This window comes from Furipterus horrens, unplaced genomic scaffold, assembly GCF_987537825.1.
Source record: "Furipterus horrens unplaced genomic scaffold, mFurHor1.1.pri manual_scaffold_3, whole genome shotgun sequence".
In the NCBI taxonomy this organism is placed as follows: Eukaryota; Metazoa; Chordata; class Mammalia; order Chiroptera; family Furipteridae; genus Furipterus; species Furipterus horrens.
In genome coordinates, this window is record NW_028327173.1 from 75083615 (window position 1) to 75155703 (window position 72089).

Consider the following 72089-nt stretch of genomic DNA (forward strand, 5'->3'; position numbering starts at 1 on the left):
TCTATTGTGTTGTTTAAGGTCACTCTTGCCTTGTTGATATTTTGTCTGGAAGATCTACCCATTGATGACAGTGGTGTTAAAATCCCCTATTATGACTGTATTGCTGTCATTCTCTCCCCTAATGCCCATCACAATTTTCCTTATATATTTAGGTGCTCCTATGTTTGGGTGCATATATGTTTACAAGAGTTATATCCTCTTATGGGATCAATCCCTTCAGTGTTATGAAGTGACCTTCTTTGTCTCTTGTTATGGTCTTTTGTTTTGAAGTCTATTTTGTCAGATGTAAGTATTGCTACACTAGCCTCTTTCGTTTCCATTTGCATGTAATATTTTTTCCATCTGTTTCCTTTCAGTCTGTGTATATGTTCTGTTCTGAGGTTGATCTCTTGTGGACAGCATAAATATGGGTCTTGTTTTCTTACCTATTAAGCTACCCTGCGTCTTTACATGAAGCATTTAATCTGTTTAAATTTAAGCTTATTGTTAATAGATACTTATTTATTGCCATTTTAATCTTTATACTTATGTTCCTTTCTCTGCATATTTCTATTTTCTTTCCCTCCTCCTTCTCCTTATCTGCCTTCTCCTTCTCCTTTACTTCAAGCAGGCTCTTCACATTTTTTTACAATATTGGTTTGGTGGTAATAAATTCCTTTAGTTTTTTTGTTTGCTTTGTTTTGTTTTTGCTTTTTTTTTCTTTTTGTTTTGTTTTTGTTTTTTGTTTCTTTTTGTCTGTTTGTTTTAGGTCTGGGAAACTCTTTATTTTACCTTCAATTTAAAATGATAGCCTTGCTGGATAGAGTAGTCTTGGTTGTAGGCCCTTGCTTTCCATCGTTTGACTATTTCATGCCAGTTCCTTTTGGCTTCAAGTGTTTCTGTTGAAAAATCAGCTGAAAGCCTTCTGGGAGCTCCCTTGTAGATAACTAACTGCTTTTCTCTTGCTTCTTCTAAGGTGAATATAGGTACTTTTGATGTTGTCTCAGAGGTCCCTTAAATTTTCCTCAAATTTTGTGGATTCTTTTTTATGTTGTGATTGGATGTTTTCTCTACCCTGTCTTCTAGATTGCTGATACAGTCCTCTGCTTCATCCAATCTACTATTGATTCCCTTTAAACATATTTTTCATTTTAGTTATTGTATTCTTTATTTCTGAATGGCTCTTTTGTATGTTTTTTTTTATCTCATCTTTTATATTTTTTATCTCTTTTTTGAAGTTCTCACTGACTTTATTGAGCATCCTTATAATAAGTGTTTTGAACTCTGCATATGGTAAATTAATTGTCTCTATTTTGTTTTGTTTTTTTTACTCAGAGTTTTGTCCTATTCTTTTATTTGGGATGTTTTTTTTTTTTGACTCTTCATTTTGGCTGATTTCTTGTGTTTGTTTCTATGTATTAAGCAGAGAAGCTAACTCTTCCAGTCTTTGTGATGTGGCCTTATATAATCAGTGTTTGGTGGGGCCCAGTGGTGCCATCTCCATCATCACCTGAGCCAGGTGCATCAGGTGCATCTATTGTGTGTGTTCTGTTGTACGTTAGTCTTGATTCCTATTGGCACATCAGTGGGAGTGATGGAACCTCAGGCTTATTGGCTATGAGAGCTGTCTGTGACTATAGCAAAGGAGCTTATGTGCAGTGGTTGTGCCCATAGAGCAGGATTCAATTTAGTGGGGCTCTGGTGCCTGCCAAGTCTACCCTTTGGGTGTGCTGTTTCTGGAACAGGTTAAGTGCTACTCTGGTGTGGTCTCAAGCTATCCACTGAGTATGTTGGATCTGTGACCTCTTGGGAGGAGCTATGATGCAGGTCAAGTTCAGAAACAGCCTTTTCTCTGCCCAGAGCCACCTAGTATGAGCTACAAAGTAACCTGCATATGGTTGCCACTTGTGCTGGGTTTAGTGGTGCCTGGGAGAGGGTAAGCTGTGAACCAAGGCTGGCTGCCACTAATGCCAGGCTTGGGACCACTTAGCAAGAGGGAAAAAGTCTGCTGAGTCCAGATGGTACTCTTTGGGGGTTATGAACCTTAGAGGTATTTCAGGGAAGTCTGCATCATAAGCCAGGACACTCCATTTGTTTGGAAAAGTCACTAGAAATGACTTGGGTGGGCTCATAAGTTGATTCAGGTGGAGTCTCAGGGAATGACCAGGGGCTGGGCAAACAGTGTTAGCCAGTTTGATGGAGACTCAGATATGGCACCTGCCTGGGCATGCAGGGGGAGGGCTCAGTGAAGAAATAAAGTCTTCTGGCAAGTACTTCCATCTGGGAAAAAAGCTGCCCCTCCAGTCCTCGTCCTGAAGACAGACAATTCAGTTCCTCTTCATATGACGCTCACACTTTTCAAGCGACTGTTTTAGCGCTAGAGCTCAGAGCCAGTGAGCCTGTCATCAAGTAAATCCATCCATGGGCCCTTTAGAAGGAATATCTGACACCCAGACATTCTCCATCTCCCTTAGCCACAATCCCCACTGGTCTTTATAGTCATAAGTTATAACTTCTCTGCTTGTCACTGGAACCCTGACCTGGGGAGCCCAGTGTGGGACTGGGACCCCTCATTCCTCAGAGGTGACCTCTGCAGCCAAAATATCCCCCCTGATTTTTAACTACCTCACGTGGCTGTCGGACCAGCACATTCTACATCTCCTTCCCTCCTATCATTCTCCATGAGGCTTCTTCCTTATATTATTAGTTGCAGGACTTCTGTTCATCTAGACTTCAGGCAGTTCTCAAAGATGGTTGTTCTATAGTTTAGTTGTAATTTGACATGATCATGTGAAAAGGTGAGCACAGCATTTACCTACTCTGCCATCTTGACAGGAAGTCTCCTTCAGTGGTGTTCACGGGAGAAAAAAAATGGGGAAATGTTTTCTCTGAGGTCTATCTGAATGGAGGTAATTTCCATTTCTTTGGAGACAACTTTATCCCCAAGCTCTTAATATACAAATGTGTTTCAGCTCTTTTAACTGCTTACCCAGTGGGAGATGGAGCAGACAGACAGGAAGAATACAGAAAATTGAAGGGTAAGAGGACAAGACCAAAGAAAGATTAGTCGCCACGATGTGGATACAGGCATGTTTCATTCATAAAGGTCTGTGTGCACACCCAGTGTGTGTGTCATTTGTGTACCAGCTTGGTCACAATGGATTTGGTATCCATTTGATGCAAACAGTAAGAGGTTTTGATTTCGATATAAAGATGAGCAAATCAGAAAAAAGAAACTGTTCTGGATAGACGCATCTCTTATAAAGATAGACAACAGAAATACATGCTCGTTGCATTATTTTAAGCTCTCATATCCATCGCCTATTCTGTCTGAACCTTTGGTTCTTATTACCATAACTTCACCCTTCTCCCAATTCCTTCCTCCCTTCCTGGTCTAACTGTATGAAGACCTCATCTCCTTGTTTATCACAACACACTTGGAAGGACCAAATAAAAGAGACATGACATAAAAGTGCTTTGTAAACTATGAAGCTTTTAATAATTTCAATTATCAATATTAATTCAGATCCTGAAATGTACAAATGATAGAGTGGACAGTTAAATATATGAGAAATGTTAAATGCTTAAGATAGCTTACCTTAAAGAAAATTAGGTCTACTATCATTTAATAACTATGTTAAGTATATTAGGGATTATTAGATTAAGAAAGTTTTTAAACTCTATAAAAAAAACATATGGGGTAACTTTAAGCCTCAAGATATGTATCATAAGAAATTCCAGTAGTCTGGGTTGAGTCCTAGGATGGATGAATCATTAAAGGAAATTGTGGTCTGACTTCCCAGGAATTGCAAAAGTTGCAGAATGGTCACTATCTGATGTGGTTCACATTTTGTAACCAAGCAAAAAAATAAATAAATAAGAGATTAGGTGACTTTGGATCATTTTTCCAACTCCAGAAAGGTCAAAATATTATTTTTTATATAAAAACTTTTGCAAAGTCTCTGTGATGTTAATATCAATATAAATATTGAGAAAGTGAAATCTACTAAGTGAAAATTATTTTAAATTCCATCTATCATGCAGATAAATAGTAAAAATAATTTAAAATAAAATAGGTGCTATGTAACAAATGGATATTTTACCAGCAGCCATTCCAGATGAGACTTCTGATCATAAAACATTCCAAGGAATTCAAAATCACATCACAGAGTTGGTAATAGCAAAAGAAGAGCAAGTTTCCCTGTTTTTATTTGTATCCTCACCTTTAGAACATGAAGTAGTCAGGAAAAAGTAATGTAGCCAAATCAAAAACTTCCATCCATCAGTGAGTGAGTGGTCATCATGAACACTCTCCTAGCCCTTTCAGAAAAAAGCTATGCTGTCCTTGTTCAGAGACTGCTCAGCTGCACTTCATGTATATGGGTAAGTATTTTATGTATTCTTTATATTTACATAACTATTTAAGAAAATGAAAGGGGAAAGTTAAAATACTCTCCTGATTTCAAGGTTTTGTGGTTTGGTATTTTCAATTCTCTCATTTAGATTTCATGCTGAAAAGAAGAGAATTAAGATAACAAGATATCTAAATTTGTGATCTTTAGCAGTGGAAAGTGGGATTCTCACTTTCAGCTCCATGTCAATAGCTTTATTGGGGTGTGCTGTGTGTGCATGTGTTAGTAGCATACATATGCGTGCATACAAATTCCACCATTGCTCAAGCACCCTGAAAAATTTTATACACTACCCATCCAGTCCTTACAGGAGAAGTCCAGCATGGAAATCCTTTCTTAACATTAGCTCAGCCCTTTTTTCTTCTTTTTTTTTTTTAATGTTTATTATTTATTTATTTGTTTATTTATTTTTAGAGAGAGGGGAAAGGACAAAGAGAGGAAAAGAAACATCACTGTGTGGTTGCCTCTGACGATCCCCCAACTGGGGACCTGACGTGAAACCTAGTCATGTGCCCTGACTGGGAATTGAACCAGTGACACTCAGTTTGCAGACTGACACTCAATCCACTGAGCCACAGCAGCCAGGGCTCCTAGCTCAGCCTTTTTAACTTCCTCAAAAACACAAGTGCAAAGTAGGGTGCCATTTACTCCACACAAACTTTAAAATCATAAGGGACTTTGTTACCTCTGGGAACCAGGCACCCACTTATACCAGTGACAGCTTTTATGGAGGCTAGCCTGTTGATTAATCCTAAAAGAGATGGCACTTACAAATATATTAGAAAAACAAAATACAGGATTCTCTTAAAACTGAAACATGTTGCTAAGGAACTTTCCATTCACCTTTACATATTAACACTATTGCTTAAATGGTAATTTGCTTTAACCAATTGAGTAACTTCTTCATTCTCCTCCTCTCAAAAGATGCTTCCCAATACAATATTTGTTTCCTTACACAAACAACAATGCAAATATATCAAATGTCACAAATAGTGAATAATAGGAAAAGGAAGAGGGTTTTTTTTTTACTGTAGTATAATTGACAAGTAAAATTGTAAGATATGTAAAATGTATAACATGATGATTTGATATACATATACATTGTGAAAGGATTTTTCCTACCATCTAGTTAATTAACACATTTGTCATTCACATATTTCCTATTTAAGTTACTTATTTGTTTATTTATTTTTTGTGATAACACTTACATTCCATTCTCTTAGAAAATTTTAATTATAAAATACAAGTGTCAATTTTAGTCACCATGTTATACATGTTATATATTAGACACTCAGGCCATATTCATCTTATAACTAAAAGTTTGCACCCTTTCCTCTTCCCTATCTCTTCCACTTCTGCCCTTAACAATGACATTTCTAGTCTGTTTCTATGAGTTTGATTTTTTAATTTTCATTTTTATTATTTGTTATTTTGGATATTTACTTTTTAGATTACACATACAAATGATACCATGAAATATTTGTCTTCCTCTGTCTAGCTTATTTCACTAAGCCTAATTGCCATGCCCTCAAGGTTCATCCATATTGCCACAACTGGCACAATTTTCTTCTTTTTTATGGCTCAATAATATTACATGGTATGTAGGTAGGCAGATGATAGATGCCAGTAGATATAGATACAGATATAGGTGATGATATAGATATAGACATATAGATATAGATATAAAAATAGGTATAGGCATCACATTTTCTTTATCTTTTCATTTGTTGACAGACATCTAGATTGTTTCCATGCCATGCTATTGTACATAACGCTGCAATGAACATGGGAGTACACATATCTCTTCGAGGTAATAGCTTTGTTTTCATAGGATATATGCCCAGATGTGGAGTTGCTGGGTCACATAGTTCTATTTTTAATCTATTGAGGAACCTCCATAATGGTTTTTCATAGTGGCTGCACCAATTCACATTTCTACCAACAGTACACAAAAGCTTCCTTTTCTCCACTTTCTTGCCAATACTTACTTTTTGTTTCTTTTTATATTACCAACTCTAAGAGATGTGAGAATTTATTGCCTTATCATTTTAATTTACATTTTCCTAATGAATAGTGGTGTTGGGCATCTTTTCATCTACTTGTTTGTCATTTGTATGTCTTCTTTGGGAAAATGTCTATTTGATAAAGTTTCCGGATACAAAATCAATATGCAAATACCAATTGTATATCTATACACCACCAACAAACCATCAGAAAGAAAACAATTCTATTTATGATAGCATCAAAAAGAATTAAAAACTTAGGAATAAATTTAACCAAGGAAGTAAAAAATCTCTACACAGAAAACTATAAGACATTGTGAAATAAATTAAAGAGACACAAATAAAAGGATAGATATTCCATGATCATGTATTGAAAAAATGTTCATATTACATAAAGAAATCTACAGATTTAATATAATTCATTTCAAATTCAAATGGCTTCTCTCAGAGATAGTTAAAATAATCTTAAAATTTGTATAGAACCACAAAAGACACCAAAAGCCAAACGAATCTTGAGAAAGAAGAACAAAGCTAGACACATCACGCTTTTTTATTTCAAACTATATTACCAAGCTATAGTAATCAAAACAGTATGCTATTAGCATAAACACAGACACATAAACCAACAGAACAGAATAGAGAGTCCAGAAATAAATGCATGTATATATACAGTCAACTAGTTTACAAAAGAGAAGGCAAGAATACTCCATGGGGAAAGGGCAGTCTCTTCATTAAATGGTATTGGTAAAACTGGATAGTCATATGCAAAAAAATTAAAATGGACTCCATCTTATACCATATGCAAAAAAACAAACCTCAAAAAGTTGATTAATCTTGAACATAAGCCCTGACATCATAAAATTTCTAAAAGAAAATAGGGAGAAACCTCTTTGACTCTGGTCTTGGCAGATTTTTTGGATTTGACACCAAAGGCAAAGGCAACAAAAGAAAAATAAACAAGTGAGACCACATCAAACTAAAAAAGCACAGCAACAAAAACCAATAACAAATGAAAAGGCAACCTATGGAATAGGGAAAAATATTTGCAAACCAAATGTCTGAAAAGGAGTTAATATCCAAAATATACAAGGGACATGTATAACTAACTAGCAAAAAATGAAACAACTCAATTTTTATAATAGGGAAGGAAAGAGTACAAGTTTTAATACATCTGAAGATTAGACTTCAGATGATAGTCATGTCAAGATTTTTCTACCAGAGTAACAAAGACCTTCATGTCTCTCCAGCATCATTTCTTCCTTTTACGTCCACACATCTGGATGGTTACTGCGGTCCATGGTGTGCATCCTTCAACAATCGTCCAACAGTGAACTATAGCACTGGCCTCAGAATAGCTCCAATAGGCAATAACTAATATTCACATACTTATTAATGAAGCATATACAAAAGCAAGGTAAGTGCCAGTTTAACAACCCATTGTTTTCTAAATTCTATTTCAAAACTGAACCACATTGACCTGAAACAACCTTAAAATATGGGATAGAAAATAACTTTTGAAAATGGTAGCATTAATGGATTTGGGAGAAAATTTATTATTAATGTTGTATTTTTATTTCTTTTAATTCTCTGGTATATCAGCTTAATGATATATTATGAAAATTAATACAAATTAGAGGCACATGGTACTGAAGTTATGGTGGATAAAGAAAAACAAAGACAGACTATGAGAAGCAGAGAGTGGAATTATAGAAAATCAGCACTGGATTAAAATAAAAGACGGCATAGCCTAGAGACAAAGCAAATCTCTCAAAGTTGTTTGAGAAGCTGAGAACAAGCAGAAGAATAGAACCAGCTTAAGTTGTATAACAGAAACAGCATCAGAAAAAAAAAATTAAGTTCATAAAAATGTGATGAAGCTAAAAGCCAAAATTTAGACCAGTAAGAAAGTTTAGTAGGGTATTCATAGCACATAACTATCTGAAAAGCAAATCATCAAGAGGCTCAGTAGTCTGATTGAAATAACAAGAGAAACAAACTGGAAAGACAAAATACAAAGGTGTGTGCAAATAGTTGGAACCACAGGATGCTCAGGAGTGAAAGCTTGGGACTTGGTGGACCAGAAAATGAAAGAAGCTGCAGCAGCAAGTGCAAAGACTGTGAGGTAAACCTCATATCTATGCATTTTGGGGAACTAACCCAATTTTAAGGCTTGGACACCAGACCACTTAAAATATGAAAGCAGGCAGAGATTAAATCCTGCTATGGCACTGAGCTGACAATAGTGTTTGTCGGTTTTATTTTTCTCATTAAAGTAGAGAGGTCAGTCGGCAGCCGTCCATCTCGAGAGACGATGGTGTAGCTTCTTAAGAGTCTATCTGCACCGCCGAGAATGGCTGTGCAGTCCGACTCGGGAGTGACACGGTATCTGTCTCCTCCCGTGTTGAATCGACATCTTGCGATGACGCTGGAGTGTCCTCTCCAGTGAAGCTGAAGCTACAGAGCCTGGGCAGGGTGATATGGAGGGTCTGCTGTTGCCCATGCAGCAGACCCCCCCTCTCTTCGCAGCTGAAGGGTCCAAGGGAAAGACGGAGTCAATACAGCTTGGCTTCAGGTGCGCCGCAGGAGTTGCCGGTGTTGACTACAACATCAAACCGCCTTAGGGACTCCGGCTCCGGATTTTCTGTCGGGGTTTACTCCCTTAGCCTTTCCCCTGAAGAGGTATGCCGCAAGGCAGTGGAGGTTTTTTGGAGTCAGAGTTTTCCTTCTCTGATGTGCCCTGACTGGAAGATCGAACCAGCGACACTTAGCTCACAGGCCGACGCTCAATCCACTGAGCCAAACCAGCCAGGGTGAAGTAGAGAGGTATTGCATACTTTTCCAGTGATTACTGAGGCCTTCAGTTTACAATAGGATGATCCTTGGAAAACCTCTTTCATGACATATTAGATATTTGGATATGTTATTTGGTCATAAAAATAACATTTTAATGGAACAAAATAATGCATCTGCTCACCTACATATGAATGATTACACTAGGATCTAGAACATTCTGCTATATGTACTTATTGGCACATATAAAATGTAATTTAGCTAACATCACAAGTACTATGTAAGGATTAAATGTATATTTATGCACAACAATGAATATATATATATATTATATATATAATATATATATTATCAACGTCAAACCGCCTTAGGGACTCCGGCTCGGGATTTTCTGTCGGGGTTTACTCCCTTAGCCTTTCCCCTGAAGAGGTATGCCGCAAGGCAGCGGAGGTTTTTTGGAGTCAGAGTTTTCTTTCTCTGATGTGCCCTGACTGGAAGATCGAACCAGCGACACTTAGCTCGCAGGCCGACACTCAATCCACTGAGCCAAACCAGCCAGGGCCAACACCGGCAGCTCCTGCGGCGCACCTGAAGCCAAGCTGTATTGACTCCGTCTTTCCCTTGGACCCTTCAGCTGCGAAGAGAGGGGGGGTCTGCTGCATGGGCAACAGCAGACCCTCCATATCACCCTGCCCAGGCTCTGTAGCTTCAGCTTCACTGGAGAGGACACTCCAGCGTCATCGCAAGATGTCGATTCAACACGGGAGGAGACAGATACCGTGTCACTCCCGAGTCAGACTGCACAGCCATTCTCGGCGGTGCAGATAGACTTTCAAGAAGCTACACCATCGTCTCTCGAGACGGACGGCTGCCGATGATATATTATATAATATATATATTATATGTTAACAAATATATCTATGTTATGTCAAATATTATCCCCTTTGGCTTGCCACAATAAGTTCCTAGTATGTTGGGAGATATAGTAGCATATTTCTTCAATTCATTTCTCCTTTTTGAGGGCCCTTTCTTTCATTTTAATCACCAAAATGAAAATAATTTGTTTTTTGATACCATGCCCATTTCCAGTTGACAAAGAATGAAGAAAATCTAGTAAGTTCTGCTATCTCACCCTTGATTTAATTGCCACTCTTTTGATAAACGGGAAAACCAATCATGTTCAGATCTCATTTAGGATGATAAAATCTCTCACTTATCAGTCATTGCCCAGACTAAATTGTTGTTCACTTTAGCCTTGAATTCTGCTTATTTACAAAGGTCACTAGCTACATTATACTTGTACTCTAAAATCAGGTTCTCAATATTTCTTTTACTAGTTTCAAGGCCAAAAGTGTATCAAGGTTAATTAAAACTTGATGACAGCATGAAAATTAGAGCAGCTTGACTATTGCAGATTTTGCAGACATTTTTTTAAAAATTATTTTCTCAAAAACATTCTTATAAATAGACATTAAAAAGATACAAACATTTAGCCTTGGCTGAGTGGCTCAGTTGGTCAAAGGTCATCCCATACACCAGAAGGTCATGGGTTCAATCTCAGTCAGGGCACAAACCTACGTTGTTGTTTGATCCCTGGTTGGGGCATGTATGAGAGGCAACCAATCCCTTTTTCCCTCACATGGATGTTTCTCTCTCTCTCTCTCTTTTCCCCTCTCCCTCTCAAATCAATAAGTATGTCCTCAGGTGAGAATTTTTAGATATATAAATATTTAAAACAAATAAGAATGTTAACATATTTTAGATAAAAAAGACATTTCTTTGTCCTCTGATATCCTGTTTATGAAAAGAAACTGAGTAAGCATTTTTAAAAATACTATTGGGAATTATTTTTATCTAATGACAATAACACTACATCATACAAAATATTTAGATCATGGTTTATCTTCTAACTGTGGGAATGTTTTTATTGTTCAGTGTCAAATATCAAAAGATGTGTGTTTTGTTGGATTTTAAAGGTGAATTTTTTATCACCCTCAAATTTACATGTATTTGAATCCCCTACTATACTTTATCCAAAAGAGAAATGGAAGGTGAGAGGAACAGAGGGAGGGAGAAAGAAATAAAGAAGGAAGGAAGGAAGGAAAACAATAAGCAAAAAATACTTGAACACATTGAAGAGTAATACCAAATGCAGGGAATTTCTAGAGGACAGTCAATATTCAGAAGATAGAAATAACAAGGATGATTTCCTAAAACTACACGATTTGTAGCCTGAAAAAAGATTGCAATAATGCTTGGTTGGGTGGCTCAAATTCTGTCAGAAACTCCATAGTTAATCTGGGCAATTGAGGCCACTTGAAAGTAAGAGGAGAGTCTCAAAATGAAAAGACCCAGAGAAGAGAAGCCCCAAATTTTGTTTGTATTTCTGGTTGATCTGTGAATGTGTGTGTGTCTGGCCCCAAGCAGCACAGCTGGGTATTAAAGAACTAAGGTTTGCACTGCCACGCAAGAGATGAAGTTTGAAATTTGAGTTTTGTTAATTGACAGCTAAAACAAACAAACAAAAAAAAGGCAATATTCTTTAAAAAAGACTATAACAAAATCCAAACACAATGTATCATTTACAATGACAGGAGTACAATAAAAATTGCTTGACCCAAGAAAAAATGGGAAACTTGCTCATTATCAAAAGAAAAGACAATTGGCAGAGTTCAATCTGGAGGTTACTAAAGTGTTTGAGCAAAATAAGAATTTTAAAACAATTATTATAACAATGATCAATGATACAAAGATAAATATGCTCATAATGAATGAAAAGTTAGCAATCTCAGTAGAGAAACTAAATAAAAAGGAACCAAATTAAAATTTCAGAGAAGTACACTATCTATTATTTTTTAATTACAGCATGAAGATGGCCAAGTAGAGTTAGTAAATTTGAGGATAGAACAATAGAAATTATCTAATCTGAAAAACAATAAAATCAATTAAGAAAGAAATTAATGGAGCCTCAGGGACATATAGGACTATTAAAAATGTCCAATTTACATTAAATTGATTTCTCAGAAGGAAAGAAGTGTTTGTAGCAAAATATTTGAATAATAGCCAATATATTATCAAATTGATGAAAACAATAAATGTACAGATATAAGAATTTCAATAATACCGTAGTACTACAAATTCAAAGAATATCATGTCTAAGAACATTACAGTCAAACTATTTGAAATGAAAAATAGAAAAATTCCTGAAAGCAACAGGAAGAAAACAATACATTCAACACAGAAGAATAATGATTACTTAACAACTGACTTCTCTAAAATTGGGGACTCTTGAAGACATTGGAATTACATATTCAAAGTGCTGAAGAGAAAAAAATATGAACTAAGCAAAGTTATCCCTCAAAAATGAAGGCGAAAGAGGAGACATTTTAAATTTTTTAAATGAGAGAGTTATCATAAGCAAACCAGTAATATGTGAAATGCTAAGGGAACTTTTTTAGTCTAATGAGAAATAATACCAGATAAGCTTGGACCACTAGGAAACAAGGAGAATGATAGAAATGTTAAGTTTTTAGATATATAATACTACTTTCTATCTTGATTTCTATATTGTATATATAACTGTTTAAAACAAAAAAAATTGCGATATTATTTTGTGAGTTGTATAGTGTATGCATATGTTCCATGTATGATAACTAGAGCATAAGGATGAAGAGAGCGGTAAATGAAACTAACTGATAGCAAGGTTCTCCAGTTTAAGTGAGATGGAACATTATTAATGCTAACTAGCTTATGAAGAGTTATGAGTGTACATTGCCACCTGTAGAGCAACTACTAATATTCTGAAAAACTTGAATGCCATAAAAACTCTTTTCCAGTGATTGTCAACTCAATCAAATCTAAGGATGTGAATAAATTTAGTTCCCATAGAATAACTGTTGGCATTACACTCTAACGAAACTCTTTTTGCATTGTGTCTTTTTAATAATTAATGTGTTATAATTGTGTTGATGTATGAGAGAAACTATAACACTTCAAAGGAATCTGTAAAGCACTGATTTAGCCACAATAATAACTAGATTCTTCATTTTAATTATATTGTTAAGAGAATGTCTATCAGTATTTCACATAAAGGCAGGTACACAAATATTTATCACAGCAGCATTTATAGTATGAAGACTGGATAAGTAAAATGCAGGTGCATTCAATGAAGTATATAAAGAGTCATAGACAACAGAATAGATGTACACATAGCAACACAAATGCATCTTATAACTATAAATGACTGAAGAAAAACAGAAGTTTACATTGGAATCTCTAAGACCATATCTTCAAGGTAAATTAAAAATGTATACTTAACAACAATACACATCTTGGAGGAATACATTCAAAATAATTTATATAAACATGTAAGAATAGTTGTTTCTGGGGAAGGGAAGGTAAAGGTAGTGCAGAAGAAAATAAGAAGAGATAGTGATAGATACATAGGTAGATAGATAGAGATAAAAACAACTAATGAGAATATCTATGCATTCAACATAATAATAATGTATCATGAAATGAAGAGAATGAATAACACTAGCTCTGCCCCTAACTAAAGTTTATCTTAAAAAGTAAGGGCAAATAACTGGATTTTCTGAACCTGGTTTTTTCTTCTTCTTTATTTTTCTTCTCTGAATATCTAGGATTCATGTCCACACTAGTATTATAAGTTAAAATAATTGACAGATTTTATGAAAGACTCAACAAACCAGGCTGCAATCATTCTCAGCAGTTAAAACTGAAAGCAGTAAGCAAAATTTTTGCAGTGACCCGTGTAGATGAAGAGTCAGATTTTCATCACCTATTCATCCATAAAACAAAATAAAAACTGATTCATAGGCTTTAAGAATTTGATTTATACTGCTATCTAGTGATCTGGGCCAGAGGTTGACAAACTGTAGCTTACAGGTCAACTCCCCCTGAACCAACTTTTTGTACAGCCTATGAGCTAAGAATATTATTACATTTTAAAAAGGTTTTATAAGTACCGACATAATGTCCTTTATTTTACCTCTTGACTAGCAAAGCTTAAAATATTTACTATCTGCCTCTTCAAGAAAAGGTTTGCTGACCCCTGATCTAGACTTTGGAAAGACAAAATAATTATTTCTGATATTATTTCCTTTACATGACTTACATTCCAGGTTACAAAAAAATAAAAACAGTTTTAGAAAGTTTTTTGGGCCAAGGTAGGTCTCTGACACTGTCTGGAAACCCCTGAAGAGGAATATGGGGACACGTGCTGTGGGCTAAGTAAAAAATACAATTTATATGATAGACATCTAATGTCATTTACAAGATAATTTAAGGAATAAACATTATCTGCACTAGAATATGATAATTATTGCAGATTGTGTTTTCCAAGATGGACACCACAGAATTTTCCATTCCACACACTTGCTTACAATGACATGTTGACAAATTTCCCATTACTAAATAGGGTCTATTCTGTTCCCTTGAATTTGAATATGCTGGTGACCATGAAGAAAATGATGCTACATAACTTTCAAGGCTTGGGTTGGTTGTTCTTGGATCCTAGCTTCCGTGATGTGAGGAAGATCAGAACACACAAAGAGGCTATGAGTAGGCATTCTGCTGAACACCACCTGAGGTCCCAGCAGACAGTCACATCAATGACCAGACATCTGCAAGAAGTCTTTGAGATGCCTGTAGCCCGAGTCATTACCTACCTGCCACCTGCATGAAAGACTCCAAGCAAGAACCATGAAAGATCATAGTAAATTGATTGCTGTTGTTCTAAGCCACTACATTTTGAAGAAATTTTTACTAGTAATAGTTGATCAGAACAACTATTTAGAGTTTCTTTTTTGAAAGATTCAAAGAATATTCTCAACATTATTCAATATATCATCAAATCAGTCTTGTGCAGAGAGGTCACTATTACAAATGAGTTATTTGGCTATCTGATTTCATGATACCTTGGCAAGATTAGATATAACTGGAAGTTGCTGGCCATTACTAGCTTAAACAGATTCATGAGCCAAAGGGAACATGAAAGAATCAGGAACTTTCACAAACCATGACAAATCAAACTTGGTAATAAAGTTACTATCTTGAAACAATCATGTAAGCACAGCCCCAGCAAATAAAAAATTACATCAATACTATAATTTAAAAACTCCTTTTTCTTATGTAATGATTTATGCATAAATATATATATATATATATATATATAATTTCTTAACAAACAATGACATACATTTTTCCCAAGGAAAAAGCAATTTTTTTCATCTTAAATTTATTCTTCTATGTAGTATAATCAAGTGGCTTAGGTTATAAACACACAAACAAACAAAAAACAGAAACAAGCTCATAAAGAGAAGACAATGATGGTTGTCAGAGGGGAGGGGTAGAGGGCTGGGTGAAAAATGTGAAGATATTAAGAGGTACAAACTGGCAGTTACAAAAGGGTCATGTGATGTAAAATACAGCACAGGGGACATAGTCAATAATACTGTATTAGCTATGTATGGTGTTATGGGGGTACCAGAGTTATCCAGGGAATCCCTTTGTAAGTCAACATAAATGTTTCACCACTATGCTGCCCACCTGAAACTAATATAGTATTGAATGCTAACTGTAATTAAAACATTTTTAATATATATAAACTTGTAATTTTGGATTGTAATGAAAGTAAAACAGCTTTAATGTCATTTTTATGAACTGTGCTAAAATGTGTCAGTTAAAAGGAAGAATATATATAATAAGTTATTTCATAACATTATAAAACAACATTTTTGGTTTTATGTTTGACATGATAGATTTTCCTTTACTTGAAATGACATTGAAGTAAACTACAAGGAAAGACTTTTGAGATTTTATTTTGACAAGGACAAACCCATGACATTTTCATAAAGCCTTTGGTCTTAACCTTGGAAATCTGGCTGCTTAGGATAAAGGCAGAGGAAAGGAGCAAGAACACTCTAGAGGTGGACTGCCGGTATTAAATGCAAATATATTCATTAAAATTGGTCAAACAGGAAGGTATATTGCACTTTTAATGACTTTTTAAAACACAAATATTCTGCAGGTGTGTGTTTATAATTTAATTAACCTTTGAAGGAAGCAGTGGTTATCAGTGGAAATGAGCCTGGGTGATAAGATGTTATCTAGATATGTTTTTCACCTTTTATTTTATATGCGTGTTATATAAAAATTTAAATCCATCAAAAGCTGCCTTACTTCCACTTTCATATCTTTGACATTCCTGCAGAGCCATTGCATCATTTTTATGGGATTTTTATTTTGAATTGTATTGCTAGAAATTCCTCAAATAATGGAAATCCTACGTGTAATTTAAATATTTTTTTTCTAAAAACTTTAAATGGGGAATTCAAATATATTTTGCATGTAATATATTTGAGGGTTTCAGAACAGACACACATACACATCTACTTCTTCCAGACACAGTGAGTCAAAGAGACCTACAGACTTTGAAAGGTAAAATATTCCAGTAACACCCTACACCAGCAGTCCCCAAACTTTTTGGTACCAGGGACTGGTTTTGAGGAAGATTTTTTTTTCCCATGGTCTAGAGCAGGGGGCAGGAGAGATGTTCTCAACGCAGACACATTTGATGAAGTGGTGGCAATTGTTTTTGTTCTTTGTGTTCAGTTTTTTTTTCTTTTGAAAAACTCCAAAGGCTTGTCTCTTAATGCAGGTGCTTAGTCCCCATGTGGTGAAGCAGTTTTGAAGGTTTCATGGCTTAGCTGGGTAGCTGGTCACCACATGTTATACAAAGCGAGCTTGGAGAATGTGAATCACCTGCTGCAATGAGTCCATAATTTAAGGAGGTCTCGTGATATTTCTTTTAAATGCTGCTTTCTTTTTGTTAGCAGTCTTAGAGTCTCCTGCTGTCTCATCATTGGGTCTTTCCCCCTTTTCAAAGAAGCTCTCCGGTGATGTTTGTTTTTCACTTTTTGGCGAGGTTTAGCACGTGGGCTTACCAACACTGTGACTGACACAGGTGCGCTGGGCAGGGAAGAGGCGTGGACAGGAGCGGTAGGTAAAATAATGCGCGGGCCGTGTGCAAACTAAAGTGTCAGATTCTGACGTAAAGTCTGACACTAGATGCAGCTGTACAATTGAAATACATCAACTCACTTGCCACTATAAAGCCTGCCACCAGATACAGTTTAATTGTCACTTGCCACTCACAGATAGGGTTTTGATATGCATCTGCAAGCAATTAATTTATTATGGTCTCTGTGCAGTCAAACCCCTCTGATAATGATAATCTGTATTTGCAGCCGCTCCCCAGAGCCAGCATCACCGCCTCGGCTCCACCTCAGATCATCAGGCATTAGATTCTCATAAGGAGCGTGTAACCTAGATCCCTCCCACGTGCAGTTCACAGTAGGGTTTGTGCTCACATGAGAATCTAATGCCACCACTGATCTGACAGTGGGCAGAGCTCAGGCTGTAATGCAAGCGATGGGGAGCATCTATAAATACAGATGAAGCTTCCTTTGCTCACCCGCTGCTCACCTCCTGTTGTGCGGCCCAGTTCCTAACAGGCCAGGGAGCAGTACTTGTCTGTGGCCTCAGGGTTTGGGGACCACTGCTCTATGCATCCGTGGGCATGTTATAGGATATTCTGATCAGAACACTAAAAAAAAAGCTTTCACTCTTTTAATCATCTTTCTTTTTTGGTCATTAAGGTATTTAAAAAGTAAAAGTTATTGATGATTTTACTCACAGCTGCTTAGTGTCTGTAACACCTAGCAAACATTTTGATAAACTTTTAAATTATTGAATTATCTCATGTGTAAACATAAATTTGAAAGGTTCTGAACAAAAATAAGATACAGATCTATATAAGCAATTGCAATGAATACTTCTTGAAATAGCTTGAAAAAATAATAAGAATTAAACCTTTTGTGTTAACATTTGAGATTAAAGATCTCTTTATATTGAAACATATGAAGATTATATCATTTTAAAATTTCATTTAGGTAGACAAGAGTTTGGATGATATAGTTACTTTACATATTTACTTTCAAAAAAGGTACTTAAGTCATAAACATGTGTTTCTATATATTTGATGTGACCTTAATAAGAAAGCCTTCTATAAACCAATCATGGAAACATCTCACAATTTCATAGCTATTTCCTATATGTGCATTAATGATTTTTCATCCAAATTTTCTCTGTTTTCATAGACAGTTCAAAGTAAAGTCTATGTCTTATTCTAGCCCAAATTCATACTCTTTCTTCCTCTATAAAATTAATGCCCCTTTCTGGAAGAAACACCCAATTCCTCATCAATTAAGTTAATCTTATAAAGTGTGAGTACAAAATAGCCTATAGAAGAACGAACATTCAAATGCCATATCACCTAAAAAGGTAAAAATAATATTGCTTCTATCAAGTGGTTGACAGATAACTTTTCTTTAATCTACAAGAATTCTCTGACTTTCATGCTACTAATGATGTAGAAGTGACAAGTAAAAAAGTGAAATGAAGATTGTATGCCATATGCAATCTCATAGTAGTTAAAGAATTCTTAGAGGCCAGTATGGCAGATAAACCAAAGACCAATTTGAAAAAGATAAAATTAATAGATTTTCATTCCTTATCTACATAACTCATTTAGAAATATAATAATAACTGCATTGTTTTTATGACATGATTTAGAATCACATTCAAATACTTTTTTGACAGTGGTGATGTTTCCTTTAAGGCACCTAAGTTTTTGAAACATTTTATTTTTCCTTCTTCTCTCTTTAGGAACCCAATTACCTTGGAATTTTTCCTTGAAGTAACATGTTTCTCCATATGTTTTCGAGGTCACATCTGAATCTTTTCACTAAGACTTAACATCAGCTGAATAAAAACTCAGTGGGCACAAGTATGAGTAAAGAAGGCAAGAATAAATATTACTTATATGGCAGACAAATGACTTGGAGTTCCAGTTCCAGTTTGGTCAATAATTAAACATATTTACAGTATTGGCTTCACCTGAAAAATGAAATAATTGGTTATATTTACTCCATGGTTCTCCTGATCTCAAATACAATGATTTAAACAATTAGAGATTGTTCAGAAGTTGCCCTTCAGGATGATTAATCTTCCTGATGAATAAACAGATTAAAATTGAAATGGACATAGGCAAGAGAAAATGAAAAAGAAGCTATTATAAATTCCCAGGTCAAAATGACCTGGAGAGAGGAAAAAAGAAAATTTTATAGAGGTTAAAGAGGTCGAATAATTGCAACAATTGAGTGTGAGTGAAGGGAGACAAAAGAAAAGGAAATCAACACAACTCTGAGAGGTTAAGTGTGGGCAACTGAGAAGATAGTAATTTAAGAAAAGCTGAATAGGTAGGCTAATAACTCAGAATATCTTGGTTAAAGACCGTAGACCTAAATATACAGCAGGTAGATGGCAGCTTAGAAGAGAAGTCAGGAAAGAAAAATAGAGTTGGGATCATCTTCACAAAGATAACAATTCTGAATATGACAGTTAATGGGGAGAATACAGGGTTGAATGTGTCAAAAAATGTTGATATAGCTGAGGACTCAAGAGCTTATTGTGATTCAGCAATCAAATAGTCATTGGTGACTACTAAGAGGAATAAAACAAACTGAACCACATATATACTCTTATTGCCATGTGTTTGAATTTTTAGGAAAGTCTTACATTTTCATTATGGCCAAGTAAAATGTAATTTATTGTAGATGTTTCACAGGAGTTTGAAATTTTGAAATACATACACACACACCTATCTTGATTATTTCACCTCACATATTTTACTTTATATATATATATATACATATATATATATATATATATATTGATCCTATTATTAAATGCATAAAGATTGTTGATAGCCTTGTCTCTATTGTTGATTGTAAATCATATCACAAAATACTGCGTTTTTCTTTAATGCTTTTTGTCGTAAATTTAAACTTGCCTATCAGTGATTTTATTACTCCAGCAACTTTAAATAATTTGCTTGATGTGTTTTTTGTATTTCTATTTTAACTTCCCTTAGCTGCTTCATTTCAGATCAGGATTTCTCAGTGTTGGAGCTACTGAGGTTTGGATGACTTATATTTTGTTTGAGAGGCTGTGTTATGTATTGTAGGATATGTGGTAGCACATCTGGCTCCTACCCAGTAGATGCCAGGAGCACCCCTACTTTCAGTTATGACAATCAAAAATGTCTTGCAATGTTGACAAATATCCCTATGGGTCAGAATGAGCCCCGAGATCCTCATCCTTTGAAAACAACTATTTAGGATATATTTTATATTTAGCATCTAATTGGGTTATATAGTTTTTAGACAGTCATTTTTTCCTTTTAATAAGTAAGTTTAGCACATAATATTTTTGATGTTTGATCTCAATCTGGCCTCTAATTACATATTTTTTGTTGCTTATGTTTTCTTTGTTTTCTATCTCTTATTACATGGAATGTCTTGTGTATTGTCTGTGTGTGCATGTATCTATGTATATTTGTGTGACATTTTATTTTCCTGAGATGTTAGAAGGTTTTTAATGTTTTCCATTCTTCCAGTGATTATAACGATAACTTTGCATCATCTGTTTATACCATTCCTTTTTTAAGAAAAATCAACTTGACTATATTTATTGATTCCCAGTTATGAGCTTTAAAAAATTAATATTCTCATACTTCCTTCCACCTTTGAAACAAGTATAATTTTGCTAGTATTTTTAAGCTTGCTTTTTGCTCATTTTACTAGAATTATAAGGAACCAAAATTCTGTGACCTCTAAGTCTCAGAAATCTGGGTCATCACCCTGTACCTTTACTTCCCTTCATAATTTAAAAGTGTGTGTTAATGTGTGTATATAAATATATATGTACTTTTATATATATACTTTTACATATATACTTTTGTCTATATATGTGCATATATATATATTTTGTCAATAGAACATTTCAAGAAATTAATTCTTACTTATATTTCAACCCTAGATGATAAAACAGCATTGTTAAACAACTGTCAATGTAGTTAATCCCTAAATATCAAAGTATATATTACACTAGTAAGACATATTGCATTTAATGAATAAGAAAAAAGATAAATGGACATATCACAGCTAAGATATTTTCAACAAATTCTAATATGAAAATATATTGAAGGATGATGGCTGTGGAGACTGGAACTAGAGTATATTATTTTCTGTGAAAAACTTCTCAATCTGAATTCTTTCAATATATTTAAAATTATTAACAGTGAAAGAAGGCAGAGATGATAGTAAATATATGTATGGCCTTACAAGGTGTTAGAATATTGAAATAATTCTCTTCAGATCAGTGTAGATTTGCTTCTCTGACCTCCCAAGCGCCCTGGCTCCTCTTGACTGCCCCAGCCCTTCTACTAGGACCCCTAGAATCTCACCACAAATGAACAAGTAGAGAGTTAATGCTGTCAGATCATGGAACCTTAGGGACCCTGGTCTATTTCTATAGTTTTCTGTTCTGTTTGGTGGTGCCTGTACTAATTATAAGATTAAAATTATCTCTAGACATTGGTAGTTGGTATGGTTAAGAGTCCTCTTCCTATTAGATAATGACTTGATAGATAGATCAGATAGATGATAGGTAGGTAATTTTCCTGGAGTGGACATGTTTCAGATCTATATCCCATTAGACAAGGAATACAAATACACATACACACACACACACACACACACACACACACACGATATTGAAGTACGAAGAAATCTTTTATAAGGAAAATTGCTATCTGTGCCACTTATCATAAGCATACAGCCAAATATTTGATGTTTCCTTGAAAAAAATGTAATCTCAATGAGTGAGTCTCTGAAGTCTCCAGATACATTATTCTTAGACCTGGCATTGTCTTATATCACACATTAAAATTTATCTAAAGGTACAGATGGTTCAGAACAAGCATGTGACAAGAAACTCATAGGAGAAGCCAGTACAGACAATTCTTAAAGCTACATCAAGAATATCAGTATCATATCAGTGAAAGAAAAAAGACAAAATAAAAAAGGAAAAGAAAATAAATCACAGGGGAAACTTCCCAGTGCTTTCACTGTTTTTTTTTTTTCAAGGAGCAGAGGTTTCAAGATACTACCAACAGATTAAGAACTTGGGTTCTGGAGTTACTTAGGAAAGTTGATGATGTGCAAAGCCCTAGTAAGAGATAAGCATTGAACACAGGTACTTAGTGGGGGGAATGTATGATTTAATATGCATGAAGTTAATGTACATAGTGGAGAGCAAATAGAGCAATGGAGGAAAATTTGGGACAACTGTAATTAAACAACAATAAAATAAAATAAATTTAAAAGGGAAAGAAAGTTCAGTATTCATGGTATTGAATTAATTTAGAGCTCACGTTGCAAATACAGAATATACTTTCTTTATAATAAAAAAAATCATTAGTTTGCTAGTTCTGACAACAGTTCAATTCAAGAAATAACCATTGTGATTGATCCTTTCTTCAATGTTCCTTTTACATTTCTGATACCTTATATGAAAAAAACAACATATATCCTATCTTACCTTTTACTCCAAGTTTTGGAAATGACTATTTAGAATTCTTAAATTCATAAACAATAAACTTTTAGTGATTTGCAAATTTCACTTATTGAAGATAATTTATTACTAATATAGATTGAAATATCCTTGTATCTTATTTATTCTGATGAGTTTCAAACCTCTTAATATATTTTGTTCTTTAATATTCCTCACTATATCTTGCAGTAGACACCTTTCAAGTTATATGAAGCATTTTAAATATTTTTTCATCATCAATGACAGAAGAAAAAACAATGTCATTCCAAATTTAAAAATAGATTGACAAAAGACAATACAAGCTCCATTCCTAATTAGGAAGAAAAACCAACCTGACACTACTTAATGTTAAAAATTAGAATAATTTTTAAAAGGTAGAAAGAAATGTTTCAGGTGCTAAAAATATCATGGAAATTTAACATCATTTGAGCTATTTATTCAGCTACTAGGCAGGAATTAATCAACAACTCTGAGTTTAATTCTAAACATTTATACCAAAAAATGGCAAATAAATGAATTTATGTAAATAAAAACAGTAAAGTCCAATCTTAGTGAACTTCTTTATTGCTCTAAATTAAGGGCAGGGTTTCAGAATGGAAAGGTCTGCAATAGAGTACATACAAAATTAAGGTGAGAGGTGAGTAACATATATAGTAGGAAAAAATAGGACAACTATGACTTTTTACATAGAATATGCCTTTTGCATTATTTAGATATTGCAATATCCTATTGACAGAAATGTGGGGCTGTGAATCAGCAAGGAAGCAGATGAGAAATTTCATAGAGAAAATATATCTCTTTGGAGGGAAATAGATCAATTGGCTCCACTGAATAAACACAATTCAGGTTTTCTTAGACTACTCTATTCCTGGCTATCTACAATAGTTGCAACACCTTTAAATTTTAAGATTAAGTTGTCAGCTCTTATGAAAGATTTCCCTACTCTTAAATTTCTAGGAGAGGAGAAAATGTAGGGCAGCATTAATTTCTCTACCCCAGGGCACTGCTCTCTGAATAATTCAAACTTCCACTATCCAGGGAAAAAAAGTAGAAACCTAGCCTGAGTCTATGGAATCCTGACCCAGCTTTCGATGGTTAGTAACTATAAATCATCACACTTGATACACATGATTCAAAATCTAGTGTTGCTTGAGGTAAGGCAATTAGGAAGATGGTTAAGTGATGTAAGACTTGGTTCAGATTTCTAAGTTCCCATAAGGGAACTTAGTCTGATAGTTGCTGAAGTGTAAATGAGGCAGTAGCAACTATAGAAAAAGTAAATTCTACAGAAAGGATTATTTTTTTAATTATCTCATCTGTAAATTTACTGTAAGAGACGTGGTAACGTGGAAACTAAAGGTCACAGGCTGCTTTAGGTACATGGACTTAATTTAGAGAAAGTCGTCAACAACTTAGTTTGTATTCATTATAATCATTTCATTTTTGAAATCTCTAAAAGACAAATGGAACTTTTGAGCCCATGAAAGATTAATTTTTGTCATTTTAGCCCTAGAGTGGCTCGAGGTCAGAGAAATAATGTATTAATAATGGTTTATCAACCCCTAATCTTTGAGGAACATGGCAATGATTGCCTAAAAATTTGTTTTACTACATCATACTCCAAGATGTATATATGTGAGTGTGTGCATGTTTGCCCTTGAAAACCACTATGTCCCTTCCCCAAAATAAATTTCTTGTTCATTTTTTATGTAGGTACAGAGATATGTGGGTTAAATGATTCATTTCCCAGCCTTTTCATAACCCTCCTGATTCCTCTTGAAGCCATGATCCTTCTAGCATTTATCTCGACTTCTTCTGTATCCTTGACATTTAATCTCTCCAAGCCTCAGTTTTTTAATCTGTAAACTGGGATGATATAACTTTACATATGTGTGAAAATCAAGAGATAAGCACATAAAACTGCACATTTTAAAACAAAGTACCAGATATATATATGCCATTTTAAAAGGACAAAATAATGTGTAAAGGTAAGAAAAAAGGAGGGAAATGTAATGAGAGTATAATGAGGGACTGAAAATCTGATTTTCTCAATCTTTATTCTATATTTTCTGGCATCTAGTAAGTTTTAAAATCTTGATTTCAACCAGAAATTTTGAATTAAAAAAAAAGATTACCTTTTGAGAATACACGAGACACCTAAGTGAAATATAATGCTATATTCATGAAACTGCAAAGAAATAAAGGTAAATTTCAAAGTAAATGACTTCTAGAGTTTTAGAGGTCCTCTAACCCAAACTAGTTTCCAGATCTCACCTTCATTATTTTTCTCATTTCCTTTTTGGTCTAATTAATCAAAATCCTTCTTAGAATGTTCATTTCTGGCCAGTATGTCTTCCTGAATATGAATAAGAAATAAAATACCATTTGATGTTTGAAATTATGGGGGTAATTTCAATGACGGAAATAGATGACTGGTAAAAGGGAAGGAAGTATCTGATTAAATATATTCATAAAGGTGTCAAAGACTTATAAAGCCCATATCTGGGGAAGAGAAAGCTGTAGGACTACCAGATCTTCTCTGGCGAAGGGTGTTTCCCGAAATTATCACCACCATGGACAACAAAGGGTTGTCACTGAAAGGTATGTGCAACAACTCACTGAATTGTTGGCTTTATCAACACTCCCTTGGGGGTACTAATCTAAAATTTTAGCTAATATTCTCTTAGCAAGAAGTTTCGGGTTTATAGAGTTTACAAAAGCTATCTAATGATTGCTCTAAAAAACAATTGTACAAGGGCCGAATAGAACAGTGCTTCTCAAATTAAGAAATCCTTTTTCCAGAGACATATCATTAATGTCTGGAGATATTTTGGGTTGTCTTAGTTGAGGGGGTAGAGTTTTACTGGTATCTAGTGAGTAGAAGTCAGAGGTGGTGTTAAACATACTACAGGGCACAGGAGAGCCACTAGGACAAGAAATTATTCAACCCAAAATGCCAATAATGCCAAGGTTGAGGAACCTTTACTGGAATAAGACCAAAAGTGTCTTTAGGTCCAATTTATCACAACTCCAGAAGGCATAAACTAACATTTTCTGGTCCCCATGCCTCTTGTGTTATTTGGTCATAAGTCAACCTGATGAAACTTCCAACTCTGAAGCCATAATGCAGACAATGATAGTGGAATTGTCTCTCATAATACTATGTTGATTGGGTTTAAGTCAAATGACATTTAAAAAAAAAAAAAACAGGCTAGTAAGAACTAATCTCCTTTACTTACTTGGTTGGCATTTTAAAAAAATTAATACAACCATAAAATTTACTTTGTGAAATAAGGAACAAAAACACTTATCAATTTTGTCCTCTCTTAGACTGTGAAAATCCTTCAGATGATAAATGTACAGATAATGTAGCCAGAGTTAAAGAATATATATCTAGGTATGAACTTCCTAGAACCAATATTCCAATTTCTCTATCTGCTAAGCACTTTTTATTTATACCTATAGGTAAATATCCATCCTACTACATTTCATGACTATAATGTAAAGAAAATAAGCTTTTTGGAAAGATCATGTTTTTTAAAAAATTAGAAGTCTGTATATGAATCACCATATAACATTAATATTTTTTATTTTGCAGCTAAAAGTTGTTTATTGAGCATTCTATACTAAATATATCTTTAGATATTTTTAGGTATTGAGGTTTAGGTAGTTTTTTACACAGAAAGCATTAGTGCTTGCATAGTTTTATCTTAGACATATCATCATTTACATTTATTAAAAGATTACTTAAAAGTTTAGTTTTTCTGATCAACACATTTTAATATCAGAATTCTTTTGGAGTCATCTGATGTTAAAAAACAATTTTAATATACCATTCTTTTCCTTTTCAAAGTGTAAGTCATTGATATGTTAGAGGTCTACATCTGTCCATCTGCTGAGATAAATTGATGATTAAATCATCTCTGAGAACTGTCAAAGATGTTTAAAGTGGGTGTTTTATAGACAGAGCAGAAAAAAGTTGATAAATAAACTTTCTAAGGCCACTGTTATCATGCAATCAAAAATAGTTTCTTGTAAGTAATGACAAGGTCTTTGGAAGAACTGAGTCATCATGGCTACTGATTATGGTGCCTGTCACACCTTTATAGACTGAGAGCACACAAGTGTGTATGATGGGTGGGACAAGAGGAAGTGAACAGATGAAAGTGTTGGCATCCATCATCCTCCAACTGCTAATAATGGAACTTTGGGGGAATCCCTTAATCTCTCTAAACCTTCTGGTTCATCAGTATTATTTGATGATAATAATAGAGGAGGCTATGTCACAAGGCTATTGTGAAACTACACTTTTTTTCAAATGTTAAAACTTTGGCAAAGTGTCAAGCAAATCCATGGAGTTATTAAGGTGTTAGCAGATCTAGGCTACAGTATCATTTTTTATATTAGACTTCTCTTCATATTCAATATTAGCAATCAGTCAGACAAGTGCTTATTCTTATCAGTCGTGAAGGGGAAACAAACAGATCAACTGTTCTGCCCTTGCCATTTCAGTGTCTAAAATGCAAGTATTAGTCAATATAATGTTAAAGAATTATAAATTCCAAGACAGCCAGGCTATTGCAAATCTGCATAAACTCCCAAGACACTAAACGATCTTATAAGAATGACCCAAACACTCTGGCTCAAAATAATTTTAAGCTACAAATGTTTGCAAGATATAGAAGCACTTCTGGGAGTACAAAAACGCAGGGAGCAACCTATTCTCCAACTATATATCTGTGCAAATATAATTACATATCTAAATTGACACAGTGGAAAGTGTTGATTCTTCCCCACTCCAGCTACTACAGTACCGAATCATGCTGAGAGCAATGTGGAGAGAATGCCGTCCTCCACAGGATGACTTTTGATAACCTCATCTGAATGTATCATGTGAGAAAGGCTCCTGTTTTTGTTTAAGCAGCGTCACCCCTGCTCCTGCTGCTGCTGTTGTCCAACCAGCTCCTGTGCAGGAGTGTGGCCGCCCAGCCTATCTGTGCCAGTGGGACTGTCAACTGCGAAGTGTCCCTCCGAGACCTGTTTGACCGTGCAGTCATCCTGTCTCACTACATCCACAATCTCTCCTCAGAAATGTTCAGTGAATTTGTAAGTACCACACTTCTTGCTTCTTCCTGAGCTATACCACACTTTAAACGAGAAAGCCACATGAGCCAAATTTCAAAACATGCACCTCATAGATCAATGAAGGCACCAGTAAATGAAATGTAAGACGAGACGAAAGAAACAGTTTCATGAAATTATAAAGATTTTTAAAGAGTATAATAGTTTGTTTGTTTTTTTAATTTCCTTTCATTCATTTTGTTTTGTTTTTTTTCAGTTCCAAAAATCTTTAAGCATCTATATTTCTTGGTTTGGCTGCCATACACAATATCATAGACTGTGTTGCTTAAACAACAGAAATTTATTTTCTCACAGTTGTGGAGGCTGTGAGATCAAGGTGCCAGAATGATCCGGTTCTAGTAAGAACTCCCTTCTTCCAAGTTTGTATTCTCCTGCCTCCTCACATGGAAGGAGGGGGGAGATAACGGGAGGAACAGAGAGCGAGAGGAGAATGAGCAAGAGCCAGAGGACTCTTTGGTGTGTCTTCTTACAAGGACAATATTCCTACTGGATCAGGACTCCACCCAATGCCCTCATTTAACCTTAATTACCTCCATAAAGACCCTACTTCCAAATATAGTACATTAGTCATTGGGGCTTCAACATATGAATTTGGGGAGGGGGGGACAGAGACACCTGGCATAAAACACTTCTAGGTAGAGCTCAACAAAAAGAAACATGTTGATTTCTTGTCCTTGCATGTAGGGTACATGTCTGCCAAAGTATTCTTCACCTAACACACTGAAGGTATCTAATAAGTGAGATTTGCACTACAATGAGCTGGGTGGATTAGATAAAATTAAATTAAGCTGAAAGCATGTTAAGAAAATAAATAATAATAGCTAGCTTTTATGAAATTCAAAAATGCTACCAATTATTGTTCTAAGATTTCCAGTGTATGGGTTTAGAACTACAATAAAAGGATTAGTTTAGAACTGGAAACAATTACATATTCTCTTTCTGATTAAGGTTCTTTGAAAGTTGTGTTAACTCTTTTAGGTCAATCGAAGATTGGACAATGAATTAGAACTTCAATAAACCAAAGGGTCTTCGTAAGGAATGTGGCTCAATGTTGTAATTAATATGTATTTATGTAGTTCTTTTTACACATTAATTTTTTTTTCATACTAAATTTTTGACTGGCCATCTTTTGTCTTCTAAATTTTCCTAGTAATCTCTTTAAATTTCCACAATGTTTGCTAATGATTAGCTTTTTATTCCTGTTAATGTGTTAACTATAGTTTTTCTGTCCTTATTCTCAGGTCATTGCTTAGTATTTCCTGTTTTTCTGAGTTATTATTTCATCATAATCAACAAATAGTATTCTGCATCTTTGATGAAGATGGTATTGCTGTATACATTAGAGATTAGTCAAAGAAAAGTTATAATTTTATAATATAATGCCTATTAAAAGAGTGTATCTGTTTGGACCCAAATAAACAAGAGATTAAATGGGTAAATACAGGTACATATGCACTATCATCACATTTGGTTCAAGTACTAAAGAAAGGTAGTACTTAATAAACATTTAATATTTCACATTTTAAAAATATTTTTACTATTTGCTTTTCAAATACTAATGTATGGGAAGGATGAAATTAAAGAAATAGCAAAGAAGGCAAAAGTTTGGAATTAAGGAAAGTTTTTAAAATGTGTTTATAGAGGTAATAGGAAGATAGGGGAAAGAGCCACTTTTAAAATTCTTTAGTTTTAATTTTTCTGTGGCTCTTATTTAAAAAAATTGTATATCTGTCAAATGTGTTAATATTTTGGTAATGGATTAATTGATTTAATACTCAAACAACCCTAAGTAAATTTGCTCTATAACTTTCAGGAACAACGGTATACCCAGGGCAGGGGATTCATTACCAGGGCCATCAACAGCTGCCACACTTCTTCCCTCTCTACCCCTGAAGACAAGGAGCAGGCCCAAAAGATCCATGTGAGTCTTTTATACAGGTTTCTCAACAAAACAACTGAGGCAGTAGATTATTAGAGGCATCATAATGGGTAATGCTAATTGCACATGTAGAGCAAGAATGAGGAAGAATAGCAATTGAAGATAAATTATATTATATAGTTGGTAAATCATCAATAAAATCAAATGCAAACTAAATATTGTAGCAGCAAAATAAATAACAGATCTATAAATTAGCCATGCAGGCATGATTTTAATCAATGCCTTAGACCCAAGACTGCATATATCATACTACATGAAAGCATTAGCTGAATTGGACTTGCATGTGTAAAATATAAGGTTTGAAAATTCATAAATATGTAAGAAATATAAATGCAGTTTTATTTATGACAGGGGGTCCTGCAAGGAGAGCATTTCACATTACTGACCACTGCAGCGTCTGAGCCATCACTCCTGGACCTTCAAGGCTCTCCCTCTGATTTGCCTGCATCTCTGACACCACTTCTTTCTTCCTTTCTTCATCTTTAACTCACTCCCCTGCCACCTCTTACTTCTTAATGATAAGTCTCACCCCATAAAAGGGCCTGTGAATTATTGTTTTGCTTCTCATGACTATTGCCTCTGTTCCAATGACAACAAAGTCTGGATATCAAGCCCCAATCATTTATCCCAGCTCCAATTTATTTTTATTATAATTTCCCTTCTGATTTCCTACCATAGCCACAGTTAACATGATTTAAAAGGAACATCTTCACATATATAGCTCCCATAAATACAATGTGTTCTCTCCTTACAACTTTGTTAATGGTACTGGCATTCTTTGTCTGCTAATCTCATTAATAATTATTATAATGATGTTAATGGTAATAATAATAAAATAAAGGAAGAAGGTATTAAAAAGAAGGAATAGAAAGAAGAGTTAAAATTTATTGATAGCTATTACATTGCCAGACACCTTACAAAGCACATTATGTGCATTACTGCATTTAATTGTCATACAAAATCTTATAACACAAAGTACTGTTATCACACCTGCTGACATAAGGAGACCATGGCTTGGAGAGCTGATGGAATTTACAACAGTCACATGGGCTTCAATCAGTTCAAAACCCTCACTCTTTATTGTTACACTACAATGCCCCTAGCAAAACTATATTGCCATCCACTACATAGCCAGTCCCTCTTTACCTTTCCTTCCTTTCATATCCCAGTACATATTTCCATTACAATGTCTATTTGACCTTCTCTACTCTTCATTTCCTTTAGTACTAGACATCAATACAGTAAACGTTTTACGAGACTGACACGCTACGTACTGCGCTAACAAGGCGCCTAAGACAGCAAACATTTTAAATCAGAGGTGATCAGCTCCTCAGAGTTTCACACACAATCTGTGTAATAGTAAACTAGCAGGCAAAAGATTCACTGTGAATCCCCTTCATGCTGTTATTAAAGAAACAGAGCATTCTGCCATTTTATTCACCTGAATACATCAGCAAATGCAGTGGTCTGAGAGCAGTGTGGAGGCAGGGGTTGGCATAGATTGAGGAGAGCACGTTTCTGAATACCATATATTTTTTTCACGGTCTCTTTTTTCTAATTTTGTCTTAAAAGAAAACTAGAACTCACAAGTCAATACATGAATGAATAATTTGGTTCATTAATATGAATTTCATCTTTAAATGAAATTATTTGGGCTTATTGTCATTGATACTGGTGGAATCTACCCTTCCTGAGACAGGAGAGGTGCATACAGTGTTCCAACAAAACTTGGGTTTCTACCTACGGACAGGCAAAGCAGTCCAATATAAAACAATTATCTGTGCAGGCAAATGGTAGAGTTTGATAAGGAAAACAAAATTCTTCATGCTATAAGTTAGAACTCTTATTTTAAAAAGTAGTTATTTAAATAAGCCAGATTTTTTTTTAATTTAGTGAAGTGAAAGCCAGTAGTTTAAATTTTAAGTTTTTTCCACTTGTACCACCTAAAAACAACTTTACATGCACATAGGAATAACAAAGAGATATTTAGGTTAGCTTCTATGAGCAAAAAATTTCATGTAACCCATTGTACTATGCTCGTTCTAATGCGATTATTTGAATGGTTGCTTAGCATGGAGACCTTCTGAACCTAGTCCTCAAAATGCTGCGCTCCTGGAATGACCCTCTGTATCATCTAGTCACGGAAGTGCGTGGTATGCAAGAAGCCCCAAGTGACATCCTTTCAAAAGCGATAGAGGTTGAGGAACGTAACAAACAACTTCTAGAGGGTATGGAGAAGATAGTCGGCCAGGTGAGCAGCCTAGTGACCTTCTTTTCATCTTTGTTTTTGTTTTTTCATTAATGAAAGAGATGAACTCTGTGAAGAGGAATGAGTTTAGAAATATCTCACTCTGTAAGAAGAAAAATTAGGCATTTTATATTAAATAAAGCAAGAGCTGAGGAATTCATAGTGATAGATTCTACTGTAAGTGAATCTTAGAATTCCACTGTCATATTGGACAGCTACAGACTTCCCTATATTACACACAAGTCCATTCAAGCCTTGGTCCTTTCTCAGGACAGGCAGTTAAGATAATTTTAAGGGAAAGAAACTGGAAAATGGAATCTGCAAGATAAATGTTTCCCTCAGTGTGTTCTAGGACACCTGTTGTTGAAATTCTGTACATATACTTCCTCTTTTCTCCCTACACCAAAGTGTGAGAGAGAATGGAGAAAAGAGAACATCAAAATTCAATTGGATGTTTATCTCACTCCTACAAGCCCTCTGTTAGGGAAGGAAAGAGATTGGAAAAATGAGGCAGTGGCATTGGTGCTGCCTCAACAACCACTAGATTTCAGTGTGTTACAAAGGAAGGGGTGTATCTTTTCTGAAATGTTCTTTATTTTCTAATTTATAGGGACTTGTGTTATCCTAAATCTCATTTTTGGGGGCTTCAAAAACGAAACATGTTGCATGTACTGTAATCCCTCCAAATAATTATATTTGTCATATTTATATTGGGGTAATATTTGCAATATATATATATCAATTTAGATGGGGTCATTTCAACATGAGTGAGAAAACATCTAAACAGTTGTCTGAAGTCCTCAGAAATAATGTATCATCTAAAGAAATATATATATGTTTATACAAATAATAACAGGACTGATTTTTTCTTATTGTGTACAAAGTACATGTTATCATGTGTCACTTGGTCATTTTCATAGGAGAAGAATATATCCAACACAAATACAAAGCGCGTTTTAACCTTAGGACACATGAAATAAACACCAAGATCTTCAAATAATTTTCTTCATTTCTGTGGGCCTACTTTCTGAGGTCACTAATTTGCTCTATACTTTATTTTTCATTTTTTCTTTTAAAACCATGTATTTATTTATTCTTGTTCATATCATTGTCCTTGGCACAGTAAAATTTTTCATAGGGTCAAGCACAAAAAAAAATTTTTTTTTTTTTAATTTTTAAAAGCAAGCCAACACACACGCACTTTAAATTGCAATAGGAATCCCTGGTTTAAAAAAATATTCTTAACGTTCAGGAGAAAGTTAGTTTAGCAATCAGAGCATACAATCACCCCACATTTGTACCTCCTAGCTCTCTAAACTAGCTGACAGCTCTAGTTGCCAAGCTGTTACCAGCTCTCTTGGGTCCCCAGGGGCTCCTGGCATGCAGTGGCTGATAGCCAGTGCTGAGTGGCTTGTGCTCCTCCTCCATGTTGCTCAGTGGCCTTTTGTTATCACAGTTATCCTCCCCTCCACCACCCACTGTCACTACTGGTGGGTTGCTGCCAACATCCCTTTTCTCACTGGCACTTTTCCCAGAACCTCCCACCCCACGGACCTCAAAAGAAAGCAGCTATTCCTCATAAAAATTGGGGGGTTATATGTCCTGGATAGATTGTGAAAGTCTTCTGACTACTTCAGCAGATCATCTTAGTCTTAGTCATCACTAGAGTATCTGGACCTTTAAACATCAAATACAATTCTCATCATTTCTAATGTCTCTAGTACAGGAAAAAGATCAATGTAATTATTGTGACCTGTCAGAAGAAATAAAGTACAAAGTGCACATCAGAGACAAGAGTCAGAAATGAAGTAGTCCCTCAAGTAAGAGAATGGAGGCTAGCTCCTCCATTGTCCTTTTGTCACATTCACGTCTACATTCAAACAGCAAAATTTCTGGTTCTCCATCTAGCTACTGTACCACAGACCTACTTCATCTGTGATCACATACATGTGAGAAAAATTACACTTGAGTTCTGCTTCTAGTTTTTAAGTTATAAATATTGATAGATTTCTGATATACTTGCTCAATAATCAATGCCTCTGTCTGGAAAGTTTTACATTCACGTCTCTTCCACAAATCTTATTTCAACAGTTAGAAAGAACAAAGATAAGCAAATACTAGTAAAACTAATAATAAGTCACTATCTTTTGCGTCCTTAGGTTCATCCTGGAAACAACAAAAATGAGGGCTACTCTGCCTGGTTGGGACTTCCAGCTCTACAGACGGCTGATGAAGACAGTCGCCTTTCTGCTTTTTATAACCTGCTTCACTGCCTACGCAGGGATTCACATAAAATTGACAACTATCTCAAGCTCCTGAAGTGCCGAATCATCTATGATAACAACTGCTAAGCTTATATCCATTCCCTCTATCTCTGAGATGGTTCTTAATGATCCATCCCATAGCAAGCTTCTTTTAGTTTTATAGCTTTGTAATGCATGCTTGGTATAATGGGTCCTGTCTTAAAAAATAAAAATCGACTCCTTAGAGATGTCAAAATCTTAAAAAGCAATTTGTCAAAGTTTCTTATCTTTATTTAATAGAAAATCAAGAGAAAATTCATCACTACCATTGGGAATTTCCTATTAAACTTTGTAACAAATAGCAGAATCTAGTATTACAAATAAGACAATTAACAGCTTACTTTAGGATCATAGCAAATCATTTTGGGTCAAGTTATTAGAATGAAGGAACTTGATAATTATTAGTCATGCTGGTCATGCCAACAAGAAGAATGAATTCTCAGGATTCTTTATAAAAGCCAGCCATACTTATCAGCTAACTTTCACAGTATTGTGACAGACAATTTAAGTACTATGAAATTGTAATATACCCAAGTAGCATGAGGTTTACTAAACAATCTAAAATTATTAGTCTGTTCAGGCCAATACCACAGACTGGGTGGCTTATGGACAACAGAAATTTAGTTCTTACAGCTCTGGAGGCTGGAGTACAAGATCAGGGTGAGGGCATGGTCGGGTGAGGGCATGGTCAGGTGAGGGCCCTCTTCTGGATCACAGACTTCATTGCATCCTCACATGGCAGAAGGGGCCAGAAAGCTTTGTGAGCCTCCTTTATAAGAGCAATAATCCCATTTATGAGAGTCAAACCTAAGAAATTAATCACCTCTCAAAGTTCCCGCTTACTAGTAATATCCCCTTTGTGGACTAGGGTATCAACACGTGAATTCCAGGGTAACATCAACATTCAGACCATGGCAGTTACAAGCATGAAATGGCCTTATCCTTCTCCAGTGGCTGTCTTCAACCATGCTGTACTGAACTCTCATTTTCTTAGTACTGCCTTACATACATTCCATGTTTTAATCACTCTGGATTTAACAAGTCCAGTCCAGACAGATTTCATCTCCATCCCATATTCAATCTCTTTACTATTATCCTCTCCCCTATTATGGCTCATAAACCTAATGGGGAAAGTAGATGTCATCTATTTCTGCAAGTTTTTCCCTCCTTCTTCTGGACTTCCATTCCTCTGGTTATGCTGGATGGGACAGAAGATGAGAAATGAAGAAGTTTTGACGTCACTAACTTATGTGATGCTTTTGTAGCCTTCTCATTGCTGACAGAGACTAACATTGAATTCCTTCTGAGTGGCAAGTGCTTTCTTGTGCGGTCAACCTACTCTATAGTTTCTTTATCAGGGGAAATGCTCTGGCTTGATTCTTCTCTCCACCCCACAGCTCTGACATGTGCAGTATTCTCCACAAACCCTTCTCCAGCAAGCACCTTACTGAATAAAACAGGCTCAGTGTCAACTATCTACCAACTGACACACGAGAAACCAGGCCTCATAAGCACTCTAAACAACTGAATGTCAATAATGTAATACTGGATTGCTTCTGACCAGATTGTCTCTTAACAATTTGGTTCTCTTAACGATTGTCTTTTCCTCTTTACCTAGACACAAAATAGGTCAGAAAACTGGATTCATAAGCAGAGATTAACTTGCGTAATGAAATGCTATTCTCTCCTATAACTGTCTTAGAGAGCTGGCCTTATAACATTCCCTACTTAGCTACTGAACTACAACACTGTCCTCATACACTCACTCTTCTATTGATTGAGACTGGAGAGAGGTGACTGGATTAGGGTGGCTCAGCTTGTTCAACTGCCTCTAGACAACCTAGGATGAGGGCCTGTCTCTTGCTGCTCTCCTTACAAAGCAATGGTGTTGCCAGGCTGTTTTGCAGCAGTTTTAGGGCTTTAGCAGGATTTCCTAGACAACAGACAATAGGAGATATTCCATCCAATATCCTGATAGAGATGAAATAAAACAGTAAATAGAAAGGGGAAGATAGAGGAACAGGGAGGAAATGGAAAACAAGGAGAGAAAAAGTAAGTAGAGGAATAGTTTGTCAAGGATAAGCTGCTATTAGAATACTCTATTTGGTGAAGACCTAAATTTTTATACTTTTACAGCAAAAATCAAATATTTGTCTTTTATGTCCTTTTTCTTTTCTCTCTTCCTGTTCCAAAATGTCCCTTTGTATTAGAAGTATTTCTTGCCCTTAATAATTGAGTTGCAATAGCTCTCTAGGGATAAGTAGAACTTGGCACCTCTTCATTTCAGAATTCAAGGCAATTTTTTTCTGCCATGCAAAAAAATATTTCCCCCACATATAGAAACATTGTTTACCAAAACCAATCGCTTTCCTCCTAGCCAGCATTGCTGCCTCTGGCTGTGGTGACCCAAACCTTTCAAAATACAACAGGATACCGCGTCCCAAATGAGTGTATCACTCTTTCCCTTTGCTCCTACATGCACGCAAAAGGCCAGCTTCCTCATATTTCAGCTCTCTTCTTCTAAAAAGCATGAGAATATGGAGAAAACTTAATGCACTTTCATAAGTCATTTACTGCTGAAGACAGCTAATTCTCTTGTGTTACTCCCTTAACTTCCTTTACCTAAATATCTAGATATTTCCAACAGAGAGGATAGTATTTATCAGGGGTAAAAATTGTCAGTAAAAGGCAATGCCTTTGTATAACACATAAGTTCACCACTAACCCACATTCATCTTCATGTGTTCTTCTCTTAAAGGTTTCTTCCAAGCACAAATTTAAGACTTCAGATAAACAACTGAGGTGGTGCTATTAAAAGGCCTCTCCCTGCTTGACCATGACATATAAACTGAATACTGTAGTTTTCAGACAAGACTGAACAGAGCCATTGGTGTTCTGTAGGTTCCGCAAGGGGTAGCGAGGAAGAGGATATTTGGGGAAAACATAACAATCACTCCGCTGCCAAGCAGAGTGAGTCTATTTTTTTTCACCCTTTTTTACATATTTCTGTGTAGAAATGGCCCTGCTATAGCAAGAATAACAGCCATGGTTACAAAAAAGAAATAAACAAATACATGGAAAACCCTTGAAATTAACTGATCACATAGTTTAGTTAAGTCATGTGTCATGGGTACTACAAGGACAGAGAGGTAAGAAAATTCTCTACCTTTCAGAATTTTGTTCTCAAGTTGTAGAAAAAGAGGGTATTACATGCAAATTACTATACTATATAGTAGAGAAAAGATAGTATATGGGTAATGCTAAGTAACACGCTTGAGTAAATTAAAGAGCAGCTAGGAGACATTGAACAGGAGAACAGAAAGTTTTTGGAGTGACACCATTGTGATGGCTTTATAATGAAGTTATGAAGAGTTGTTGGGATATTGTTAGGCAAAAATAGGAAGATGGTATATACGTCAATTCATTAATATCATCTTATAATGTAACTATCTCTTACATTCTGAGCATAAAGGAACTTAGATATCAATACATATAACATTATAAGGTATCAGTAAATAATCAAGTCTGACCAAAACACAAGAAATATTCACTTTTTTAACTGACAGGTAAGACCTCTTATGATTATGCTCCCATGACATACTACACATGATACAGTAGGGTAATAATGGGGAAAACTCCTTTAGGGATTGTTCCTGCTTTGTGGAGGGTCATCTATGCCAATTTGGAGAATTTATACCTATTCTATAGGGCAAGAGGAAACCAGGAAATTTTAGGGCAAGGGGGGAATATGTCCAGAATTGGAAAATAGAAAATGAATCTGGTATGAAGGGTTGTGGAAGGGTGGGACTAGTATAGGAAAAGGAACAGTCCAGAAATAAGCTGGAATATTACTGTGACACTCTAAAAGAAAACCAAAAAGGACTCTGCCTGGAAGAAAGAAGAAAGAAGCAAAGGATGCAAGAGATCTAGGAACAGCAATAGAACTCTACTATATAAAGGGAATGAGGCAGGTATGAGCCAAAACATCATCCAAGAACACAAGGCTAAATGAGTAAATAAATGATGGTAAAGAGAGAGAGGAAAAGAGTTGAGAAGATAAATTAAGGTTTTGTCCAAATGCATTTGACCTTTATTTTCCTGTATTTCATCAACTTTCTACCATGAATTATCAAAAATGTTGTTACTTTAACAAATCACAGAGATGAGTATATTTATCCACTTTCTTTAAGTTTTTCATTCCTTTCTAAATCCACCCATTTACTATTCTTCAATGTGTTGCTCTCAGCAGATGGTCAGTTAATCACTAATCTAACAAAGAATTAAAAGCATTCTTCCCTAAGATAATATTCATATTAAAGGACTCTTAAAAGAAAAGCTTTCTAATCCCCCAAAATATCATTCTAATAGTGGAGTGACTGTTCTTCAGAAGCATCTTTCCCAAATGCCCAATAAGCACCATATAGGATCCTGCTACTTAGAAATCTGTGGCAATAATTATAACCTATTTGGATAATAAAGATCTGAAAGACAAATGAAGTAATGAAAGACACTTAAAAAGCAATGCAGGTACAAGTGAAAGAGATAGCATGTTTTAAAAACCAATCCATGCCTGCATGCCATATCAGCATGAACGGGGGCCAGGTGAGCCTAATCAGGGTTGGCTTCTTCAATGAAGGCTCTCTGTGATTGGCACTGAGAAATCTTATTCAGCTCCACTGCTTACATATGATTCTTTGATTCAAAGACTAGAACCACTCATTCCACTTAACTGCACTAAGTCAAAAAAGGAATATACTTATTGCATATTTGGAAGTTTCTAAGAGAGTAGTAGCTCTTAAAAGTTCTCATCACAAGAAAAACGTAACTATGTATGGTGACAAATGTTAGCTAAACATATTGTGGAGATTATTCTGAATATATACAAATTTGAATAATTGTGCTGTATACCTGAAACTAATATAATGTTATATGTGAATTAGACCTCAATAAAAACAAATAATACAAATTTTAAAATAAATTTAAAATTTTTAAAGAAAGCAAATCAACTAGTATTTTTTGTTTTTGTTTTGTTTTTAAGGTACATTCTAACTAGCATATTAGGTCTAAAACCTCTCCACCAAATGAAGTGTATCTTTCTTCTGAGAAAGAGAACAGAAGAGTGACCTAACCTTGTAATATTAACTGCAGAAGACTTTAGCTACAATAGCTTAAAAAACACACAGTAAATCCTAAAACTTGTAGGCTATCCAAGTACTCTGCTACTGGTTATTAAACCAATATTTAGTTAATGTGCACTTTATTCGGCACTATCACACTGCTAGACTCACATCAATGAGCAAAGCAGGCTGACATCGCTCATGCAACTTACATTCTATAGCTGAGGGAAGACAGACAACCCACATAAACATAAATATAAGTATATCATATACAGGTTTGCCTGCTATCTGACCATAGGGTGTTCCTGTGATATCTTTCATAAGCCCAAATGGCATAAAGCGAAGAAGCAATCACCACTAATTTATACAGAAAAAATTTTGGCATTTCAACCAAAAATTGAACATGCACACAATGTCTTTATTTCACCCACCATGAACAAAATGCTTACTTATGGCCAGTTTTACACTAAGTGTAACACCCTTAAGAGCTTTCTTAGGCTTTTCTGATATCTTAGGACACACCTTGCTAACGGATGTGCAGAATAAATGAAGATAAAGCCCAGATGCTCAAAGACACAGTTCAAAGATATGGCAGCTTGCTGCTGAGATGTTGAGTTTGGCTCCCGAGGAAGAGGAAGGTGACTGCCAGGGCCGTGCTCGGTGCTTGGGGTGCGGGTGCGCCCTGCCTCTGTAACTGCTGGGGCAAAACAAACACCAAGCGTTCATTATTTTCACTTTTCTCCTTTTTTTTTTCATAAAAGCAAAAGTCCTCTTCAGATTTTTTTGTTAGCAAAAGCAAGTAGTAACATAGGTCTTTCGTAAAAGCAAAGTGACATTAACACAAACTTTCAAAAAGCAGTGATAGTCGTGGGATGTAGGTGGTATGTACTACGGAAAAAGGAAATAGTAAAACCTAGGAAGGAGTGCGGGGCGTAAAGGTGGAAAAAGGAAAAGATTTTTAAAGACAGATTAGGACCCACTGAGAACAACCACCCCTGACTTTCTTTTGGTAAATCACGCAAACATGTGCTCCTTGCATCCCAGGTTCAAATTTTATCCTGTGTCCAACTGATTTCTTTCTCTTCTGTGCAACTTCAAAAATGTTTCTTTCTCTGAGGCTCTAAGAAAGATAGGTGTATGTTCTTCAAACTCATGCAAACAAAAATTCTGAACATTCTGCCTCTCTTCAGTTGAATTAAAAGATTTTATAAATAATTTGGGGTAAATCCCCCAGATCAATTAAAAATTTATCAGCAAATTTTGACAATCTTCTGTTTCCTGAATCATTAATCTCTAAACTTTTGACTTTACAGCACCTTATCAGTGCTCCAAATTACATAATTTTAAAATCTTATACGTGTTGCTATTCTAATATATTATGGTATTTAAAAATACACATAGAATACAAATTAAAAGACAATGAGATTAAAACAATATGCTGATATTTTCTTCCCAAACGGATGAGGGCACTCACATTTAAGGCCAGTGGACTAATGGATTTTGTATGCTCACACATCATTATTTTACAGCTGTTACTACTATTAAATAATTTACTTTACATATAATTTAAATCAAAGCTCACAGAATGCCACAAGGGGCAAGGAATAAAATTTTGTGAATATCTCCCTTTATATTCATGCATAAAATTTTGTAATCTCAATTAAATAATCATTAGCACTTTTATTCCATCAATTCATCTACTGCTAAATAATAATCCAATTTTTACAATAGATTTCTTTTCTTCAAGGGTTAAATCTCAAGACATACTAGAAACAGAGTAATGATCTGCAAAAATAAACAAAATATAGTATGATTATCATTATATATACATATCTATCTGTACAGAGAATTAATGAGGAAACAGAAAATGTATTCACTCAGAGACAAATGTGCATATTCTCTACAGTACATTTAAGTTCTCACTGTCATCTGTACATTCTTGGAACTATAGCAAAATGACATATGATGAAACCAGTTATACTAAAGACTAATTGATATAAAAAGGACAATGAAAGAAATGTTATTGAAGGATTAGTTGTACTTCCTCTGCTTCTTATTGCTTCCAGAGAAAAAGGGTTCCACGCCTTTGACAGCCTCATTTCCCACGCCACCTCCCCACCCCCACCCTCCTGCAGCTGTCTGGGAGTTCCCCGTGATAGTAGGGTACATCAACCTGAGCTCCGTTTGGCCTTATCAGCCCTAGACTCACAGCTGTGTGATAACGACTGAATTCAATAGTTTCTTTTTTCTTCCCGCTATAAAACAGCCCCTCCTTCCCTAGGACCCCGGAGTCGGGCCATTCATGGCACAGCTTCTTCCTCGCTTGCTAATTCCCTCAAATAAACTTATTTCCTTCTGCTCGCTGTGTCCTCATGGTTCTCTGAGTGACACCATTCTTATATTATGGTGCCGAAACCCAAGATTGGGACACCAGGTCAATCAGGACTCCCGAGTCAGACTCAGGCCCGAGCTGGCTCCAATCCTTGGACCCAGAGTTGGTCAGACCTCCATAGGTCGGCAGCTCGAGCTTCCCCTCTGGCTTACTAATCCCTTCTGCCTTCTTTTTCCTCCGACCCCTCCCCCAACAACCATCTACTCCTAGTCAACACCAGCCCTCAGATTTATGGGTGAGTCCTCCGCCTCCGTTTTCTCCAGTGGCTCTGTTTCCGAGTCTAATCTGAGACCATTCCGGACAATCCGGCCCTAAATCGGAGCGCTCAGTTGGAACCACTTCTGAGGGTTAATCCGGACCCCTCTCTCTGGGGCCTGACAAACCCAGGGATGCCTAGAATAAATCAGCACCTCTCCTCTCAGCCTTAGGCCTCTCCACCCTCTGGTCGAAACGGGGACGCTCATCTCAACAGAGTGTGGAGCTGGAAATGTTGGCTTGAACTCGCCCTCCCCCTCCCCTTCCTTCGGACCCACAATAACTGTAACCGTTGCCATGGGAATCAGCCAGTCCTCCCCACCCAAAAATATCCCTCTTGGGTGTTTAGCCTATAATCTCAGACCTCTCCAACTAAATGGAAAGGTCAAGGCACTGTCGCATAGCCCCAATATCCTCTAAATAACTAAAGTCAGTAGCCAAAAAACAAACAAACAGAAATACCTACGTATTCTGTCCTGCCCGAATTTTCGGTGCTCCCAACTCCCTCTGCCATATCGGTTATAAAAGTAGATGGCAAGGTGACCCGACCCCTAAATACCCCTCCCTTAACCTGTCTCATTAGCATCAGGCATTCACCACACTTAAAGTAGCACTCAGCCAAACCCCAGCCTTAGCCCTTCCAAACCCAAATAAACCTTTCCTCCTATACACCAATACAAAAAATAGCCTTGCTCTCGAGCTATTAGCACAGCAATGTAAAACAGACCAATGGATTGTAGCCTCTTTTTTCCAAACCACTCAATTGTCCCTTCCTAGGATAGCCAGCCTGCCTCCGTGCCTTAGCAGTGCCAGCAATTCTCAGTCAAAAAACCCTTATGTTAGTTCCCTTTGCCCAGGTAACAGTCCACCCCTTCCATGCTATTTCCGGCCTACTAACACACCAGGCCATCACTGCAGCCTCCCCTTCCTGAATTCAGCTCTTACACGCCCAACTACTTCAAACTCCTCAAATCTGCCTACATAAATCAGCTCTCCCCTTCAGCCCTGCCTCATTGCTCCCCCTCCCCCACTCCCACACCCATACCCATCACTACACTCAACATCTCTCCTCCTTTTTACATCCCTTCCCCAACATACAAGACACCCCTCTACCCCAAATAAAACCCTGGTTTATAGATACAAGCTCTTACAAGGTCAGCCCCAAAAGAGCAGAATATACCATCACTACCCTCACCTCTGTCATTAAGTCAGAACACTTGCCCTCTGGTATCTTTTCCCAACAGGCATAACTTATTACCCTAACATAGGCCTTGGCCCTTACAAAATTCGTCAAGTTACTATATACACTAACTCCAAATATACCTATCACATCATACATTCACACATAAAAAACACATTGACATTATTACCCAAGCTAGAAATCAGGCATACAGAAAATCCTAATTTAAAACCTTCCTCTCATACTTCTCCTCTCCCTTCAAAGCAATCCTAGTGCCTCTCATAACCCCACTGCTTCTCCTATTATTCCTTGACCTTGGCCCCTGCGTCCTCAAACTGCTAGCTATTTTATTCAGAAAATAGTCCAATCCATGACAGCCTGTACTGTCCATAATGTACCCTTATTAAGATCTTTCAGATATCAACCCGTGGCAAGAGATGACCCCAACCCAGCAATCAATCCCCAAACTCGGCAGGCAGCCATTAGGGAAGAACAGAGATTCGACGACCCCTCTCCCAACTGATCTCTGCCACACACACCCAAAAAACACACCCCACCCCTCACCTCCTTTTATTAAAACAAAAAGACTAGAATGATAGCCTCAGTTCCCATGTGTCTCCCCCTCCCCCCACCCGCCTGCAGCTGTCTGGGAGCTTCCCGTGATAGTGGGGTACATCAACCCAAGCTTCATTTGGCCTCGATCAGCCCTAGACTCACAGTTGCAAGATAACAATTGAATTCAATACTGCCATTTTTCTTCCCCCTATAAAACAGCTCCCTCCTTCCCTAGGACCCTGGAGTCAGGCCATTCGTGGCACGACTTCCTCCCCACTTGCTAATTCCCTCAAGTAAACTTCTTTCCTTCCACTCTCTGCATCCTCATGGTTCTCTGAGTGACACCGTTCTTATAATCTTCCATCTCCTTCTGCCTGGCACAGTCTTTCCTTCACAAATTCCTTGATTATAATGTATAAAACAGACTCAGACTTCAAGTCCAGACAAGATGGTATAGATCTGTTTGTGCTCACTACTCATCCTGGAAATAACAAGAGGCCAGTAAAAGAGATTTCTGATACTTGGTAAGAAGATGAACTAGTTTGGAACCAGAAGACTGGAGCAGAAACACAGCACTAACCAATAGAGGAAGGTGTCCCAGGCCCACATGTCCTGATCACCACCTCTGATCCAAAGACAGCCTGGGTAGGACCATTCCTTCCTGAACAGAGCCTACATGAACACTGGGTGAGCTGGACTGAATCAGTAAGAAGGATGAATGGGGAGAAGTACTCTCCTGGCAAAGACTTAAGGTTGCTATATAGTATGAGCAAGAGACACCACACAAGCAGCCTAGTTCTAGAAGCCTCTTTGTCCCCATGGGCGTGTGACTCCCTCATAGAGGGCACCTGTAAGGCGATCCCACCACAACAAGCAGCTTAGCCAGGAAACACTTCCTGTCTGCCTCACAGGAGAAGAAAGATCCTGTCAGAACTAGTGCCTAAGGAAGCCTCCCCAAGCCTGAAATTTCCTTTCACACTGGGGACATGAGAGTGGTTGGGTAGAAACAGCAGAAGGGACTCAACCACACAGGCAGCAGAGCATAGAATGCTCTTTGTCTCCAAGAACCTAAAACTCTCCTCATCTGGACAGGGATACTGGGGAAGTCTGGCAGCTGGGGCACCGGTAGGGGATAAAGCCCCAAGTTCTGTCTCAGAAAGCCTCTTTTTTCCCTGAAGGACCAGGCTGCCTCCAATCACCTAGAGACACCCAGACATTTAGCCTAAGAAAATCCCTTTTGCTACCTCAGGCAGCAGTATCAGGGGCCAGTGGGAGCTTAGCAGCATCAGATGAGTCAAACAGACTTATCTGTTGGAACATTAAACTGTCAATGGAAACAAAGCCCATAAATTAAGTCAGGCAATGCATGCTAAATCTAAACAGCTGATTTTCTGCTACAACTAGATTTAAATAGGATCCCTAAATCTTTGAACAAAAAACAAAATATCCAAGCAACAACCAAAAATGATTGTTATACCAAGAAAATGAGAAAAGATAACCAGCCAGTCCCAACACTGAACTTAATTAGATGTAATTATCTAACAGAAGTTTTAAAACAGACATAAAAGCACTTCAAGATAAATTACAAAATCTCTTGTGTAATTTAAACCTCTGTAAATTATAAACAACACATTTGTTTGATCCATAAGTCAAAAAGAAAATTTTAATGTAATTAAGAATACATAGAAGTCAGTTTAAAAAATGAAAGCATAATATATCAAAATATGTGGGATATAGCTAAAGCAGCATTAAGAGGGAAATTGATAGCACTAAATGGTGCCATTAGAAATAAGAAAAGATTTGAAATCAATGATAAAATTTCATACCTCAAGAAACTATAAAAAGACAGGTAAAGTAAACCTAACACAAGCAGAAGAAAATAATATAAATAATAGTAGATTAATTAAACTGAAAATAGGAAACAAAAAATCTTTGGCTCTTCGCAAAAATCAACAAAATTGATAAATTTCTAGAAAAATCAACAAATAAAAGGAAAGAAGATACAAATCACCCATATTAGTAAAGAAATAGGGATATCACGGATCCTACAGTTGCTTTAAAATTTAACAAGAGAATACTAAAAATAACTTTAAACTCATGAAATTGACAATATAGAAGAAATGACCAGTTTCTCAAAATTCACAAATTACTACAACTCAACCAGGAATTAGATCATTTGACTACACCTATCATCTTTAATGGCATTGAAATTATTAAACTAAAGCTCTTGAAAAACAAATCTTCAGTCCCAGATGTTTTTAATAGAGAATTGTACCAAAAACTTAAAGAAATATTAACATCAAATTTACACATCTCTTTGAGAAAATAAAAGAGAAGGAAACCCTTCTCAACTAATTCGATTAAGGCAGTATTGCCCTATACAAAAACAGACAAAGGTAAAACCAAAAAACAAAACAAAAACTATAGAACACTATCTCATGTTTGTTTGTTTACTTATTGTATAATATCTCATAAATTTAGATTTAAAATTCCCCACTCCCACAAATACAAATCAGCTAACTAAATCCAGCAATGCATAAAAACAGACCTTGAACTGTTTCTGGTCCCCTCCTACTTCCGGTCGCACTACCTATCTCTTCAAAGTGCTATAAAAAGTCAGTAACAGACTTCCGGCCAAGATGGAGGTGTAGACAGACAAGCTGCATCTCCCTCCACAACTACCTCAAAACGAGAAACAACCAGAAGTTCCAGAAAATCAAACTGCATGGAAATCTAGCAAACAAAGATATAAAGAAGAAATACTCATCCAGACAGATAGGAAGGGTGGAGTGAGGCAGAGAGGACACGGTGTGGTGTCCACAGCAGCAGCAGCGGCGGCTGCAACAGTGGCAGACAAGCAGAAAACGCAGTCACACATTTTAAAAAGTCAGGAGGGACACCTAGGAAGCGTTCCCGGCTCCTCACGGGACCTCACAGCTCACAATCCCAGCACCGGGGAAAATCAAGCCTCATTACTTCTGACTGTGGAGGAAGAAACTGCCTGTATTAGCAGAGTCAACTTTTTAAAGGGCCCTCACAGTTCTAGAACATCCACAGACCCACCCACTCTGGGAAAGATGGCCAGGGCAATAGCTAGAGGGGCACCAGTCCAGTGTGGAAGTGGGAGAGGTGCCTGGGAAAGGGGCGAGTGCTGGGCAGGAGGCATTGTTCCCTCTCAGACCCCTCCCCTACATACAGCACCACAACGTGGTGAAACAGGTCGCCCTTTACTGACGAATCCCTAAGGCTCTGGCCCTTACAACATAACAGGAGTGACAGCTCTATCTGGGATGCGGAGGCAAACACAGGAGCCTGTCAGAATGAGGAGACAGAGAAGTGTGGCCCAAAAGTGGGAATAGATCAAGGTTCCAGTGGGAGAACTAAGTGAAAAGGAGATAGTCAACCTAACAGATGAGGAGATAGACAACCTAACAGATGTAGAGTTCAAAACACTGGTGATAAAGATGCTCACAGGCTTGACAGATATGCTTGAGTACAGCAAATGCATAAGAGAAGAAGTGAAGGCTATGCTAAGTGAAATGAAGAAAAATCCACACAAAACCAATGGTGAAGGGAAGAAAACTGGGGTTCAAATCAATGATTTGGAACATAAAGAAGAAAAAACAGTCAACCAGTGCAGAATGAGGAAACAAGAATTTAAAAAAATGAGGAAAACTTCCCAAATTTTGTGAAGGAGATAAACATAAAGGTCCAGGAAGCACGGAGGGTCCTGGGCGAGCTGGACCCAGAAGGGACCACACCAGGATGCATCATGATTGAGATACCAGCAAGAGAGGTGGAGAGTTGCCTACAGGGGGGTGCCTATAGGACTATCAGCTGATTTCTCAGAGGACACTTTGCAGAAAGGAAGGGACTGGCAAGTAGTATTCAATGTAATGAAAAGCAACCTACAACCAAGATTATTCTATCCAGCAAACCTATCATTTAGAATGGAAGGGCAGATAGAGTACTTCCCAGACAAGGTGAAGCTAAAGGAGTTCATCATCATCATCACCAAGCCATTAGTATATGAAATGTCAAAGGTACTTATTTAAGAGAAAGATCAAAACTATGAACACCAAAATTACAACAAACTCACAACTATCAACAACTGAATCAAAAAATAAAAACAAAATCCAACTAAGCAAACCAGAATAGGAACAGAATCATAGGTATGGGGACCAATTGGAGGGTTATCAGCTGGGAGGGGGGAGGGAGAGAAAAGGGGAAATGGTGCAGGGACTAAGAAGCATAATTGGTTGGTACAAAATAGACAGGGGATGTTAAGAATAATATAAGAAAGGATGAAGCCATAGAACTTATAAGCATGACCCATGAACATGAACTAAGGGTGGTGGGATTGCTGGAGGAAAGGGGAATACTGGGCAGAGAGGAGTAAAGGGGGAAAAAATTGGAACTACTGTAACAACATAATCAATAAATATACTTTTTAAAAAAAGTAACAATTGTTTAAAAATAAATTTAAAAGTCAGTAACACAGCCAGTTGGGGTTTAGTAAAAATATTATTATATTAATATTAATATTACAGCAATATGGTGACAGAATCCTAAATCTAGGTCAAATCAGAAATTGACTTTTGCAATTAAAGTTCATCATGCCAAGGGTCATTCTAAATGTCTATCAATAACACATCAACTACTTTTTTATAAGATGAAAAAAACCCTTCTATAGCATAAAATATGGATGTACTTGATATTCTCTATTTGCCCTTCCAGAACCACTCTTGATCTATTCTATTATCTTACGGGCCTTTGAAGCCTGACCCTACCGGACTGCATCCCTCTGACTCCCTTGGCCTCTGCCTTCTACTTAAGCAAGAGATTAGAGAGTCAGTGGAAAATGAGATTAGCGTCCAGTTTTCTTCACTGAATTCCAGAGTTCTGGTCAGATGTCCTGCTATAGCTACCTACAAATCTCTACAGATTCCAGTATCCACTTTCTCACTTGGTCCCTCCAGGCCTTAAGATGTTAATGTCTTTCTGCCCTTGCCTAATCCCCTGAATTTTTGTCATTCCTTTTAGGCTGCCCTTAATTCTGACTACAGCTTCCAACTATACCCTCAAGCTTGTTAAGGTCTCTTGATTTTCCACATTTGAGTATACAATCTTGTTTTCTGACAATGATATAGATGAATACAGAGCTGCTACATGAAAATTGCTCCTCTGGGATCAATCACTAATATGTTAATAGTAGATGAGTAATATCTTTTTTTTCCTGACTCCAAAATCAAATATAGAAACATCTGCAGTACCACAAAATCAGGTAAAAATAATTGAATAAAAAATCAATTATTCAGATACTTTTTATTAACTTTTTATATAATTTTGTAGATATTTCAGCCAATACTTTTGGCATAAAAAGGGAGTTTCTTATCCAGATAGCCATATAAGTACCCAGTATGATTCAATGAATATTAGAAGAGGAAGAAACTTTGAATTCAATTAGACAACCCTCCCGTTTTGAGATCTATGAATAAATCTAGGTATAAGTCACTTATCTAAACCCACAAAACTAGGAACAGAAACCAAGTTTCCTAATTTTAATCCAATGTGCACATAATAAACAGTGCTCTCTTCAAAACTCTCCTTTTGAAGTAAATATAAGTTTAAACATATACTGCTGAAAATTTTTCTCACATAAAATGATGTGTCTTATAACTTGAAACATGCTCTAAGTATATGTGACATATGCTTCAGAGGTAAAATTATAATGAACAGATAAATGCCTTACCCTAAGTAGCCTGAAAACAAGACTTCAACTCTAGATATTAATAAAAGTCACATTTTTGCCATGGCCACTGGGGGTCCAGAAAAGAGCATATTTCAAAAATGATATGAATAAATACTGAATAGTGTAGCTAACTTTTAAAACTCTCACTAATTTTATTCATATTTGTATTAGTTACATTCCTGTGATTTGGTCACCAAGTCAATTCTTCTACATGACCGTTAAGTTCTCAGAGATCTCTGAATGTCTGTGTTTCTGACAATCAGTCTCTTCCTAGGTTATACAATTACTAGCAAAGCTCCTTCAGGCAGGCTCATATGTCATCTATGAACTCAGCCAAATATCATATACCATATGTCAATATTTCTGCTCATATGTCCTAAATATATTTCCAAACAATTTTTATTTGGAAGCTAAAGTGACTATCAGACAACATTTCAGAAATACCTCCTTTTCTCCAGGCTTTATGCCTGTGTTTATAGATGTCCTTCCATAATTGAACATAGAGGGGAAAATGTAGTTTTTATGGCAGTAATTTTTTTCTACACACCCCCCCACCCATTTATTCAGCTGGGAAGAGGAAATGAAAAAATATGAGCAATGGAGTTGAACATACTATAAACTACATCTATTTTTGGCAGGCAGTAGACCTATGTACTGTCTTTGCAGTGGTGTGGGACAAACTTAACTGCTTCCGTTTGTTTTTGCTTAGGCTAGGATCTCATGTAGTGTATTTCTCTAAAGTGACAGCAGAGTACACAAAGACAATATAAGGAATAAAGCAGATGCTAAAAGCAGGGTGAACCCAAACTAATCAGATAATACTGCTATAATTTTTCAGTCTTTGTTTATAGGACTAACTAAGCTTGCCTTGAGTGAAATCTCGTAGATTTTCAAATTCCACCATCTGAAATACGCCATCTCAGCAAGAAACAAGAGCAATGCATGAACATTTGAAAACCAGTCAGCCATAGCTCTGACTGAACAGAGGGTGTTGATAGGGAGCAAAGGGAGGTAACTGAGAAAATAATTTTGAAGACACTGAAAACGTGTACTTGAATAAAAGCTAAAAAAAAAATTTATTCTGACAGTATGAAGTGCCTGCTTGGCATCCTGAAAATCAAATATCCATATTGTGTATTCAGTTATCAACTTTAATATTATTCCCATAAGATAGAAAACAGAGAACAAAGGACTCATTGCTTTTACTGGAAAAAAAACTCCTGGAGGCCTAAGAGGGTGCTATGCAGAGTCAGGTGTGCAGAAAAGAAGACAGGAAAGTGCAAAAGGAAAATCTCATCAGCTTTGAAGGATAGACTCAGTCCAGTTCTGGACTCAGAGAAAAAGAAAATGCATGTCCTCTGTTTATTCCTTCCAAATCAAACTGGGCCAGAATTCAGGGGAACACCTTCAGTTCAACCCTTCAGCTTTAAGAGTGGAAATATAAACTTCCATAAACCAACTTTAAATCTAACCACCAGGCTAAGTACTGCTTCTAAGGCAAATGAGTTCAAAATGGCTTACAAATGAACTTTTGGAATAAAACAATTCCTAAGTAAGAGATTTCCTACAAAGAGACAAACACAGAGAAGATTATCCCAGGAACTAATTTTCCTGTCTTGGAAAATCTATGATGTTGTAGAAAGAGACCAGTTAAAATTTTAAATTACTCTGAACCACCAAATAACATATATTTTGGGTAAAATGATTTTAGTTCTGTATAATGAGTTTAGTAAAGTCTTTATGCCATGTATTAACTTGCCAATTGTTCAATAACATCATGTGCATAGTTTCATTTGAATTTATGTAACCTCTTAATTTGTTTATTAGTAGGTAGTGAGGCTAGGGAACTGAGGCTTAAAAAATAAGTTGTTTAAATGAATTAATTATTTAAAGTGTGATTAGCTCTCCAATTTTATTGATAACATTCTTATCTATCATAATGACATTCATATCACTCATTGCCTAATTTTCCAATTCTAAAATATTTTTGGAATAAGTGATATTACCTTTTTTACTTATTTATTCTTTTAATTATGTGTTTATATTCTGTTTCCCCTGACTACAGTATAAATTTTATGAGGAGAGGACCTTCATATTGCTCACCACTATGTCTCCAGTACCTAGGATAGTATAGGACACAGAGAGTTGTTGAACAAATGAATGAATTAATGATATAATAAATTATATAATAAAATGAAAGTCCTACATCCATCTTATTCAAAAAGTATAAATCTAAACCTACTAATGGGATGTTTGAATCTGTGCTTAAGTAGTTAAAATAGAATTGTCTTCAATTCTAATTACTTCCACATATTCTTCAGTTAGCAGTAAATCATTAGCTTATAAAATTACTACCAGTATGGTAATCATCTTGGTCTCTACAAAAAATTTCAGGTTTAATAGAACTAAGTATAATCCTGTAAGGCAAATGCTAAGTAAAATAATTCTAAGCTACTGAAGACCATTACCACCTAACAGTAGAAAGCTCTTGGCTTGAGAGTCAAGAGACCAAGGTTCTCGTCTAAACATTTACTTACTAATTGTAGCAACTTGTGTAGGTCATTTGCCCTCTCAGAGCTAAAGCCTCATCTGTAAAATGTCAGGATTGAATATAATTTCCAAGACCTATTTTAGCTTTAAAATTTGATCAAGGCAATAAATTGTTAGCTAGGGGGGAAATGTATCATGCATCGTCGTCGGCAGCCGTCCGTCTCGAGAGACGATGGTGTAGCTTCTTAAGAGTCTATCTGCATCGCCGAGAATGGTTGTGCAGTCCGACTCGGGAGTGACACGGTATCTGTCTCCTCCCGTGTTGAATCGACATCTTGTGATGACGCTGGAGTGTCCTCTCCAGTGAAGCTGAAGCTACAGAGCCTGGGCAGGGTGATATGGAGGGTCTGCTGTTGCCCATGCAGCAGACCCCCCCTCTCTTCGCAGCTGAAGGATCCAAGGGAAAGACGGAGTCAATACAGCTTGGCTTCAGGTGCGCCGCAGGAGTTGCCGGTGTTGACTACAACGTCAAACCGCCTTAGGGACTCCGGCTCCGGATTTTCTGTCGGGGTTTACTCCCTTAGCCTTTCCCCTGAAGAGGTATGCCGCAAGGCAGCGGAGGTTTTTTGGAGTCAGAGTTTTCCTTCTCTGATGTGCCCTGACTGGAAGATCGAACCAGCGACACTTAGCTCGCAGGCCGACGCTCAATCCACTGAACCAAACCAGCCAGGGCGAGTATCATGCATATATACATAATAATAGCACATAACATGTAGTTCTTACTAAGTGTAGACATTCTTCCACTGATTAACATGCAAAATGTCACAAACAGGACTATGAGGTAGCTTTTATCCTCTTCATTTTAGAGAAAGGGAAACTGAGACCAAAACAGGGTAAGTGACTTTCTCAAGGTCCCAACAGATAGACATGCACTGCCAAAGACCCCAAGTGGTCTGCCCTCTGCCTGACCCTTATCATCCCAGCTTACCTCTTCCGACATCTCTGCACTCAAAACATGCTGGACCTGTCTTGGATGCTGAGCACAAAGACTTAATCCCATCTAAGATACTTTGCACTAGTTCTTTTCTTTGCTTGTAGGATTCTTTGCCCATATCTTTGCATGACTGGATCCCTCTCCTATTTGTGTCTCATGTCAAAGACCACTGGCTGGCCCTGATTTCTCTCACCAAAGTCATCACTATACACAGCTACTTCTTTTGTATCATATCATCCATAGCAATCTGAAATTATCTCATTTAGCTGTTTGTTAATTTTTTATGAGTTTATTATATGCCTTCCCTGACTAGCATATAAGCTCCACTAGGGCAGGAATTTTAAATTTACATCACTGTATCTTCAGTACCTAGAATAGTGCAATGAACAGGGTAGTTATTGACTGTAGGAATAAATTGACAAGTGAATGAATGATAATGTAATAAAAATGATTTTCCTATATTCATCTTTGTTTTCTAAACGTGTAAAGGCTAAAGCTACTCACAGAATATATTAAATCTCTGCAAAGCCATTTAGTTAAGAAGTATTTTCAGACAAAGAAGAAATGTGCTTACTGACAATATTTAGTACTAGCAAATACCAGAATTTTTGCTTTACTGTCATCTCCTATTAAAATAATTATGTAAACATTTCATTTTTTATTAAATGAGTGTTTTCAATTCAGAGAAGAGTTCAGATCTTTTACTAAATCACCCAAGAAACTGAGTGACAATATGAGTCATCAGAAACATTAAGCTCACAGAATCTAATACTTCCAAGAAGCTTGAAATTTTATATTTAAATTTATATGCTTAAAAGAGCATAGCATAAGCGATGTGCAGAAACAGAAGCATCAGCACAGCACATGTTTCATGTCTTCCCTGGAGAAGGTGGTAAAATTTCTATCAGTAGAGAAAACGCCTGTAGAGGGAACAGTGGACAAAACTTGAGTGTGGTCTGACTGCATGTGGATGCAGCTTAAAGAACACCAGGGGCCCTAGACTTGGAGAACATAACAATGAAAGGTCAAAACCTTTACTCTTCTCAAAACTCTCATGCTCACTTCATGAATTATTTAAGGTAGCTTTCAAAATCCATACAATATCTTAAGAAGAGATTCAATTAAAACTAAGAGGATAAAAAAGGAAATCAGGAAAACCGACAATAGAACAAATTAATTGAAGTGAATACACAAGCTCCCTGTGGATCTGGACCTTTGTTGAAAGGTCACATATGGACCCTACATTTTCTGGCCTCCAGTGCAAGGAGGGCCTTGGGGGACAGAGGCAGGAATAACAGGGTTCTAATGAGTCCCAATCAGGTACATTATTCATAGCATGGATGGCAGATGGTGGGGGGAGGATGCACCCCAGAAAAGGCATTACTGCTTCTGAAATCTAAGAGAATCTTCTCCCATGGCTCCTCATCAGGAGGGAACTGGGTGGTGAAACAAATCCAACAGCATTCTTGCACTAAATGCAGCCGCATGTGTCACAAGACTGCTTCTCATAAAATTACTCATTGCAGGCTGGGCCATTGCACTAAAAAGGCAATTCAATAAAGCAATTATATGAGGGGTCAACAGCAAAAACAGTCAATTAATGTAGTTCTCATCCAGACTACATACCCTTCCAGTGGGGTGTATGTGTGTAAATATGCTTTTGTTCAAGTGAGTTTTCATAGAATTGGAGCAGCACAGACCTCACGGTCATATTCCTTAGCAGTTACCTGGAGTGCAGCTATCCTGTTATTCTGCCTTAGCTTGGAACAATGTACCTGCATTGGGATGAATTAACATCCTCTTTGGAAAGTTGAGATGCCTGCTCAGAAAGACACATGTTAAATAAAAAGCCTCTCAGTCACTGAGGGAAGAGGGAAGAAGTTCCTCTGGATGTAATTTCAGATATACAAAAGAGACCATAGGGTTTCCCAAGTTTTCTGCAGAGTATATGACTGAAAAAAATTTTAGGCAGTGGAGGTAAATGGAGGCAAACCAATCATACGTGCCCTTTGGCCTTTAGAAAAAGTCTCAGAGAAACAATTTAACAGTTTTGGATAGTTAATCTTGGTCAGCAGGCCATTCTCTGTATGGGACAGGAAAATGGATTACAAAATAAATAACTAGAGAACTAAATGAGTTAACCCACCACATAAGATCATACATGATAAGCTAGTTGTATGTTATGGATAGTTTGCTAAAGATAATGACTTTAGTCTTGGTGTGGTATAACTGAGCCTCTGTGTGGCATCAAAGGACTTGGACAGATGTATATTAAAGCCATTGCTGCCTCATGGTACCTATACCACATACTCCATTGAAAATAAGTTTACCTCTCTATTCTCTGCCTTGTTGTAATACGCTAAGAAAACATGATATATATCTTAATATTTAAAATATTTATATTTATATACTAACTTATATATAATTTATTAATATACATATCATGTTATAATAAGTGATTCTTTAGTGCCTAATATATAATGTTTTAAAGACAAACCCTTTAAACCCATCTGTTAAAATATCACAGAGGACTTCTTTTTTTTAAGTTCATTTTATTGATTATGCTGTTACAGTTTTTCAATTACTTTTCCCTTTGCTCCCCTCCTCCCAGTACCCCCTTTCCCTCCATCAATTCCACCCCTCTTAGTTCATGTCTATGGGTCATGCATTTAAGTTCTTTGGCTTCGACCTTTCCCATATTATTCTTAACTTACCCCTGTCTATTTTGTACCAACCAATTATGTTTCTTAATCCTTGCACCATTTCCCTATTTCTCCCCCTTTCCCCTCCCAGCTAATGACCCTCCAAAAGCTCCCCATACCTATGATTCTGTTCCAATTCTGGTTGTTTGCTTAGTTTGTTTTTGTTTTTATCTTTTTTAGGTTCTGTTGTTGATAGTTGTGTTTGTTGTCATTTTAATGTTCATAGTTTTGGTTTTCTTTTTCTTAAATGAGTCCCTTTAACATATGATATAATAAGGGCTTGATGATGATGAACTCCTTTAGCTTTACATTGTTTGGGAAGCACTTTATCTGCCCTTCCATTCTAAATGATAGTTTTGCTGGATAGAGTAGTCTTGGTTGTAGAACCTTGCTTTTTATCACTTTGAATACTTCTTGCCACTCCCTTCTTGCCTGCAAAGTTTCTTTTGAGAAATCAGCTGATAGTCTTATGAGAACTCCTTTGTAGTTAACTGTCTTCTTTTCTCTTGCTGCTTTTCAGGTTCTCTCTTTATCTTTAATCTTTGGCATTTTAATTATGATGTGTCTTGGTGTGGTCCTCTTTGGGTCTATCATCTTTGGGACTCTGTGCTTCCTGGACTTGTATGTCTATTTCCTTTGCCAAATTTGGGGAGTTTTCTTTCATTATTTTTTCACATAAGCTTTCAATTTCTTGCTCTTCCTCTTCTCCTTCCGGCACCCCTATGATTCAAATGTTGGCACATTTAAAGTTGTCCCAGAGGTTCATAAGCCTCTCATCATTTTTTTTCAATTCTTGTTTCCTCATTCTGTACTGGTTGGCTGTTTTTGTCTTCCTTATGTTCCAAATCATTGATTTGAACCCCTGTTTCCTTCCCTTCACCATTGGTTTTGTGTGGATTTTCCTTTGTTTCTCTTAGCCTAGTCTTCACTTCTTACCTTATGCACTTGCCACATTCAAGCATATCTGTCAAGTCTGTGAGGATGTTTATCACTAGTGTTTGACCTCTGCATCTGTTAGGTTGGCTATCTTCTCATCTGTTAGGTTGGAGATCTCCTCATCACTTAGTTCTCCCACTGGAACCTTGAACTGTTCTTTCTTTTTGGGCCATAGTTCTCTGTCTCCTCAACTTGACCACCTCCTATGTTTGCCTCTGTGTCCTAAGAAGAGCTGCCACATCTGTTACATTCTAAGGGGAAGAGCCTTAGGTATTAGTTAGTGCCAGATAACCTGTTTCACCATGTTGTGGCACTGTATGTGGGAAAAGGGTCTGAAAGGGGACAATGCCACATGCTCAGCACTCGCCCCTTTTCCAGGCACTTCTCCCCATATGGGACTGGCACCTCTCTAGCTGTTGTCCTGGTCATGGTTCCCAGAGTGGGTGGGTCTGTAGGTGTTCTAGGACCATGTGGCCCTCTAAACAAGAGGACTCTGCTGAGAGACCAGCAGTTTCTTTCCACCCCAACCCCCGCTAGTTTTCATAGTCAGAAGCAATGAGGCTTTATTTTCCAAAGCACTGGAACCGTGAGCTACACAATTAGGTCTGGTGCTGGGAGCGCTCCCCAGGTGTCCCTCCCTACTTTTTAAATGTGTGACTGTGCTTTCCACCCCTGCTGTCACCACCATTCTGCTGCCTCCACACCTGTCCTCTCTGCCCCTACTCCCCCCCACCCACATGTCTGAATGAGTATTTCTTCTTTACGTTTTTGATTGTTGGACTTCCATTCAGGTCAGTTTTCTAGAACTTCTGGTTGTCTCCAGTTTTGAGGTATTTGCATGCCTTGTTAGTTATGGAGGGAGATGCAGCATGTCTATGTACACCACTATCTTGGCTGGAAGTACAAGGACATTGTTCTTTACATTATTCTCTTAAAAAGAATCCCTGCAGGAAATTTCCTTCTGGAATTAGTATGGAATAATTGTACCTCTTGAACAATCATTTTATTTTTAAACATATAGACTGTGTAAATTATGAATTTGTGAGGTTACATTTTTTGTTAATTTTTAGAAAGCTTAGTGCTGATGCTTTGGTTTATATGTGGCAAGTGTACAGGTTTCTATAATATGCATTTGCTATTCTTATCATTTTTTATCTATTTAGGTTTAAATTATTTTAATTTAATTTGAGTGATGTAATGTCCTGGCATGTTTTTAGTCTGCTTTACATCTAAAATAGTAGAATAGACTTGCCTACAACCTGTGTTCTCTTCATGTGCAATATGGAATTGAGTATCCTGTTTAATTTTTTTTTAAGAATGGTATCCATTTTTAATCAATGACTAATAATCCAATCACTCTAATATTTGAAGGATAAAATAAATACACTGTGGACTTTTGTTTTTATTACTTTGAAATAGAACTGAAATGAGAATATAGCTCCTAAGTATTCTTAAAAATAAAATTAAATTGATTTCACTCAAGTTGTTTGTTTTCAGGAGGGTAGGGGAAAGTTTTTATTGTTTTATTGTTTTATCTAAGCCTCTCAGAAAAAAAGTCTAATTGTGAAATGAAATTAAATTCAAAATTTGTAGTACAGTTATAAACTAAATAAGTATATTATGGAACTTTTAAAAACACTTGTTATAACATTTGGATCTTTTGGGAAAGTATTTATTTTTAGTATCTTATATTTTTATCCTTTGTCATCCAAAAACCATTTTCTTAAACCAAGTGAATTCCAAAATATGCCTCAATAGATTTATCATAATATAATATTACTATATGTTTTGGCAGACACTAGAGTATAATAGAATAAATTTAACTAGAATATGTATATGGAGACACTTTTTTTTAAGACAATACTTGTTAACTCCCAGTGCTACAATTTACTCATAGTTTAAATAGGAATAGAAATAGTTTTAATAGGAATATTTAAATAACCTTAATAGAAATAACTTAAGTAAATGTATTTAAATAATTTTCTTAAATTTCCATCCACAAATCTTCAATGTAACAATATTTTTAAAGTGTTTATAGTAACATCAATTTTCTATTTTAACATGTTTTTATACCAAATATTTGAAAGTATGTAATGATTTTGTCCAGTTACATGGTACTCACACTATCATTTGAAGATTTTATTTCTTTCTCTCACCAAATATTTGGTACAAAATTTTTTTTTACTATCAAATATAGTTTCCCTATATGTAGAATGCCATATGTAAATATGTATATTTTTTTATTTCAAAAAATGAAAGGAGAAAATGTTTTGTGTGGAACCGCCCTTAAAATTAAAAAGAAATTTTAAATTAAAAAATAAAACAATAAGGAACTGAAGGCCCACAAGGTAAAGAGGCAGAGCAGAGAACATGTATAGAATTAGTAGTTTTACTTATTGAAGTCTGAGTTAGTTAATTTCATTGAATTGTCCAGGGTATGGGTCTATTGCAAAGCAATTATTATTCAAACATCTTGAATAAGCTAGAAAGTGACAGAGAAGAAAAAGGAAACTGATGTGAACAAAATGAAATTGGAAGGAAAATGAATCTGTTCAGCAAATATGTTTTAACTTGGAAGACACAACTGTGGACCTGTGTGATTTAATGCCTTCTAATGCCTAAGAGTTGGCACATAAATATTTTCTTCAAGTTTTAGGCAGTGAACTAAAGCATCCTTTGCTCTTTTATGACAACAAGAATAGTCAGGGTGTGGTTTTAAGATAATAAGAATAATTCCACAATTATATGTAAAAATCAAGCTTATTCTCTTTTAGTCACATTTCATTCGAACACAAAAATACATTTGTGACCTAATTTAGGTCTTTTGGACAGAAGTTTTCTTTGTTTTGCTTGGTCTTTTTTTTTTTTTTTAATTTGCTTTAAGTTCTGTCCTTATACAGGAATGATATAGCTTAAAAAATAACAAGACTTTATTGGGTAATCCTATGATAATTGGAACACATACATTAAGTTTGGTCTCTGTGACCCTAGTAATCAACAAAATGAACCCTATGCAAATGCATTAATCAGGTCTCAGAAAGTGAAGTTATGAACTGACATACAAAGGAAAGGACACCTTGAGTGTCACATGAGATCCAGGCACTCTGAACATATGGCTTAAAAGCACTTTATAAATAAAAAGAATTACTACATTTTATTGTAATCAATGACAGAAAAATCAAAAAGTGGTGTTAAAATAATGAACTTGCTCCAGTACCATTAATATAACTTAGGCTATGAATAGTAATTGAGTTTTCCTATTACTTGAAAAACTGTGCATCTTTGATTGGTACTTGAACTATTTAGGTCTTTTGGACAGAAGTTTTCTTTGTTTTGCTTGGTCTTTTTTTTTTTTTTTAATTTGCTTTAAGTTCTGTCCTTATACAGGAATGATATAGCTTAAAAAATAACAAGACTTTATTGGGTAATCCTATGATAATTGGAACACATACATTAAGTTTGGTCTCTGTGACCCTAGTAATCAACAAAATGAACCCTATGCAAATGCATTAATCAGGTCTCAGAAAGTGAAGTTATGAACTGACATACAAAGGAAAGGACACCTTGAGTGTCACATGAGATCCAGGCACTCTGAACATATGGCTTAAAAGCACTTTATAAATAAAAAGAATTACTACATTTTATTGTAATCAATGACAGAAAAATCAAAAAGTGGTGTTAAAATAATGAACTTGCTCCAGTACCATTAATATAACTTAGGCTATGAATAGTAATTGAGTTTTCCTATTACTTGAAAAACTGTGCATCTTTGATTGGTACTTGAACTATTTTGTTGAAAATACTTGAATATAGTACATGTTTTGACTGTTAGCGAAAAGCTATGCAACAACTCAAGAAGTACCTCTAAAATTAAATACAGGATGAAAGATAAAAATGTATATTGACAAGAAAAAAGAATCCTCTTTATCTTCTTTCTTTACATTTTATTGAATTCATTTGGGGTGATACTGGTTAATAAAATTATATAGGTTTCAAGTATATGATTTTGTAATACATCATCTGTATATTGTGTTGTGTTCAGCACCCCAAGTCAAGTCTCCTGTCACCAATTATACCCCTTTACTCTCTTCTACCTCCCCCTTTCCCTCTGGCAATCACCATACTGTTGTCTATGTTTATGAGTTTAGTTTGTTTTTTTGTTTGCCTAATCCATTTACCTTTTCATCAAGCCCTCCAATCCCCCTCCCCCCTGTCTGTTCTCTGTATCTATGAGTCTGTTTCTATTTTGTTTAATTACTTATTTTTTTCATTAGATTCCACAGATAAGTGAAATTATGTGGTATTTGTCATTTTCTGACTGGCTTATTTCACTTAGCAAAATACCCTCTTGGTCCATTCATGCTGTTACAAAAGATAAGACTTCATTTTTTTTTTTTATGGCCTTGTAGTATTCCACTGTGTTAATGTACCACAGGTTTTTAATCTACTCATCTACTGATGGGTACTTGGGCTGCTTCCAAATTTTGGCATTGTAAATAATGCTGCAATGAATATAGGGGTGCATATGTTTTTACAAATTAGTGTTTCAGGTTTCTTTGGATATATTCCCAGAAGTGGAATTGCTGAGTCATAAGGCAGCTACATTTTAAATTTTTTTAGGAAATCTCATACTGTTTTCAACAGTGACTGCACTAATCTGCATTCCTACCAACAATACATGAGATTCCCCTTTCTCCACAAAAATCTTCTTTCAAATGAGAGCAAAAATGAAAAATCAAATAAACTCCAGTTTTATTTTATTTTCACTAACAGAATCTGATCATTCCAATTATTTCCATAGTTAAAACTATCTAATTAGTTTTATGACCTCAAAAAATATATATTCCTTAATTTGTTAGTTCTTTTTATTTTCCCTGACTCTAGGAGATCCACAAAAACAAATCTAGAGATAGAAAAATATGAGCTGTGATAATGTTGTTCACAGAGAAATGATAGTTGAGGCCTAGAAAGCAGGTGGCCCCCAAGGAAGGGAAAAAAGAGCAGAAGTTCTGGTAATGAACACTAAAGACTATGCAAATTTAGGAAACTAGGAAACGATAGTAGTGAGATAAGGATCAGTCTGGATGATAGAAGACAACCCAGAATCATTGCCACAAAAGCTAAGTGATTCAAGAAGCAGAATATAGTCAAAAATATTACAATCTACAGAAATATTATACATAATGAACACTGAGCAAAGGCCATCAGATATAGTTAAAAGAATACACTAATGAGTCTAGAACACAGTCTCAGTGAAGACATGCAGTCAATTCAGATCATAAGGTATAAAGTAGACAGACATGATAATTGACCATTCTAAAATTGTAGTAGTAAGAGAAACAAAAATGTTAGAGCAGTAGCTACACTCAGATAAAAACATATCATTGTGCAATATCATTCACATTTCTCCTCATTTTTGGGAATACTTAGATTCATTGGCTACTTAATTACTTATTTGATTGATTTTTTTATTTAATTACTATTCTAGGATTTTGTGTTACTTAAAAGAGATTTATTCATCTAGATATAATATGAAGTAAAATAATAGTGGGACATATTAAAGAAGAGCACTTGAGCTATTTTCACTTAAAGGCAATTAAACAACTGTTATTATCACATAGTAAAAGCCTAGCATAAGTACATGCTACTTAAATATTCTTTGTAATTAATTATACAATACTTTATAAAATATTGTTTTACCTTCTATTTTCAAAATTCAACTCCAATTACATATAATTCTATTGAATTATCACAAATCTAAAATGCAATTGAAAACATTACACTACAAATAAAACATAAATACTATTAATATGGTATTTAAAAGGCATTGTGCAGCATAATAAATAACATCCCTTTACACTAGACTTAAAAATAAGAGTAATAAGAAATAGTCCTAAAATATTTCTAAGGACCCCTCCAACATGCTTATTATATAACCTCATGGTTTCTAATTTCTCCTTGTAGGAACTTTAATTTTAAAAGAATCTAAAATTTGAATGAGTGGCCATTTAATGACTTTTTAAAATATTAATAGTCACATTATTGCTGTAAGTATACATTGATATCCAACTCTACAGATGAATATATATTATTCTATATTTGATTATTATACAGGGGTGAAGACAGTGACATGATGGGTAGGTAGAGGAAATCTTGAAAAAAGGTAAACTATCAGTTGTTACAAGGAGAAGTAAAGTATAGCTGCCCACGACATTTGTTGCTAATTATAACAATCATCTTCCTAGACAACAGGAGGATAGTGATAGTCAAGAGCAATTGCCTCCCCAGGTTCCACAGCCCCATCTATTCAGTTCCTGTGTCCTCTCTAAGCAGAAATTGAGTTGTTCTACCTTGAATTGGTTCTAAATCATTTTAACCCTTTTTCTAGACCATTTCAAAGAGCTGTTTGTCTTGGGATTGAGCAATCGTTTTAAAAATATGAAAATAAAGAGAGAAGGAAATAAGAAAATAAAGAGAAGGAAAGAAGTTTATTCAAACTGAATATACACATGAAGAATAAAAGGAAACTAGATATCATAAAACTATTTTTGCCACAAAATAAATAAAATATGATAAAAGCATATTTATGACTTTACTTATGCTGTGTTGAATAAGCCTTAAGGCATATTACACAAGAGAATTGCTAACCTTAGTCTTGAACATAAAATATATCTAAAGCCACCAATTTTGATGTTAGGTTTTAAATGAAAGAAAAATGCCTGAAAAACATAGTTATTGAAGATTACACAAATCATACTCTATATAACATTGTCCTCTATTTCCTAGCATAATTTTATATACTTTTATACGTACTCAATTTCTTGTACTTTTTAATCATAAAGGCAGATATTTAAGCATGTAAGTAAATAAAAATTAACCAGATATTTGCACTAGGCATTAAATATTATATGTATAATGCCATAAATGTATAAACTAAGAAAAAGCTTTGTCCTCATAGTCTTCATAAACATTGACCACTTAAAGAAATATGTGGTAAATGCTGACCAGAATTTCTCATTGTTCACTGAGGATAGGTTAATATAAATTAAGTTTAAATTGCAGTTGGTGCAATTTTGAGAATATATAAAGAGGAAGTCTTATTAGTCAGAAAAATTTACAAGAGTTAATGGACTTAGCTTGTTCTATAGAAATAAAAGTAACAGTCATTAATCAACACAACCTTCACTATCATCACTATTATTGTTGTAATTATCACCTTTATTTTCAAAATCCCTATGTAGTTTTGGATTTAAAAATATATACTTTTTAAATTTAATCTTTACTGTACTTTTTTCCATTACCATTTAGTCCCCTTATACTGCCCTCCTCCTAGCAATCACCACACTGATGTCCATGCCCATGAGTCATTTTTCCTTTTTTCCCAATCCCTTCACCTCCCACCCTCCCCTACTACTAGCTGTCATCCTGCTCTCCATCTATGAGTCGGTCCCCATTTTCCTTGTTAGTTCAATTTGTTCATTTGTCTTTTTCTGACTGGCTTATTTCACTTAGCATAATTTTTTTCGAGGTTTATCCATATTGTCACAAAGGGTAAAATTTTCTTCTTTTGTACAGCTGAGTAGTATTCCATTGTGTAAATGTCCCATAGTTTTTTATCCACTCATCTACTGATGAAACAGTGTACTTCTATATCTTGGTGATTGCAATAATGCTGCAATGAATATAGGGTGCTTAAGTTCTTTTGAATTGGTGTTTTGGGTTTCTTTGGATATATTCCCAGAAGTGGGATCACTCGGTCAGAAGGCGAATCCATTTTTAATTTTTTGAAGTATCTCCATACTGCTTTTCATAATGGCTGCACCAATCCGTATTCCCACCAACAGTGCAAAAGTGTTCCCCTTTCTCCACATCTTTGCCAGCACCTGTTTGTTGATAAGCGATTCATGTTCAAGTAAAATGATGCTTGGAAGTAAGGAACAAGTTTGGGTTGTGTGGAACTCAAAGTTTATGCATTTGGGGGGTCCTACTTAAAGAAAACTAAGTAAAAAATTTCAGGTACAAAATTAGGTTTAATAGTAAATATTTTTGGAATGAAAAAATAAATTGCAACAGATTTCAAGATGTAAAAGATGAAAAATACCACAAATATTATAACTTAAAAAAAATAAAAACTTTTATCAATATCCAGACAGACCCACCTATACAATAAGCTTTTCCTAGATTTTTGGCTTCCATCTCTTTGATTACCTCTCCATAAACATAGCTAACTTAGTCTCTCCTTGATCATGGTTAATCAAAATTTATTTTCTTTTTATTGCTGAGAGTTATGATTAGTTTAGCTTCTTTTTTGTGTTATTAGTAGTCTAATTAAAAGTTTTGTTAATATGGGAAATCTTCTAGCAAGTCTTTGTACATGTGAGTGTAGAATTTACAGCAATTTCTACAGACAAGGTCATGGATCTCTCTCTATAGACAGATATGTAGATAGATAGATGATAAAAGCATATTTATGATTTTACTTATGCTGTGTTGAATAAGTCTTAAGGCATATCACATAAGAGAACTGCTAACCTTAGCCTTGAACCTAAAATACATCTAAAGCCACCAATTCCAATGTTAACTTTTTTAAAAATATTTTTTAAATATGTTTTATAGATTATACTGTTACAGTTGTCCCAATTTCCCTTCCCTCTGCTCCCCTCCACCTGGTGGCCCCTCTCGATCCAGTTGTCCCCTCCTTTTAGTCCATGTCCATTGGCTGTGCATATAGTTCTTCTCAACCTCTTCCTGTCTATTCCATTCTCTCCTACTATGCTTCTTAATTCCTGTACTACCTCCCTCCCTCTCCCCCTACCCCCTCCCTGCTGACCTCCCCCCAGTATGTTCCCCATGCCTATAGCTCTTTTTCCACTCTCGTTGCCTATTTAGTTTGCCTTTGTTTCAATTCCCTAGCTTCTGTTGTTAGTTCTTGTGATGCAGTTTTCATTTTAATGTTCATAGTTTTGATCCTCCTTTTTCTAAACCAGTCCCTTTAACATCTCATGTAACAGTGGTTTGGATCTAATGAACTCTTTCAGTTTTATTTTGTCCTGGAAGCACTTTCTCTGCCCTTCTATTCTGAATGACAGCTTCGCTGGATAGAGTATTCGTGGCTGTAGGTTTTGGATTTTCATTACTTTGAATATTTCTTGCCAGTCCCTTCTTGCCTGCAGGGTCTCCCTTGAGAAGTCAGCTGATAGTCTAATTGGGACCCCTTTGTATGTGATTCTTTTCTTCTCTCTTGCTGCTTTTAAGATTCTCTCTTTAATTTTTGACAATCTGATTATAATGTGTCTTGGAGTGGTTCTCCCTGGGTCCAGTTTTTCTGGAACTCTCTATGCTTCCTGGACCTGTAAGTCTATTTCCTTCCCCAAGTTCGGGAAGTTCTGCTTCATTAATTTTACATATAATTTTTCAATTTCTAGTTCTTCTTATTCGCCCTCTGGCAATCCTATAATCTGTATGTTAGATCTCTTATAGCTGTCCCAAAGGTTTCTGATCCTCTCCTCACTTTCCTTGCTTTCTGTTTCCTCTTTCCACACTGGTTGACTGTTTGTTCCTTCCCTATGTTCCGGTTTGTTGACTTGATCTCTGGATTTTATTTCCTCACCGCTTGTCTCGTATGTATTTTCGTTCTTTTCAGTATGAGTGGCTTTCAATCCTTTCTTGCCTTGTTCCAAATCTCTTGTTAATTCTATAAGTCACCTAATGACTATAGCTCTGAATTGAGCCTCTGAAAGGTTTCTTATTTGTTCGTCTGTCAGATTCTTCATCTGCTGCCTGGTGAGGGTGTCACCAGGATTTCTATAGTTGTCTGCCTCATTTTGACAGATTAATGTTTTGCTTTGCTTCTTGGGCAGGCTATAGGGGGTGGAGCCCGTGTACTCGTCACAACCCTGCAACCGGCGGCGATCTGCTATCTTTTTCGCCGTGCTGTGGCGCTTTGTCGTCACTACCTGGCGAGCAGCGGTGATCCGCAACCTTTTTCACGGCGCTGTGGCACTTTGTGTGGGGGCAGGGGCCCAAGATAGATTCCTGCCATTATTCTCCACTAGGAGACCAGGATCCGTCCTCCCGCCCTCGGTGCCTCACCGTCCAAGGCAGTTCGGTGGCTGCTTTTCCCAGCGTTGGGGTTGCGAGCTGCTGTGGCTCAACTGCAGCCAGGATTGCTCTCCCTGCCGCTGTCCCTGGTGTTACCACAAACAGCACCGCCCACTTTCGCTCTTCCTACCTGTCCGATGAGCACTGCTGGCTTATAACTTCATATGTTGGGCTTCCGTGTAGTTTTATTTTCTGGAATTTCTAGTTCTCTTTTGTTTTGAGGTAGTTGTATTCCTTTCTAGTTGTAGAGGGAGAATGAGGGTGTCTGTCTAAACCTCCATCTTGGCCAGAAGTCGCTGATGAATATATACTTTACACTGACCCTAGGCTGTTCCCAGAGTTCCTTCCCATCCAAAATACTGTCTGTTGGGATATGCAGGCAGCTGCAGCACAATCATCTAGGCATCTTCGAGGAAGAGACTCAATGTTAGCTTTTAAATGAAAGAAAAATTCGTGAAAAACATAGTTATTGAACACTACACAAAGCATACTCTAAATAACGTCCTCAATTTCCCAGAACAATTTTTATATATATATAAAATGTGTGTCCAGAAAAAGTCCAGCCATTTTTAACATATTGAAAACCATTTGCATGATATCAATAAACTGGCAGACAAGGAGAGTGGACTGGAATGCACATGTGTGAACAATGATGACTTCACCATACTAGTATCAGTGGGGGTGGTAGACACCATTGAGTGGACAGGTATATTCTGTGGCCATCACATTCAAAATGACTGAGCAAGTAGAGCAACAAACCTGCACCAAATTTTGCATTAAACTTGACTATTCCTCTATGGAAACTATTTGGATTATCAAAAGGGCACAGCTATAGGCAATTGGTGATTGGCAGCTTCATCACAACAATGTACCTGCTCATGCATCACATATCCTACAGAGTTTTTTGGTGAAACATCAAATCACCCAGGTGACTCAGGCCCCCTGCAGCCCCGGTTTGGTGTCCTGCAACTTCTGGCTTTTCCCAAACTAAAATTAGCTTTGAAAGGGGAGAGATTTCAGACAGTCAATGAGATTCAGGAAAATATGATGGGGCAGCTGATGGTGACTGGGAGAACTGTGTGAGGTCCCAAGATGCCTACTTTGAAGGGGACTGAGGATCATTGTGCTATATACAATGTTTTTTGTATCTTGTATCTTCTCCAACAAATGTCTTTATTTTTCATATTACACAGCTGGACACCTTCTGGATGTACATAGTAAACCTTATTTTTCCTCCATTAACCACATAGGCCCACTCTCAAAACCATAGGACATATTCATATCACCCTAGTCTTTCCTATCAAGATTCCAGTGAAAGCAGTAAGTAGTAGAAATATTTTCAGAAGCCATTCTTAAACCAAGATGACCAGTTCTGATTTAACTATACATGAGAGTGACTGTAAATCCCATAAACTGACCCCGATGAACCCAAACTAAGCATACTCTTTTTGTGGTCTCTAAAGTACCATTTAATATAAAGAAATATTTCAGGGTAATGAACATATTGATTAGCTTTATTTATATTATGGGTGCATACATATGTCCAAACATATTAAATTGTACACTTTAAGTGCATAAAGTTTATTATATGTAGATTACAACTTTGTTTTCATAAGTAATTCATTAGCCAAAATCTAATCAGCCTACACATAAATTTGAACTAAGAAGGTTTGATATAAAAAGTAATTAACTATTATGTTTGTGAGGCTTTTCTGTAGCCCTGATGCATCACTGTGTTCTGTATGAATGCACACCATGATACAACTAATTTTAAGATTCTTATATAAATAAAGTTTGCATTAACTAAAAAATATAATTAACTATAATGCAGGATAATGATTAAAATGTAATTAAAACTCTGAAGAGAAACATAAGTTTGAGGAAGAGCTCTCGAGGAGAAACAAACTTGAAAGGGGATGCCATCCTCAAGGCTGAATTGAGACTTATTAGAAAAGTTGGTCTTGTAGTCCACTTCATAGCAGAGAAGTTTGCAGGATTGTCTAAGCTAGAGTTGGTCCACAGGTGTTGGACAGGCTGGAAAACATAAATAAGGAATTTAAAAGCTTCTCCTAGTTGTAGGTAAAGCCATGTTGGTGAATGAGAGCACAAAAGGAGTCAATGTCTCCGGAGCACAGTCATTGGTGGGGTAGGGTGGTATGCAGCAGGGGCTATGCAGTATCAAAGTCAGGAGGATTGTGGGAAAGAACTCAAGGGGGTGCAAACAGGTCAAGGCTGATGGGATATTGTGCAGAGAAGATTGCAATATTGGGAGCCTGTTGACCAACAGGGCAGAGCAACACCTGAAGCATATGGTGTCCATGTCAGCACGGCCACAGTGAGCTCAGTGACCAGGACTGTGAGCTTACAGAGGAACCGAGGGCTCTGGATGAGTTGCTGGTGCAGTGCGCTGCTGAGAGCCCTGCTGCAGAGTAAGAAGTGGCAAAACAGCAACAAACTACAACTATTAAGTCTGAAACTGTGAGTTCTGAAATGTTACCAAATCTATAAGCTAACAGGTTATCCTGCCACAGATATATGTGTGTGTATGTGTATACATATGTGTGTATACCTGAACATGTGGTATATATGTATGTGTATGTAAAACCTCATTCAGGGAACAGAACTTTTACATGCAGAGCAGCTTGTGTTTACTCCTCATGACTCAATTCTCCCACAGGGAGATGCAGTGAAGCATCTCTTTCCACATCACATCACTATTTCCACATGTGCAAATGATTCCAAAAAGAAATGCTGTGTGAAGTGGTGGAGCACATGTACCTTGTGCATAAAAATGAGCTTTTCACCACAGGTGAGGAATTACAAAATTAGGAAACTTGAAGCTTCAGTAGAGCTGCTGGCATCCCTGCTATCCTCCTCGTGATGGAGACCTTTGCCCAAAATATAAACAAATCCTCTCTGGAGATTTCCTTCACTGCCCTCTATATGACCTCTCTGGGACATAAACAAATATAAACAAATGGCCCGAGGGAGATAACTCTACAGTCTCTCCAAGTGTCTATTTTTAAAGTTCTTGTCAACCATTCTTTTTTTTTTCTTACTATATTTTATTGATTATGCCATTACAGTTGTCCCAATTTCTTTTCCTTTTTCTCTCCTCCACCCAGTACCCCTCTTCCCTCCAGCAATGCCACTCCCCCTTAATTCATGTCCATGAGTCCTGCATATAAGTCCTTTGGCTTCTCCATTTCCTATATTAGTCTTAACTTCCCCCTGTCTATTTTGTACCTACCAATTATGATTCTTAGTTCCTGCACTATTTCCCCATTTCTCCCCCTTCCCCCTCCCAGCTGATAACCCTCCAAATGATCCCCATACCTATGATTCTGCTCCTATTCTAGTTGGTTGCTTAGTTTGTTTGTATTTTTATTTTTTAGATACTGTTGTTGATAGTTGTGAGTTTGTTGTCATTGTAATGTTCACAGTTTTGGTTGTTTTTTTCTTAAATAAGTCCCTTTGAGATTTCATATAATAATGGCTTGGTGATGATGAATTTCTTTAGCTTTACCTTGTCTGAGAAGCACTTCATCTGCCCTTCCATTCTAAATGATAGCTTTGCTTGATAGAGTAATCTTGCCTGTAGATTCTTGCTTTTCAACACTTTGAATACTTCTTGCCACTTCTTTCTTGCCTACAAAGTTTCTTTTGAGAAAACTGCTGACAGTCTTATAGGCACCCCTTCATAGGTAACTCTTATTTTTTCTCTTGCTGCTTTTCAGGTTCTCTCTTTATCTTTAATCCTTGGCATTTTAATTACGATGTGTCTTGGTATGGTCTCCTTTGGGTCTAGCTTGTTTGGGACTCTCTGTGCTTCCTGGACTTGTATGTCTATTTTCTTCACCAAATTTGGGGAGTTTCCCTTCATTATTTTTTCACCTAAGTTTTCAAATTTTGCTCTTCTTCTCCTTCTGGCACCTCTATGATTCAGATGTTGGCACGTTTAAAGTTGTCCCTGTGGTTCCTAAGCCTCTCCCCACCCACCTATTTTTTTTTTCAATTCTTGTTCCTTCATTCTATACTGGTCGACTGTTTTTTTTCTTCTTTATGTTCCAAATCATTGATTTGAACCCTGGTTTCCTTCTCTTCACCATTGGTTTTCTGTGGATTTTCCTTTGTTTCACTTAGCTTAGCCTTCACTTCTTCCCTTCTTCATTTGCTGTACTCAAGCATATCTGTCAAGTCTGTGAGTATCTTTATCACCAGTATTTTGACCTCTTCATCTGTCAGGTTGGCTATCTCCTCATTTCTTACATTGGCAATCTCCTCATCACTTAGTTCTCCCACTGGAACCCTGATCCATTCCTTATTTTGGGTCATACTTCTCTCTCTCCTCAACTTGACTGCCTCCTGTGTTTTAGGTAGAACTATGGCAGCTGTTACATTGTAAGAGGTGGAGCCTTAGGTATTCATCAGTATGGAGCTACCAGTTTCACCACATTGTGGCACTGTATGTGGGGGAGGGGTCAGAGAGGGAACAATGCTGCTTGCTCAACACTTGATTCTTTTGCAGGGACTTACACCATTTCCCTTTTGGAACTAGTGCCCCTCTAGTTTTTTCCCTAGCCATGGTTCCCTGAGTGGGTGAGTTTATGAACATTATAGGACTGTTGGGGCCCTCTAAAAAAGCATATTCTGCTGAGAGACCCTTAGTTTCTTCCTCTACCCCAACCCCCACTGATTTGCACAGTCAGAAGCAATGAGGCTTTATTTTCCCCATCACTGGACCATGAGCTGCGCAGTCTGGTCTGGTGCCTGGAGTGCTCCCCAAGTGTCCCTCCCTACTCTTTTTATTGTGTTACTGTGCTTTCCACCAGCCTGCTGCTGCTGCTGCCACTACACTACATCCTCTCTGCCCCAGTTCTGCTCCGCCTAACTGTCTGGATGAATATTTCTTCTTTATATCATTGTTTGTTGGACTCCCATGCAGCTCAATTTTCTGTAACTTCTGGTTGTCTCCAGTTTTAACATAGTTGTATTCCTTCTTAGTTGTGGAGGGAGATGCAGTATGTCTACCGACATCTCCATCTTGACTGGAAGTCTCAACCATTATTTAAATCAGGTGTCACTGTTCTTTGTTCAAAAGCCCTGACTGCAAAAATGCAAAAATACATATAGAGCACTGACTCCAAAAAAGAACCAGGAAGGAAATTCCCTTTTGCATAATGTCTTCCAGTGTCTTCTGTCGGCAAAACTTATTATCATGCTTGTGATGAACAAGAAATGCTTAAAGTTCCAATACCAC

At 36.4% G+C, this 72089-nt stretch overlaps 1 protein-coding gene across 1 annotated transcript; it reads left to right on the forward strand.

Annotated features, from left to right (window-relative positions):
- Positions 1–25256: 25256 nt before the first annotated feature.
- PRL (prolactin) lies at positions 25257–34504 on the forward strand. Its single transcript, XM_090271741.1, has 5 exons — positions 25257–25324; positions 27648–27829; positions 29679–29786; positions 31876–32055; positions 34212–34504. The coding sequence occupies exons 1-5, from the start codon at positions 25297–25299 to the stop codon at positions 34401–34403; spliced, it is 690 nt and encodes a 229-aa protein (XP_090127867.1). The 5' UTR covers positions 25257–25296; the 3' UTR covers positions 34404–34504.
- The last annotated feature ends 37585 nt before the right edge of the window (positions 34505–72089 follow it).

Excerpts from the sequence above, each read along its gene's own strand:
- PRL (XM_090271741.1), top strand. The coding sequence starts at position 25,297 with ATGGACAACAAAGGGTTGTCACTGAAAG. Across the intron at positions 27,830-29,678 it reads CAGAAATGTTCAGTGAATTT|GAACAACGGTATACCCAGGG; the intron begins GTAAGTACCACA and ends TATAACTTTCAG. Across the intron at positions 32,056-34,211 it reads TGGAGAAGATAGTCGGCCAG|GTTCATCCTGGAAACAACAA; the intron begins GTGAGCAGCCTA and ends TTGCGTCCTTAG.